The 61,393-nt window shown below is 48.0% G+C and overlaps 4 protein-coding genes across 8 annotated transcripts in view; 2 read left to right on the top strand and 2 right to left on the bottom strand.

Annotated features, from left to right (window-relative positions):
• The window catches only part of TNNC2 (troponin C2, fast skeletal type), a 1,321-nt gene extending 1,204 nt beyond the window's left edge, over positions 1–117 (top strand). The window contains exon 6 of the mRNA XM_028121978.2: positions 1–117. This exon is cut by the window's left edge and continues 51 nt beyond it. The gene's annotated coding sequence lies outside the window, so the exon portion shown is untranslated.
• A 4,430-nt stretch (positions 118–4,547) lies between these two features.
• Positions 4,548–9,330, bottom strand: UBE2C (ubiquitin conjugating enzyme E2 C). 3 transcript variants are annotated; one of them, XM_028122000.2, is made up of 7 exons: positions 9,108–9,330; positions 8,385–8,534; positions 7,799–7,826; positions 6,934–7,020; positions 5,455–5,659; positions 5,286–5,345; positions 4,548–4,778 (listed from the first exon to the last, which is right to left on the bottom strand). In XM_028122000.2, exons 1-7 carry the CDS (start codon positions 9,131–9,133, stop codon positions 4,720–4,722), a joined length of 615 nt encoding a protein of 204 aa, XP_027977801.1. In that variant the 5' UTR covers positions 9,134–9,330; the 3' UTR covers positions 4,548–4,719. The 3 variants fall into 3 exon arrangements, with proteins under 3 accessions (XP_027977801.1, XP_027977802.1, XP_027977803.1); XM_028122001.2 differs by having other exon boundaries at positions 8,385–9,330; XM_028122002.2 differs by lacking the exon at positions 6,934–7,020.
• Positions 9,331–9,415: 85 nt separating this feature from the next.
• DNTTIP1 (deoxynucleotidyltransferase terminal interacting protein 1) lies at positions 9,416–32,241 on the bottom strand. Its single transcript, XM_028121999.2, has 13 exons — positions 32,085–32,241; positions 31,438–31,508; positions 30,673–30,769; positions 26,217–26,315; positions 19,774–19,842; positions 19,477–19,533; positions 19,160–19,218; positions 18,012–18,057; positions 15,941–15,999; positions 15,779–15,839; positions 11,465–11,536; positions 9,888–9,943; positions 9,416–9,776 (listed from the first exon to the last, which is right to left on the bottom strand). The coding sequence occupies exons 1-13, from the start codon at positions 32,187–32,189 to the stop codon at positions 9,638–9,640; spliced, it is 990 nt and encodes a 329-aa protein (XP_027977800.1). The 5' UTR covers positions 32,190–32,241; the 3' UTR covers positions 9,416–9,637.
• Positions 32,242–32,283: 42 nt separating this feature from the next.
• WFDC3 (WAP four-disulfide core domain 3) lies at positions 32,284–44,896 on the top strand. Of its 3 annotated transcripts, none has more exons than XM_028122028.1 (7): positions 32,284–32,363; positions 34,053–34,269; positions 34,743–34,874; positions 35,549–35,695; positions 42,785–42,916; positions 43,895–44,080; positions 44,674–44,896. In XM_028122028.1, exons 2-7 carry the CDS (start codon positions 34,191–34,193, stop codon positions 44,688–44,690), a joined length of 693 nt encoding a protein of 230 aa, XP_027977829.1. In that variant the 5' UTR covers positions 32,284–32,363; positions 34,053–34,190; the 3' UTR covers positions 44,691–44,896. The 3 variants fall into 3 exon arrangements, with proteins under 3 accessions (XP_027977829.1, XP_027977831.1, XP_027977830.1); XM_028122030.1 differs by having other exon boundaries at positions 32,317–32,419; XM_028122029.1 differs by having other exon boundaries at positions 32,317–32,430.
• Positions 44,897–61,393: the final 16,497 nt, after the last annotated feature.

Below are 61,393 nucleotides of genomic sequence, written 5' to 3'. Positions count from 1 at the left end.
CCCACACCGCGCGTCCCTCGGGCGAGGGCGGTGCCACTCCCGTCCCCCCCTGCCCCGTCCCCTTCTCCGCCCCGAGAGGCAGGCGCGGCCCCTGCTGGCTCTGTGTCCAGAGGGAATAAAAGCAGACCCCCGCAAAGCGCGTAGCCGGAGTGAGAGGAGGAGCGCGGGGTGGGTGTGGGTGTTAGGGCCCGCCTGACTGGGTCGCCGTCCAGGGCGCCACCCGAGCGTCCTCGGGGCTCCGAGGAGGGGGGATCTGAGCTGCGGGAAGCACCGAGGCGCAGGGCCGGGGTCCCCGCAGCTGGAGCTGGGCGTGGACAGCTCGGCCGAAGGGGCTTCGGTGGCGCCGGGCGCTGGAGGAGGGAGGCCGGCGGGTTGGGGGTGGTGGTGGGGGTGGTGCGGGCTTGGAGCTGTCGGGGTGAGGGTGCCGGGGATGGAGGGTAGGGTGAGGGCGCGGCTGGCGGCTGGAACGCGGGGGAACGCGGGGGAGGCCGAGGTGAGGCCCCTTTGCTTCCCCACCGTCCTTCCTTTCTGGAGTCTTGGGTGCAGGCTACCGGGCTGGGGATGGGAAAGTGAGCATCCGTTCTGGGCAGCATTCATTCCTGCTTGACTTTTTCTACTTCATCTCTTCTGGGCGTTTCTAGGTGCTCCATACAGGAGATGGGACGGGAGGGTGGGGGATACACAGCCGGGAAGGAAGTTCTGACGTCATCGTCTCCACCCTGAATCCCTGCCTCCAGCTCCGGCCAATGCCCTCAACACAGGGCGCATTAGCAGGAACTAGCTAAAAGAAATCTGACCTGGCTGCTCCCCTGTTGAAAGACCTTCAAGGCTCCCTTTGCTTCTAGAATCACGTCCAAATTCCTTTCCCCTCCTTCCCGTCTCAGGTTCCAGCCACACTGGGCAATTTGTCGCTCCTGCTCTGGACAGCGGGGGTGCGATTTCAAGCCTTTGGGCTTTTGCTCATGCTGTTCTCCCTCCTTGGAATGCCCTTCCTCCTCTAATAAGCCTGGCAGAGTTTTCAACCCAGCTCAGATACTCTCTTGTCCCTTGATCTCTGCTCCCACTGGCTTCCAGAGCTCTGCACACGCCGTCAGTTAGAGCAGGCATCAGGGCCAAGCTAACGCAGTGCAGTGCTGATTTCGCTTTTGTTTTTTTTATTTTTCAAAAAAGATTTTATTTATTAACTTGACAGACAGAGAGAGAGCGCGCGCGAGAGCAGGAACACAAGCAGGGGGAGTGGGAGAGGGAGAAGCAGGCCTCCCGCGGAGCAGGGAGCCCGATCCCAGGACCCTGGTGGGATCATGACCTGAGCCGAAGGCAGACGCTTAACGACTGAGCCCCCCAGGCGCCCGGTGATCTCGCTTTTAGAGTTTGAGTCCTCATTGCTGGCGACAAACCATTCTGTGCTTCGGTTTCCTGTGCTGTAAAATGGGGATAACGACAGTACGTACCTTGCAGGGTTGTGAGAACAAGTTAGTGTGTGCAGTGCGGAGTGCTTAGAACAGAGCATGGCACATACTAAGCACTTAATAACGGCTATCATTCATATCACTATCACCGTGAAACATTGAGCTGCGCTGTTGTTCTTTGCCACAGTTCTCCCTCTCCAAGTCCTTTGTGTTCTCCGCTCCCCTTGCCGAGCCATTCGTGTTCCCCAGTTTGTATCTCCAGCCGGGATCAGTCCTCGTCACTAGGACTGCTTCCTGTGTGCTGGGCCCTGGGCCTTGCAGGCAGGCCCCGTGCGTGCGCACAACCCTCGAGGCAGTCGGATACTGTTCTCCCCCTTTTACAGTGGAGGAAACCAAGGCAGAGTGAGCTGACGTAGCCAGGCACGCGGACATTTGGTGGAGACCAGAGCAAGGCTCTTAACCGTGGCCCCCGTGTACCTGTTGACAGTTCTACCTGTGTGTCCTGAGTACTTGAGACTGGTCCTGCCCGAAGCTGATAAATCCCGCTCACCTTGTTCTCCAGTGCTCCCTTATCTCAGAGATGGTACCCTGAGGGGTGGGCCTAAGGCAGGGGTTCTGGAGCCCCCTTGCCGCTTGTAATTGACTCTGCCCTGCTGCTTTCCTTCTGTCCCCTCTCTGAGCCCACCCGGTGTTGTGGCTCAGGCCGCCCGCCATTGCTCACCACGTTGCTGAGAACAGTAGTTAACCTCCCTGCCATTTATTCCCCAGAAGCGGCTTTCTGAAACCAAATCTGATCACATCCCTGCCCTACTCCAGGCTGCATTAGCTGCCTCAAGGTAAAGCCCTGCATTTTAATTAAAGGCCTTTAGCTGAAAGGCCTTACACACCCTAGGTGAACTGACTGCCAGGCTACTTTGCCAGCAGTCAATACCCCATCTCCTTCTCCAGGAAGTCCTCCTTGACCCTCTTGGTCTTCATTAGGTACCCCACCTCTGAGCTCTTGTAACATGCGAGACTAGCAGCTGACATTTATTACCCGATACGCCAGGCACTATTCCAAGGCCCATCTAGCCTATGAAGTAGCTACTAATATTTCCTTTTTACAGAGAGGTTAAGTCTAAGTGTAGGCAAGTAGCATGGGGGTGGTGTGGGGACTGCTGGGTTTGAGCTCTACACCACCCCTTTGTATGGCACTCACTCTACCCCGCTGACACGCTTATCTGCCCCCCGAACTTCAGCCTCTGAGGACAGGATCGTGTCCTTTCCCCTGCTTTATCCCCAGCCCCAAGCATAGGGCTTTTACTTTGTAGGCACTCAGTAATTTTATGGGGTGAATGGGAACAATGATACCTTCTAATCCTTACTGAACTGGGCTTCTTTTTGTTGCAAGTACTGAAACCTAAAGCAAACAGACTTAAACTAAAAAGGGACTTACTGGCTCATGAAACTGGGATGCTAAGGCGTCGCTGCTGGAGGCTGGCGTCTCGGTGTCACGTCCATTTCCTAGCTACTCGTGTCTGCTTGACTTTCTTCCATCTGCAGCTGTCTGCACCGCTGCCCAGACTCCCTCCCCTTTTAGCAACCCTATTAGTAAAAGAATTCTACTTTCTGCCAGGAATTAATTCCAAGGAACACTCTGCTTGGTTCTAAACTACAGTCAGTCCCTGGGTCTGACACGAGGCAGGCCATGTGGCCATCCTGGGGAGGGGGGCAAACACTTTGATCAAAGACCACGTGGAGAGGCATCCTAAGGCAGGCAGAAAGGTTCGCCCACCTTGGCCAGCATCTAGTAAGAACCACTAGTGCCAGGTTCTGAGCTCCCTCTTCCTAGACATCCTCTAGCCAGGGGTTTTCAACGTTGAGAGGGCATCAGAATCCTGGAGAGCTTGTTGGGACCAAGACTCTGCATTTCTACCAAGTTCCAGGTGAAAGGGCCACAACCTTGAGAACACCCGCTCACACCTTTAATTTCAAGAGAGATGTAGGACCTCAGGCCCCACCCAGACTGACTGAATCCAAGTTTGCATTTGAGGTAGACCCCCGGCAGATTTATCTGCACCTTGGATTGGGCAGCACTGCTCCAAGCCCCCAGGGGGGAGCTAACAGGAGCACAGGAGACGGACTCGGGGAGGTCATCCAAATCCCATCCCAGACCCGCCGAGGCCGCTTCTTCCCCGCCTGCCCCTGCCGCCCCTGCCGCTGCTCAGCGGGGGCACAGGGCAGTAAAGGAGCCTGGGCTGGCAGGAGCAAAAGGAAGGGGAGAACCTTCCTGATGCCCTCCACTACTGTCTCCTCCCCTCCCCCCAGGCCATGCTGGAGGGCACCTGGCTGCTGTGCCGGTCTACCCCGGAGATCTTGCGGGACTGGACCAGGGCCATCGCCCGAGCCTGCTCTTCTCCCCTGCCTGCCCCCGCTGGTGCCCCTGCTGGTGAGGAGTTTCCCGCCAGGGGCCTGTGGCAGCCCAGTGTCAAGAGGGCCTCGGGGCTGGGGGCCTGGGCCAGTGGGTGCAGCAGCCGGAGGACTCACTGGTGGAGATGAGCAGGTGAAACGTACTCCCTGGGAGTGTGGAGCCATTCCTGGGGGGGGCCCGGGGTAAGGGCTGAGTCGAGCTGTCCTGGGGTCTGTGGCAGGAAAGAGGTGTTCCCTGGCTGTCTCCCAGACCCTCAGCCTGCTGTAGGGTGACGTGAGCGCCTTCTTTCTCCGTCTCAGGCCCAGAACACCCCCTCAGAGAGAGTAGGTGGCTGGTCCTCACCTCCCAAGCCCCTGCTGTGCACCCAGGTGTGCATATATACTCTTTCTACAGCTACAGCTGTTTTGCTCCAAGGTCTGGTTCAGCCTCATCTGTATTCCGCTGGCACAGCTCCAGCATCCACCACCATTCCTGGTACACGTCACAACTCGATAGAAAGGCATTCTGTAACACCGTCTTATAGAAGTGGAAACAGATGCAGTCATGAAATGACTAAGGTCACAAGGGAAGGAATCCTCGTCACCCCCTCGCTCAGCCACTCAGCCTGTCAGCTGCCTCCAGGCTTTGGGGACAGGAGCAGGGCAAGAGCCGGGATATGCTACTCCACCCACCCTGAGCCCTCCCAACCCTGGGGTAACGACAAGGCAACTTGTAAAAAAAAAACCCAATGTATTTATTTAATATATTTGTCACAAGGGCTCAACCAGAGACTTAATTTAAAAAACAGAAACAAAACAAAAATGACACCACAGCTTAAGATACAGAGTCCTAGACAGAAATGAAGAGAAAGACTATCTAAGGAGAAAATAAAAAGACAACACAAAGAGAGAGGCTGGACAGTCAGGGATCTTGGCTGGAGACCTGCTTCGAGTAGGTTTCTTGCAGATACTTCTTAAAGGCTGGAAGAGAACAGGCAGGTCTCAGGGAGTGGTGGGGACAAGGTTACAAGGGGCCCAGTAACATCAGGTTACGAGGGTTACAGGGGGCAAGGGGGCAGGCAAGGATACAAAGGTGGGAGCAGTCTGGGGAGCTGGGGAGGATTTCCTGACACAATAGATTCTCCTGCTGCGGGCTGCCTGGTCAGGTCTCCTGGATGGGTTCTGCTCCCAGGGATGCTGGGGAGGTGACTGGGGTTCTTAGTGAGCAAGTCATTTACACAAAGTTTGCTTTCTACTTAAAAAGTCCCTCAACCTACATTACTGTAGGAAGTTAGCTTTCTGATTTTACAGCAAACAGGCAAATCAGAAACACCAAGGCAGAGGTAGAAACTGGGTTATCTGGGTTAACCACCCACCCCAACCCAGTCCTCAGGACACGATCCCAAGTCACCAGGATCCTTCTGTTTGAGGGAGCCTTTGAATATTGGGGAGGGATCACCCGGTGCCCGAGAAGGATGAAGGACCCACCTGTGGGGTTTTTCCAGAGCTCGGCAGCATGCGTGTTCAAAGGACTATCAATGTTTGGTTCTGTGGATGGGAAGAAAGAGAATGGTTAAGTAGAAGAGGCTAGCTGGGGGTGGGGGCGGTCCGGACAGGTTCCCAGTCTCAGGGGGGAGGCGCTGGTCTCAGAAGTCACCTCCTAGCAGGCTCTGGATGGACAGCAGGATGGTCCTGACATCATACAGGGCAGACCACTTGTCCTTCAGGATGTCCAGGCAGATATTTCCCTGGGTGTCCACGTTGGGGTGGTAGCAGGGTGTGAGGAACTTCACCGTGGGCGCGTTGTAAGGGTAGCCACTGGGGAACTCCAGCGAGAGCTTATACCTCAGGTCTTCATAAACCTGGCATTGGAGAAACAGAGCGGGGGGCAGTGAGCCTCCCACCCTGAGCCTCATATCCCAACCCAAGCCCCGGTAAGGGGCTTGTAAGGACCTTTGAGTTTGCCTGGGACTTGACAAAAGACAAAGTGTTACACTGGCTGTGGTACTTTCTCTCCTATCTGGTAGGGACATCAGTGATCCTTCAGTGTAAACTGGCATCCTGAGGACTACCACAGCTGTGCTTTAGTCAGCCACAACATTAGCTGCTGACATGTAAAAATTAGGATATTTTAGACATACACCTGAATTTGTTTTTGTTTTTTTTAAAAATAATATTCCCTTTTGTGTCCATGAATGGACACTTGAGGTGCTGCTACCTTTTTTTTTTTTTACTATTAAAGATTTTATTTATTTATCTGACAGAGACACAGCAAGGGAGGGAACACAAGCAGGGGGAGTGGGAGAGGGAGAAGCAGGCTTCCCGCCGAGCAGGGAGCCCGATGTGGGGCTCGATCCCAGGACCCTGGAATCACGGCCTGAGCCGAAGGCAGCCGCTTAACCCACTGAGCCACTCAGGCGCCGCACTGAATTTTTTTTATTTTTATTTTATTTATTTATTTACTTTTCTTCAAGATTTTATTTATTTATTTGACAGAGAGAGACACAGCGAGAAAGAGAGAGAGAGAGGGAACACAAGCAGGGGGAGTGGGAGAGGGAGAAGCAGGCTTTCCGCCGAGCAGGGAGCCCGATGCGGGGCTCGATCCCAGGACCCTGAGATCCCAGACCCGAGCCGAAGGCAGACGCTTAACGACTGAGCCACCCAGGCGCCCCTGAATTTGTTTTTTTAAAAAGGTTTCGTTTTTCAGTAATCTCTACACCCAACATGGGGCCTGAATGTTTAACCCCGAGATCAAGAGTTGCACGTTCACTGACTGTGCCAGCCAGGCGCCCCTGGATTTCTGACTCATCTTTAACCAGATATGCAGCAATGGGAAGCTGCCACCTTGAGACTGGTGCCCTCCCACTGGCCAAAGTCCTCACGTACCCTCCCTCCTTCTTTCTGTTCGGGCCCCTATAGGCATCTGAGATGGACAGCCCTGCTTTCAACCCAATGTCTTCCTGGACAGAGGGAGAGACAAGGGCCCCGGGCTCAGAGCACCAGAACAGGACAGGCACGTGTTGAGCCAGGCACGTGTTGAGCCAGGCTCGAAGCTCGCGACCTGCACTTGGTTTTCACCCCAGCCCCGCCCCCAGACCCCGCAAAGTCACACTCACCTACCTCACCCTGCACTTACTGTGCCTGCTGCCCCATGGATGGTCCCCACCCATTTGAAAAGGTTGTCGGATTCAGGGAAGGCAGAGATGCCTTTGTCACCAGACATCTGGGGAAGAAACAACATCTGCTGGGCTGCACAGTACACTTTTGGGGGTCAGTAGGTGAAATCCGTCCCCTTAAGCTCATCAAATTTTGATCCAAAATTTGGCTCAAACTGATGGGCTTTTTTGAGGAAGTGACTCAATTCTTGGGGCTGAACCTGCCCCTTTGGGGAGCAGCACTGGGGTGTGTTAAGGAGGGAAGGGTTATGCAGAAAAAACACAAAGCAGCTCTGTGCCCCCAATCTTGTTGGATGCTGGGAATCCAGTTCGACATGCTAGTTAGGGCTGGTTACATAAAAAGCCTCAAGACCATTCACAGACTAGGGAGATAGGGAATATTGGCATTGACGGATCTGAGTTGGATAGTCAGGGTTAAAGTAGACAAGGTCATCTAGGAAAAATTACTTGAAAAGTACGACAGGCGTCTTCCCTAAGAATAGTAAGGGGGGGGGGTTGGGTGTGGTTAAATCTCAGGGCAGGGCAGTAGGGCCAGGCAGCATAGAGAGAAGAAGGCCTTGCATGGCTTCAGGGAACTGTATTTTAGAGGGAACTTCATGGTGGTGGTGGTGGTGGTGGGAGGGATCTGGAGTAGACACTGCTGGAAAGAAAGGTGTAGGCGGGGTCTATTAACTTCTTCCCAGAAGAGGAAAGCGGACTCATCTTTTTATCCCCTGTGCTGTGTCTAGCAAAGAGCCCGATGTAGGAAAGGAGGCTACTGATAAGTGAGTGGGGAGGTGGAGGGTGGATCAATTGGCCTGGGGGTCTGGGCAGGTAGTCACTCACCATGAGGGTCATCAGCTCCTGCTGTAGCCTGCAACATAAGCGTTGGGAGTCACCCCGGAGTCTGGATGGGCCAGGGCTCCACGCGGTGCTTCTTCCCTCACCCCAGAATCTCTGGGGGAGCTGTCATGGAGGCTTCCCCTACCCTGAGGCCAGACTCAGCTGCGGCACACTCACTCCCATTTCCACCGAAGAGTCCCAGGGAGTCCTTACCCTTCCTAATTCCAGGTTCCGGCAGGACGGTTCTGCCTCGTTCTTAAGCCCCTCGGCTTCTCTGACGTCTCTCTCCCTGTGCCGGATCCCAGTTTCTCCCCGCTTCCGTCCCCACTCCCCCTCCCTACCTCGCCGAGCCACCGAAGGTCCCAGGCACACTTTCATCTTGGCTCACCCGCGGAGGATCATGGCGGCGTACCTCCCCCTTCTGTCCTCCTTCGGGGGGCCCTCTAAGGGCAGCCCGAGCTCCCGGCGTGCCCTCCTGCCCCCGCACATCTACCCACTCCAGGAGGAGGTGGGGGCCCGGAAGTCCGAGCTCTGGACCCCAAGGCCCAGGGCGTGCCGGGCCCGGCCAGTGTTACTCCACACTCCTCACCTCTTGCCCACGGGGCCCCGGGCGGCGCCCCCGCTGGGCTCGGCTCCTTTGCGGGCGGCGGCGACGCTGGCGGCAGCTGGGTCGCGGTTCTGGGAGGCCATCCCGGGCGGTGCGGGGAGAGAGACAGGAACTCGGAGAGCACGACTGCAACTGCAGGGCCGGCGGCCCGCCCGCCCGCGTTTGAATTGTAACCCTCCGGCAGCACCGGCCAATCAGCGGCTCGCTTGGGTTTGATCCAGCCAATGGGGCGCGCCAGAGCGCTGTGTCACTGCGCAACTGCTAGACCCACCCCCCAGCGCACCAATATTGGGCGGTGGAAACCTGCTTCTGAAGGGCGATTGGCAGAAGAGGCTGTCATTAACTAACGAATCTGCAGCGGATTGGTGGCCTTTGGAAAACGCCGACCATTAAAGGGCCGAGAAAAAGTCCACGTGGGATGAACACTTTCAGGTCCCAGGACTGGCTACGAGAGCGAGCTCCCGGCGCGCTCAGCCGGGATCCCCACTCCCAGGAGGGAACGTCTCCGGTCTGGCGACATCGGTACCCTTCCCTGAACCGGGAAACCCTTGCTCCTCCACATATTTTAATGTCCCCGACACCTCTGTAGGGACCTTATGGGAGGGGTATGACGGCCAGAGCAGGAGACTGTTGGAAACAGGCTTCCACAGCAGCCTCTCCCACGGTTTGCTGTGTGACCCCGGACACGGCATTTAGTATTTTCACCTGTAAGACGGGGGCAATAAAAGCATCTCCGCACTTTTCTTCCGGTCTGTCGTCAACCCCTATGGTGCCAGCCAACAGGTCCTGCCACTTCTGTACCTTAGGGGATGAAGAGATAAGAAACAGGGAAGGTTTGCAGGGTACACGGTGTTCCCAGCTTTGTCTCATAAAGCAGATAGGCACGGGGCAGTGGGACCTTACTGGGTCCGACCTGCGATGGGGGAGGGGTACCTGGTCCTTTTTTCCTACACTCACGTCTAGATCCCTTGGTATTTTGTCAGCCCCTACAACAGACTGCACAGCTAGCTCACTGTGTTTATTACAAACTGTTTAATTGCTTCTTAACCCGATAACTTTACAAATACAGAACCACGTGCCAGTCTGGGGGTGCTCTGTAGTGAGTCACTACAGACTGGCCCAGGCACAGCTTAATGCCGCTGAGATCCATCCAGGAGCAGTCCCAGTAGTGGCCTCAGTGGGTGACAGGGCCTTGGAAGAGGGCTGCCAAGTGTAGCCAGGGGACTTGGCTTCGGTCAGGTCTGTGGAGGTGCTTCAACAGCACGATGCTCGTTCTCTGTTCGTAGTGTCTCCATGTACTTTCGCATCTTCTCGACCATCCAGGAGGGTAGCACAAAGGATTTCAGCTCCTCCAACTTCAGGTCCAGACATCCTCTGGAACAGACATTGAGGAGGAGAGTTGAAGCAAGGAGGGTGCAGGCCCAGGCTCACCCAAAGGGGCCACTGTGGGGGGGGCGCAGGGGACATCTAGATGACTGGCTTTACCTGTAGTCATCACTGGCTGCGAGGTCCCGGATGTCCTCCTCGATGAGGAGGTAGGCCTGGGGCAGGAGCAAAGGAGAGTGGTCACTGCCTCTGATTCACTTCAACTCAACAATACTATTAAACATGTACTTAATGTAAGGGCTGGAAGGGAGAGGGCATAATTTACAGTTTAGAAGAGTGAGTAGGGAGAGACTGGAAAATAGCTCCGTGAGACAACCTTTCACTCAAATAGAAAATTTATGGGTTAAGGAGTGGAGATGGGTGACTTACAGCCGCCTCCTCTTTTAGAAAAGGACTCTGGGTGGCTTAAAATGAAATCTCAAGAGAGCTAGCAAAACACACATGGAAACAGGGAATCAGGAGGAGGAAGCTGTAATGTTAACTCTAGGAACTGAGATGATCTGGCTTTGAACTTCGTGGCAGAAGGGCAAACGTGAGAAGCTGCACTGCTGTCTCCTACCAGGGGCCTGCAGCTCGGCTGCGGCACAGTGCCATGGTCTGCAGGGGGAGAGAGCCCTCTCGTGCACTTACCACACAGGGGATGTCATTCATCACATGGGCAAGTCTTCTGGGGGAGACAGTTCTTTCTAGTCTTAGGGTCAGGAGTAATCTGTGTGTGTCCCCTGAGTAATCTGTCATCTTATGAGCACTGTGAACTATGTAACCAATGAGATGTCCCTGAGAAGGGCCTAGTGCTGAATTTGCAAAAACCCATGGAAGTGTGCTAGTTTCCCAAGTCAGCTATTAAAAAAAAACACCCCTTTTAAAGCTAGTCTTGTTCATGGCTTAATGTTAGATCCTGTCTTTCCTTTTCCCATCTATTTCTTATTTACGTTATTTTGCATTTTATGTATGTGGTAAGTTCCCTAAAATCTTCTTAAACAGGGTGTAGGAATAAGTAGAGTAGTAAAACAGAAGATTGTTTCCTTGCCAGAAAGGAGATGGTATACTGGTTTGCAAGGCCACTGAATTCTAACAGGAGCAGTCCCCGCGGTGGGACTGAGTCCTCAGGTGGGGGACACCGCAGGTGATGGACAAAGCCCTGCTAGTTTCAGAACGCATGCAAGGACGGTTTTCCCAAGGTCGCTGCTTGATGAGCTAAGAACTCTTTAAGCAGAGGTGATTCTGGAAGGGGCTGCTAGGCGTGGCAAACAGGTTTCACTGCATGTGCTAACTCCTACTGACAGGAGGTACTGCCTGGAGCACTGTGTTGGGGAGATCCTACAGCTGTGTCTGGCGGAAGAGGTGGTGATCCGTGAGAGCCATCTGTCAATGGGCACATGAGGTAAAAGTAGTGTTACATGTGCTGTGCACCTGCCATTCTTATGCACAGCTAATATAGTCTGAATAAGGCTGGTGAAGGAGGGAGCGAGGGAGTGGCGTGTGGGAAGGGAATCCAGGGATTAAGTCTGGTCTTCAGTGTGAAGAAAGGGGCCCTCTCTACCCTGGCAAGTCTCCTTTTCCACATTCATCAGGCTCTGAGAGTCTCAGACATGGAAGGAAGTGCCACCAACAGCCGGACCCTTGGCCCCTGGGCTGGGTGGGTCCCTGGCTGGGCATGTGTGAACAGTGCTTACCATCTTCCCCCCTGTTGCCCGCATGTGATGCTGCTCGGCCAGCCAGTGCTTGTCCTGGGGGTCAGCTGCATACTGGAAAGGATGAAATCACAGATGTTAGCCTAGTGGGAGGAACTTTTCTCATTTGGTTCTAGAGCATCTCTCAGCCCCTGAGCATCTCTCACCAAGACCTCGTCCCAGCCTGGTGAATGCAGAGGGCTTGCCAACCTCTTCACAGCAAGCGGAGCTGAGCCCAGGAGGCCAGGGGATGGGACCCAAATCCCAGAGGTTTAGCACACTTCCTACCCCTTCCTTTCTCAAAGCACAGCACTCTGGCCACTGGTCAGACTGGTGACTATTACTCTAGAGCTCTACTCTTTTTCGAAGAATGACCTGAGGTAGTTTACCACACATATGAACTGTTATGGTGACCATATTTTCCGAAACAAAAATCAGGACAGGTCATGCTCTGGGGGGAGCAGAATAGCACTGCGGTTAAGAACTTGGTTTTGGAATTAGGTTTACATTCTGGTTCTGGGGCGCCTGGGTGGCTCAGTCGTTGAGCGTCTGCCTACGGCTCAGGTCGTGATCCCAGCATCCTGGGATCGAGCCCCACATCGGGCTCCCTGCTCCGCGGGAAGCCTGCTTCTCCCTCTCCCACTCCCCCTGCTTGTGTTCCCTCTCTCTCTCTCTGTCAAATAAATAAATAAAATCTTAAAAAAAAAAAAAAAATCAGGTTCCTGCCTCTTAGTAGATGGTGTCAACCTGGGCAGTAATTTCCTTGAGACTCAGTTTCTTCATCTGTGAAACAAACAGTATCAATACTTAGAAGCTTGTTAAGGATAAATGAGATAGTGCATAAAAAGTGGTAAAGATAGTATCTGACACAAAGTGCTCAATAAAGGTAGATTTTATAAAATAGGTAGGACAGTTGAAATAGAGACAAAGCTGAGAAATCTGTATGGTTACTACCCTTTGTGTGTAAATATTTCACTTCCCAAGTAATATAAATATTAATAAAAAATTTAATAAGAGTATGCATTTTCTATCCCGATTTCAATCCCACTTCCAGGGATGTATCCTGCAGAATCACCCACACATGTACACAAGGGATGTTTGGGATAGCACTGTTCATAATAGCAAAACTGTTGGAAAAACGTAAATATCCACTAATAGGGGGGTAATGAAATAAATTATGGAATAGCCATTTTATGAATTCTACACAGCTGTTAGAAATAAAATGAGGGGGGTGCCTGAGTGGCTCAGTCATTAAGCGTCTGCCTTCGTCCTGGGATCGAGCCCTGTATCGGGGTCCCTGCTCTGCAGGAAGCCTGCTTCTCCCTCTCCCACTCCCCCTGCTGTATTCCCTCTCTCGCTGTGTCTCTCTGTGTCAAATAAATAAGTAAATAAACCTTAAAAAAAAATAAAATGAGGGAGACTTAATTTAATAACATGGACAAATCTTTAAGATATCATCCACAGATTTATAGTGGTCAGCTCACTTTTTCTGTAAAGGGCCAGCTAGTAAATATTTTAGGCTTTGCTGGCCATATACATCTTTGTTGCATATCCTTCATTTTTATTTTTTATTTTTTTTTAAGATTTTATTTATTTGAGAGAGAGAATGAGAGAGAGAGAGAGAGCATGAGAGGGGGGAGGGTCCGAGGGAGAAGCAGACTCCCCGCCGAGCAGGGAGCCCGATGCGGGACTCGATCCCAGGACTCCAGGATCATGACCTGAGCCGAAGGCAGTTGCTTAACCAACTGAGCCACCCAGGCGCCCATTTTTATTTTTTTTATTGTTTTTACAGATTTTATTTTTAAGTAACCTCTACACCCAACGTGGACCTCGAACTTATAACCCCGAGATCAAGAGTCACACACTCCACTGATTGAGCCAGCCAGGCACCCCCATTTTTATTTTTTTAAATCACCCTTTAAAAATATAAAAAATTCGAGTTGGACAAAAACAGGCTCCTGGTTGGATTTGGCCCACAGGCCATACCTGGCCCTGTATTAGAATGTTAGCTCTGTGAAGGCAAGGAGTTTTGTGTGTCTACATTTTGTTTACTGCTATATCTCTAGCACTTTGAGAATGCTCAGCACTCAATAAATATGTGTTCAATGAATGAATGAATTTTTGGGTGAAAAAAAATAAAATCAGAGAACAATATGTAGTTATAGATGTATTATTGCTATTAACACGTATAGTCAACAACAAAAAATATCACTGAAGGCCATATACACACCCACACCCATGTGTGTGCACAGGGAGGGCCTGGAGGATGCTGCCATGCTGGCGGTGGTGGCCTCGAGGGGAGGAGACTCGGAGTCAAGAATGAAGGGAACTTTGCGTTTTGTTCCCTGTTAGCTTCTGCATATTGAATCTTTTTACAGTAAGAATGGGTTTTATATATTATTTCTATAATAAAAAAAAAGTTAAAAAGGAAAAGAAAAATTTGAATAATGCCTTTAGGAAGACAGAAAAATGGGCAAGAGATACAAGAGGTAGTTTACAGAAGAAATACAAATGGATGCTAAATGAGTGAAAAGATGCCTGTCGTCACAAACAGAGAATTAAAACAACAAAAACATTTTCCTTCCACTTCTTAGACTGGAAAGATTATAGTGCAAGATCGTTCCCACTGGTAATGAGTGTGGGTCGGCAGTTTATTACAAACGGCAGATCAAAGAATTGGGAATGTGTGCTGGTAATATCAAACGCTCACGGAGCCCTTGCTATGTGCCAGGCAGTGCGCTGGGAGCTTTACTGCACTCTCCCCTAATTCTACCAATCCTGTAAGGTTGGACTGTATCATTCTGTTTTTGTAGATAACAAAACAGGCTCAGAAATGGGAAGGAAAAATAAAATAAGATAAAAACAGAGAAGAAGGCAAACCATAAGAGACTCTTAACTCTAGGAAACAAACTGAGGGTTGCTGGAGGGGAGGTGGGGGGATGAGGTAACTGGGTGATGGCCATTAAGGAGGGCACCTGATGGAATGAGCACTGGGTGTTACATGCAACTGATGAATCACTAAATCTTACCTCTGAAACTAATAATACACTATACGTTAACTAAACTGAATTAAGAAAGAAAGAGAAAAAGAAATGTGAAGCCACTTGCCCAAGGTCACATGGCTACTAAGTAGCGGAACCAGGACTGAAACCATACTCTTAACCATTGTGCTACTGGAGTTCCAAGGAGGTTCCAGAGCACATACACTTGGGGGATGATGCAAGAAGGGTTTTGGAAGAGGTGGATCCTACAGAAGAGTCAGGCAGAGATATAAGCCAGGGGGTGGGGGGAAGGTCATCAGAGGGAACAGCAGGAGTGAAGACACTGAAAGGAAAATGAAGTAGCAAGTAGCTCACACTGTCTCAGTGCTGAGGATCTCAGGATGTAAGACTTAAAAGGAAGAAGAAGGTCCACCCCCCAAAGAACCTGAACTTGCACAGAATGTAGTAGACAGAGCCATAATTCTGGGACCCCAAGCCTTACGGATGGGTGCAAGAACATGTCTTGAACACACATGTGCTATTTTCTAATATATTTGGATACTTTTGTGACTGAAGAAACACAAATTCATTTAAGAGGGTGACTGATATCATGCCCCTCCATTATTTTCTTAAATAGTAGAGACCTAAGTACCTCTCTTTGAAAAGGGATAGAACTGCTGCCTTGCTCCAACCTCTTTATTTTATAGACAATTGAATAAGGTAATGGGGAAGAGCTCAGGCTTTGCTGAAGACAGACCCAGACTGGAATCCTACTTATCACTTATTGGCTGAGTAACTTTGGGCAAGTCACTTAGCCTTTCTTTACCCCCGTTTTTGTTTTTTTATGTTTTAATTTTTTAAAATTTATTTATTTGACAGAGAGTGAGCGAGAGCAGGAGTACAAGCAGGGGGAGTGGGAGAGGGAGAGGCAGGCTTCCCGTCAAGCAGGGAGCCTGATGGGGGGCTCAATCCCCGGACTCGGATCATGACCTGAGCTGAAGGCAGGCGCCTAATGACTGAGCCACCCAGGCGCCCCTATGTTTTAATTTGTAAAACAATGAGAGCTATCTTTGTTTTAAAGGATAGCTCCCTGAGATAAAGTAAGTGCAGCACCTGAAACCCGGTGTGGTCCGCAATAAGCACACTAGGAAAGTAGTTGTTACTGAGGGGCAGGATGTTCAGTAAATTACAAGAGGTAAAGGTTAAGGGCAGAGGGGTAACTAGAACACAGAAGTCCTGAGTCCCAGATGAGTGTTTGTTCCAAGCTTCTCGGTGCCATCCACAGCTCCCACCGCACACACTGCAACGGCCTGCCTGACTCGCAGCACTCACCTACCTTAAAGAGGTGCGGGTGCTTGATGTAGATTCTTCCTCTGGTGCCCCCCATCCCCAGGGCCCTGAAAAGGAATGGAGGGGTGGTAAGGATTCCAGCAGCTGCAGTCCTAGGGGTAGGCCCCCAAGTTGTCCCCTCCCTCAGCGCCAAAGCTCTGGAACTTACTTGTTGGCTCGAGATCCCAGCACAAAGGTGGTAGATTCATTCAGCCGGGCTGGGTCCCACTATGCAAAAGAGAGAGGCTGGTGAGGGTGAGGTTTACCTGGCAGGCAGGACGGAAATACTCTTTTCCTGCCTTCTCCTACCACCATCCTTGTCCACTATTCCAAACAGCTGATTCAAGAAACCAAGTATTGACAATATGCTGGGCTAGACACTGGGGATAAAGAGATGAGTAATTTCTGGGGGACACAGAAATTATAATTATACCAGCATGAGACAGGCAGGGATACAGATGCCAGTTGAGAGGGATGCCATGGGGGACAGCAACAGGAAGGCTCCCTTGCAGAGGTAATTCCCTGATTAATTCTGGAAGGGCAGTGGGGAGGAAGAAAGGACAGTACGGTATAAATGGGAGGAAGTGAGAGCGGGCTTGGCAGGCCGGAGAGACCACGAGCGATTCCGCGTAGCTAAAAGGAGAGAGCACGGATTAGGGAGTGGCAACAGAGGAGGTTGAAGAGACAGACGGGGCTAGAGGCCTGGGCGTGCTGCTTTTAGGAGTTTGCACTTTATCTTGTAGGCCATGCGGAGTCACTGAGGTCTCTAAATAGGGAGACCCAGATTTGCTTTAAAGACAGCTCACTCGCCCACACATGGCTAATGGATTCGAAATGGCAAGACTATAGGCTGGGAGCAGTTTAGAGGTTGCTGTACTAAAGCATTTTTTTTTTTTTTTAAGATTTTATTTATTTGACAGAGAAAGACACAGCGAGAGAGGGAACACAAGCAGGGGAGAGGGAGAAGCAGACTCCCTGCTGAGCAGAGAGCCCGATGCCGGGCTTGATCCTGGGACCCTGGGATCATGACCTGAGCCGGAGGCAGACGCTTAACGACTGAGCCACCCAGGCGCCCCTGTACTAAAGCATTTCTGAGAGAAGATGAGGGTCTGAGCTCAGATGGCAGTAAGGATGACAAGGAGGGAAGAGGAGCTGTGATCTATGTGGGAGGTGGGATCAGCCAGGACTCGAGTGGATCTAGACAGGAAGAGGGAGGGAAAGATGACTAAAGCAGACAATGCTAAAGGTCTACGAGGAAAGATTCTGACTGCAATTTTGGATAGGCTGAGTTTGAAATGCTACAGAAATTCCAGGCAGGGAGGTCTAGCAAATGGTAGGAGACGTAAATTCTAAACCAGAAAGAGACGTGAGGGATAAAGGTATGGTGACTTCAGCATACACTGGTCCCTGAAATCCTAAGAGTGAATGATTGAGAGCATTCACAGAAATTTTACAGGCAGGAGTGGGCCAGCGAGACAATTCTGAGGGACGCCCATGTATATGGGTCACTGCTGAGGAAGAGGAACTCATGAGAAAGAGAAAGGATGTCTGGAGTTACTGAATAATCAGGGAAATGCAGGATTATTGGCTCTAAGGGAGCAGAGTTTAAGACGGAAGGCAGGGTCACTGGTGTGAGAGCCGAGATGGCCAGTACCACCGGCGGTGGAACCCTTTTACTGGACAGAGCCTCCACCAGGCCAGTGGAGCTTTCACCTACCTTACTGGGCTTCCACTCATGATTTTATTTGAAGAAAGGATTCTATTGCTAAAAGAGCTTGCAAACAACTGTTCTGGAGGCAACAGAGGCTAATGGTTAAGAGCATAGCCTCTGGTGGCAATGGACCTTGGCTTTGAGACTTGGCATGACCATTTAGCAGCTATGTGACTCTGGGCAGGTCTCTGAGCCTTAATATAAGTTCAAGGTTATTAAGTGTATACGATAACTACATTTAATATGCTACACCACAGAACAGTAACAGAATCTATCTCATAAGATTGTTATAAAGATTAAACGAGATGACATACAAAAGATTTAGGGCAGGGCCTGTCCTCTACTAAGCACCCCTAGTTCCAATCCCTGTTTAAGATCCTTCTGGGAGGCCAGTGGGGGTGCGGGTGCAGGGTGGGGGTTGGGGAACAGGTGGGGTGGCTCTGGAATGGCATGTGCACATCCCTCAGCCCCTGCCCTCACGGTGGGTCTCCCCGGGATAGCGGTCATTCCCATGCTCACATAATCATACCTTGGGGCCTTCTCGGCGAATTGGTTCACAGGATTTTGGTTTCCATCTGATTGGAAGGAAAGAAGAAAGGTGACTTCGCTGAGGTGAGGCCTAGGACTGGAACAAAGCCTGCTGGTGGTGGTGGGAGTTCCTCACACACTCTCGCTTTGGCCCTGGCGGTCCTTCCTCCTGGTAAGCCATTGGAGGATGTACAAAGGCAAACGCCATTCTAGGACTGGCTCTGAGGTTACCTAGCCACACGGGCGGATCCAGGAAGCTCTCTGAGATGTCGTTTCCTTCTCTGTGAAAAGGAGGGAACAACAGCAGCTGCCCCCGTCCTGTGTTTGTGAGCCGCAGAGCTGCCTCGGGGAGGCAGGTACGGGGCGGGGGGGGGGGCGGGGCAAGCCATGCTGTGACGGCCTTACTGCTCCATCTCCTAAGCCAGTGGTTTCAGACTGTCCCCGCTGCTCCCAACCAAACCGGTGTGGCTGTCTCGATTAGACTTCCACATAAAGTTTTATTTGAAGAAAAGACTCTGTTGCTTCAAAAACCTTTGTAGTACAACTGTGCTCATTATTAGCTGGTTGACCTTGGACAAAAATTCTGAGTCTGTTTCCTTTTTTTTTAAGAAATATTTTATTTACTTATCAGAGAGAGAGAGAGAGAGAGAGAGTGCACAAGCAGGCAGAGGGAGAAGCAGGCTCCCGGCTGAGCAGAGAGCCCAACACGGGGCTCGATCCCAGGACGCTGGGATCATGACCTGAGCCAAAGGCAGATGCTTAACCGACTGAGCCACCCAGGCGCCCCTCTGAGTCTGCCTCCTGATTTACAAAATTAACAATACCTTCACTAGAGGGTGGCTGTAAGGATTAGAAGGTAAAGTATATAAGATATTTAGAGCAGTTACAGCACATTATGAGCATTCAATGTGTACTAACAATAAAAACAGGTCTGGTATTTAATGAAGCTGGGCTAAACAGTTCTGGGGCAAAAGCAGGATAAAATAGTGTCCTCCCTGCGCCTTCTTTCCCCACCCCTCAAACCAGACTAACCCTCCTCCAAGGTGACTTAAACAGCTGGATCTGATTTTGGCAGGTGAGGAGCTCTGGCCTCTCTCCCTCCAGGCCCACCCCCTCCCCGCTCTCCCTGCACTGCTGGCCCCTACTCACACCATGCTGGCAGCTGCCCGATCGTTCGACAGCATGTGTCCAGGAGGCCGTCCCTTCCTCTGCCAGAAAAAACAGCTGTCAGAGGCCTGACCACGTGGGAAGCCCCACCCCATGCCACTGGCAGGTCCAGGGTCACTTGGTAGAGATGGTTTTCCAAAGAGACCAAATGAGGTTTCAGAGTGAACAGGGAGAGTTAACAATCTCCAGGGGGCCTACCTCTCAGGCTAGAAAGGCCCCCCGGTGCATGGAGGAAGCCCTCTACCTTCTTCTGGAGTTATAGGGCCTTTTCCCAGCCAGAAAACATGGAGATGAGTTACCTTTTTGGGAACGGGGCTTCCTCGATGGGCACATTCCTCTTCTGTCTGTCGGCCACGCTGGAGGAAAATGGAAGGGAGGGGTCAGTGGAGAGCCAGTGCCTGGGATCGGCAGGTCCCCAGGGGCTGCAGAAGACAGAGCCCCGGACTATACCATCCAGCCCCTCCCCGGGCCGGGCCTCATTTGGACCTGGTCCTACGAATGGGTAGTATGTGGAAGCTCCCTGGGCCCACAGAGTTCACCTGCCTCCCAGCCTCATTGGTCTCCCCTGGCAACACCCCAGACCCAGTGATTCTGACCTTTATCCCTGGAAGCTCATGGGTCAATCTGGGTATTACTTTTTCTCCATCTGAAAACAGTAATTTAGCCTGAAGGGAAAAGATCAAGTGTTAACAGTCACTATTTTGGTGGGTAACTGCTGGGTTAAAACTCCAAACTGGGTTGAAATATTTTCATGGCCAGTACAAAGGCACTCTGAGATATGCATATACATAGATATCTACTTTTTTTTTTTTAAAAACTTAAGTACAGTTGACCCTTGAACAACATGGGTTTGACTCGCACGGGCCCACTTAACACAGTGTTTTTTTTTTTTTTGGATAAAAACAGTACAGTACTACAAATGTATTTTCTCTTCCTTATGATTTTCTTAGTAACGTTTTCTTTTGTCTATTATATTATAAGAATACAATCTAAAAAACATACACAAAATACGTGTTAATCAACTGTTGATATTATTGGTAAGGTTTCTGGTCAACATAAGCCATTAGTTTTTGGAGTCAAAAGTCTATATATGGGGGCGCCTGGCTGGCTCAGTCAGTAGAGCACGTGACTCTTGATCTTGGGGTCATGAGTTCGAGCTCCATATTGGGTGCAGAGATTACTTAAAAAAAGAAAAAGTTTATATGTGTATTTTCCACTGCAGGAAGTTGGCGCCCCTCACCCCTACCTTGTTCAAAGGTCAACTATAATTAATGATCACTGCTAAAAATTAAAGATGAAACTATGCAAAAAAAACCAAATCTCTGTATCCACAGACTACTGTTAATATTTCAATGTAAATTCTTCATTACTTTTTTCCATGTAAATATATACTATATATTATTTTTCCTAACTAAATGTATTAATATAACACATTCCTCAATAGCCGCTGCTTTTCATTTAATAAATATTGAGCCCCTAGTACAGAAGTGGCTGGGGACACAGTAGTAAATAGCACATGCACAGTCCCTGGTCTTGTGGAGCTTATACTCCGCAGGCAATCTGGATAATAAGCAAATAAACAAACAAGGTAATTTCAGATCATGATAAATGGTGTGGAGGAAAAAAACCCCAGGCAGATGTGACAGAGAATTAGCAGAGGGGAGGGCTGCTTTAAGTAGGCGGTCAGGGGAGGCTGTGCTGAGAAGGCAGCCTTCTGGGCTGGGCTGGGCTAGGGAAAAGGAGCCAGCTATCAGAAGAGCTGAGGAGAAGCGTGTCAGCAGCAGGGAGAGCAAAAGCCCCAAAGTGGGAACAGACTTGGCTTGTTTGAAGAAAAAGATGGCCTGGCAAATAATGGGCAGAGGAGAGAGGCGTGAATGAGGAGTGTGGCAAGGTAGGCAGGGCCCTGTAGGTTATGTGAAGAGTTGTGTTCCCATGAGCAGCATTCGATGGGCCTGAGCACTCCCCTCTTCTGGAAACTCTCTCCCACTGGCTCCTATGGCCACACTTCCCTGGTTTTCCTCCTACTTGTCTGGCCACTCTCTCTTAGCCTTCTTTGCTGGCTCATCTTCCTCAATGCGATTCATTCTGTCTTCTTCCATTTGGTATTCTATCTGCTCTCATCATGCTCACAGCTTCAGTTAACATCTATAAACTGATGACACCGTAATTTTTGAAAATTTGAGTACAGTTGACACACAATGTTGGCTCTATGATTTTTTTCTCTTCAGCTGTGGCCTCTCCTTTGAGCTCCAGATTTATACAACAGTCTGCCTTGTGTCTATATGTAGAGGTCCCAGTTGCTAAGTCCAATACTAGACTCATAAACCTCCTCCAAACATTGCAATGAAGAGTGCACAAGTCTCTGCGTGGAATTATGCGCACGTTCTGTGGTACTGTAATTCATACCTGTCTGCCTAACCAGGCTGTAGGTTTTAGGAGAGCAGGAACCCTGCCTGTTCGTTTGCCATTTGTTCACTTCCTCCTTCATTCACGCCTGCAACATTCAGCACACACTCAGTGTCCACATATTAAGAGTCATATTCTAGGGCTGGGCATACTGCAGTGAACAAGGTCAGGCCTCAACTCTTGTAAAGCTTAAGCTTTTAGCAGAGGTGGGGGTGGAAAGGGAGACAGAAAATAAAGTCATGAACTATTAATAATTCCAGGTTGAAATAAATGGTAGAAATCAACAAGTAAGGTGATGGAGATTAACTGGAGGTGGGGGAAGGAGTGAGATGGGAGGCTACTTTATTTTTTTATTTTTATTTTAAAAGATTTTATTTATTTATTTGAGAGAGAGAGACACAGTGAGAGAGGGAACACAAGCAGGGGGAGTGGAAGAGGGAGAAGCAGGCTTCCCACCAAGCAGGGAGTCCGATGCGGGGCTTGATCCCAGGACCCTGAGATCATGACCTGAGCCGAAGGCAGACACTTAACGACTGAGCCACCCAGGCGCCCCTGGGCTACTTTATTTTTAAAAAGATTTCATTTATTTGTCAGAGAAAGAGAGAGAAAAAGAGAGAGGGAGCACATAAGCAGGGGGAAGAGCAGGCTCTGTGCCGAGCAGGGAGCCTGATGTAGGGCTCAATCCCAGGACCCCGGGATCATGACCTGAGCCAAAGGCAGACACTTAACCAACTGAGCCACCCAGGTGTCCCTACTTTATTTTAAAAAGGATTTTATTTATTTATTTGAGAGAGTGAGAGACAGCAAGAGCACGTGGTGGGGAGGGAAGGGGCAAAGGGAGAGGGAGAAGCAGACTCCCCGCTGAGCAGGCTCCATCTCAGGACTCTGAGATCATGACCTGAGCCAAAGGCAGATGCTTAACCGACGAGCCACCCAGGTTTCCCTAGGAGGACTACTTTAGATGGAGTGGCCAGGGAAGGCCTCTCTGATGAGGCAATATTTGAGCTAAATCTGAAGAAAAGGAGGCAGCTATATCAAGAGTTAAGGATAGAGCATGCTGGGCAGTGAGAACAGCAAGTGCAAAGACGCTGAGCTTGGCATACTGGAGAAGCAGAAAGGATTCCATACAGCTAGAAGATAGCCAATAAGGGGAGGGGGGTGGGATGAGACGAAGTTAAAGAAACAGGCAGGAGCCAGTCCCTGGGTTTTAAAGAGGAGAGCGACACAATCTGGTTCATCTTTAAAAAGATGGGTCTGGCTGCTGTGAGAATGGATCGAAAGAAGGCAAGAGTGAAGCAGCTCAGGGCTGAGATACACATCTGGGAATCAACAGCAGTTAAATTGTTTTCAAAGCCACAGGACTGGAGGCAATCAGTTAGAATAAGAGCGAACCACAGAAGAGAAGGCAAGCTGGTCCAGGAGGCTGAAGAGGAGTGGACGCAAAGTCAAATCACTGGAACCGAGAAAGGAGTGTTCCAAGAAACATGAAATGACCCTGTGATAAATGCCACCAAGAAGCTGGGTAAACTGAGGACAGTTAGGGTCCACAGGATTTGATAACATGGAGGTTGCTGAGGACCCTGATATAAGAGAGGTTTCAGGGAAGTGGTGGGGACTGAATAAAGTGAGCAAAAGAATGAACAGAAGGTTACAAAGTGGAGCCAGCGACAGCCCCCTGTCCCAAAGTCGCGCTGTAAAAGAGAACAGAGAAATAGCATGGCTGCCGAAGGGGACCATGCGTTCCAGGGTGGTCTGTTTCTGCTCCTCATTGCATTTCCAGTGCCCCAGTGAATGAACGCACATGTGTAAAAACATACATAGGTAAACGACGAAAATGCATCAAAATGTTAATAGAAGTTATTGCTGGTAGTGAGACTATGAGAAATTTAAATTTTCTTCCTTATAATTTATAGTCTAATTTTATTACAAACCCACAGTAGCTAACATTTACTGAGTCCTTGTTACTGATCTAAAAGCCTTAAGAGTATTAGCACATTTAATCCTCACAACAATCCTATGATGCAGCACCTCTACACCCATTTCGCAGATGAGAAAACTGAGATTTAGTAAGGTGAGGTAACTCATCGCGAGTCACAAAGCTAGTCAGTGGTAAAGCCAGGATTCATATCTGGACAGTGCAAATCAAGAGAAAGCCTGCATTCTTAACTACCATGCCAAATTTTTCTTAATGGATATGTATTACTCACATGAATAAAATGAACAAACAAAAACAATTACCATGCAAACAAAATCAAGCAAACAAAAAATGCAAGGCAACGGGCTATAGATAAGATCAGCTATTTCTCCCCCAAAAAACACCAGAAAGGGGTAGCTAAGGAGATTACGAAGCACGACTGAGATGGTCAATGTGGTGTCAGAAGTGCAAACAAACCAAGTCTTAACCCAAACAAACTAAAAACCCTTCTCGAATTGTCTCACATCCAATGTGAAGAATCTTTTCACGCAACAAGAAGTCCTGTGTGCAGTTCAGACGAGGGGACCCCAAAGAACTTCAAGTACGCTGGGCTACCGGAAAGCCAGGCTCTGCTGTGAGGCAGCTGTGTACTATAATCATGAATAGAACTCCCATGTATTTAATATCTAGAATGTTCTGTGTTGTATGCACCCACACGGTACAGGTAGTGTGCATATATTTTCTCATTTAATTCTCATAGCAAACCACTGGTGGTGGATTCTTACTCCCAATTTTAGGGAGAAGGAAACTGAGGAACAGAAAGGTCAAAAGACTTGTTTGAAGTTTCTTGATTCATGTGGTTTCCAGCTGAACTTTGGGCTTTTCTACCTTCCTGTGCTCGATTCCTGTGCTCTGACCATACACCATCTGTTCCATATTCCAGCTTCCCAGTCACACTGATACCGGCAAAGGGACTCCACGAGGTGGATGTGGGGACTCAGGAGACTGGAAAGGTGTACCCATCCATGGAGTACAGATCATGCCCCGTTCGCTTTCATCTCATCTTTCCCGGGGACTCCTGGAGAGTTTCATGCATTGCCCTTCTAATCTCCAGAGCAGATTCCCAAACCAATCTCCTTATAGCAGCCAGAGTGATCTCTCAAAATGCAAATCTCAGTAGGCAACTCTTCTGCTTAAAACTCCACACCTGTAATTTGGCTTGATTTGGCCCCTGCTTACCTTTCCCACCTCACTACGTATCATTCTCTCCGCCCTCTGAAAACCAGCAACACTGGCTTCTTTCTGTCCCTTGGATGCACTCTGCTCCCTTTTGCCCCCGGGGCTCTCTACCTTCTTGTATACTCTCTTCATTGCCTCCTATGCTCATAGCACTTAGAACAGTTCGTAATTCCAGATCTACTGAATGATTACTGGAGTAATGTCAGGGACCTGGGGGTAAGGACTGTGTCCATTTTGCACAGTGCAGCTGGGGCCTGGCACAGAAATGGTGCACAATATATATTAGCTGGAGAGGTAAATAAACTCAAGAAAGCATTCTGGGATGCAACTGAGACTGAAGGTTTACCAATTTAATCTTGATTCAGTTCAAACTTATAAGAACATTAGCAAACTGCCATGTTTTATTATCAGCAGATGTTACAACTGATTATAACATACTCCAGTCGCAGAGTGAAGTGATGAATTGGCCTCTTAGAGGAGTTTGGTTGGCTTAAATTAAGACCATGGGAAGCAGATCAGCTTTCACTGCACTAATGGATGGAGTTCTGCCCTCTCCAAAGCTGAGGCTCAGGCCGTGGTCTTGCTCTTTTCTGAGGCTGTGCCTGAGCAGCTGGCCAGCCCACCTCCCAGAAGACATTACTCTCTCATCTCCTGAGAATCACCCTCCTAGAACTAAGTTCAAACCAGCCTCTGTGGCTCTGAATGTGAAGAAATTTCCATCTCTGACAGCTAGTGGTTTTCCCAGTTAAGCACAGAATCTGGGTGATGCTGACAATTCCTATTAATAAGAACAGCTGACACACACAAACAGGTTCACTTCTATTTTGGGAACACAGGCATTTTTAGACTTGATGTCATTTCTGCTGAGCACACCCCTTGAAGCAGGAAGGCAGAGAGGGTGATAGGCCCCACGGTACCAAAAGGGGCTGTGACTTGAAGAGTGAAGTCACCACTTGCAGAGGTGAGAGAGTCCTCAGCTGTTCTAACTCTTGCTTGTTCTGAGCCACAGTTTCTTCATCTGGAAACTAGGGATTAAAATATGCCTTCTGGGGCGCCTGGGTGGCTCAGTTGGTTGAGCGACTGCCTTCGGCTCAGGTCATGATCCTGGAGTCCCGGGATCGAGTCCCACATCGGGCTCCCTGCTCGGCGGGGAGTCTGCTTCTCCCTCTGACCCTCTTCCCTCTCGTGCTCTCTATCTCTCATTCTCTCTCTCAAATAAATAAATCAAATCTTTAAAAAAAAAAAAATATGCCTTCTGGGTGTCAATGAGCTAATGCATGTGAAAGCATCGATCCCAGTATAGGGTAGAGAGAAGCCACTTCCCTTCTGTCAGCAACAGTTCTGGGCCCTCTCTGGAGGCTAGTGGCTTGTCAGGCATCACCCCAAGTACCACGAATGAAGTGATCACACTTCTTAGTAGAGCTCTGAGGACTAAGCCTGGGCCTACGGCTGTGCGTCTCTTGTCTGCTTGGGTCTCACCTGCTCCAGGCAGCTCCGACAGGCCTCCTGGATCAGCTGCTCCGCGTCCACCTCTTCCCCGACATTGTCTCTGACATTCAGTGCTGCCTTCTGGAAGAACTAGGGAGAAGTACAGCACAGGACAAGGTCAGAAGACCGGCTAATTTGCAACAACTTGAAGGAAACTGGATATAAAAGAGAAGCTTTTATCTTCCTCTCATACAGAAGGGAAAAGTGATTATGAATGTGGCTTTCAGATCAGACAGATCTAGAGTCAGATCCCAGCTGTACTTCCCCACTCTATCCTGTCTTAAGGAGGAAAACAATCATGGAGGTGCCCAGAGGATGGCCATTACAGCATCAAGGTGTAAATAGTACAGAATCGAAGAATAACCTAAATGTCAATTATAGCTTAAATAAATCATGGCATATCCATACCAGGAAATAATATGCAAATATTAAAAATTACAGTAAGGATGGTATAGGAGAGTATGTTTTTGACATGAAAAGGCATTTATGATATGTTGCTAAGTGAAGGAGGCAAGGTATCAAACAGTTTGGTATAGAATGAGCCTATTTATTTATTATTATTATTTTTTTAGATTTTATTTATTTATTTGAGAAAGAGCGAGAGAGACAGAGAGCGTGTGAGAGAGAGAGGGTCAGAGGGAGAAGCAGGTCAGAGGGAGAAGCAGGGAGCCCGATGTGGTACTTAATCCCGGGCCTCTGGGATCATGTCCTGAGCCAAAGGCAGACGCTTAACCGACTGAGCCACCCAGGCGCCCGAGCCTATTTATTTAAAACAGCAAAAAGCAAACAGAGAAAGACAAAAGAACTACAGGGATATATATTAAATTAAAAGTGGTGGGGCGCCTGGATGGCTCAGTTGTTGGGTGTCTGCCTTCAGCTTGGGTCATGATCCCAGGGTCCTGGGATCGAGCCCCGCATCGGGCTCCCTGCTCAGCGGGAAGCCTGCTTCTCCCTCTCTCACTCCCCCCCGCTTGTGTTCTCTCTCTCGCTGTGTCTCTCTCTAATAAATAAAATAAAATCTTTAAAAACAAACAAACAAACAAAAAACAGTGGTGACATTATGGATGATTTCTTTCTTTTTTTGCTTATTTATAGTCTCTCAATTTTTATAATATACCTATATTACTTCTGTAGAAGGAAAAAAGAATGCCAGTGCCCTCAGTGAACAGCCCAGGGCAGACCAGAAAAGATCCTGAGAGTAGAAGGTCCTCACTGAATTCTGACCTTGCTCAATCCGAAAGAAATGTGTGGGATGGGTGGCATGAGACCTGGCCAGGGCCCCAGGACACCAGCAGTCCCAATCAGCTGGGGAAAGGGAAGGCAGAAGGTTCCTCCACTGTGGAAGAGGGACAGTTGGAGCCTGAAAACACTGAAGGACAGGTGATGGTCCCAAATGGAGGCACTAGGAACACATTTATAGTAAGAGTCCAAGTTGTGTCTCCAGAAGACAGCGTCACACAGAAAAATTCTGGTACCTATATACTGCGGGGGACAACTATGGGGACGTACTTTGTTTCCTTTCTCTTCTTTCCTTTCCTTTTCTTTCTTTCTTCTTTTTTTTTTTTTAAGTAGGCTCCACGTTCCTCAACCTGGGGCTTAAACTCATGACCCTGAGATTAAGAGTTGCATGCTTGGGGAGCCTGGGTGGCTTAGCTGGTTGTGTCCGACACTTGACTTCAGCTCAGGTCATGATCTCAGGGTCGTGAGATGGAGCCCCACATCAGGCTCCCCACTCAATGGGGAGCCTGCTTCTCCCTCTCCCTCTGCCCCGGCCCCCACTCACATTTTCTCTCTCTCAAATAGATAAATAAATCTAAAAAAAAACAAAAAAAACAAAAAAAAAACAGTTGTATGCTGTACTGACTGAGCCAGTCAGGCACTCCCCAAGGGGATGTACTTTCATTTTATATTTGGGAAGTCCAAATGCCTGATATTGTTAACGTTCAACCAAGGAGAAGAGCGAGGAGGTGTGGATTAGAAACCTCACGAGGTGAAGAGGAAAATTCTTCAGGCCAAATTAAATGAATAGTCAGATGAATCACTTTAAAACAAAATCCCTGGGGCGCCTGAGTGGCTCGGTTGGTTAAGCATCTGCCTTCGGCTCAAGTCATGATCACAGGTTCCTGGGATCGAGTGCTGCGTCAGGCTCCCTGCTCAGCAAGGAGTCTGCTTCTCCCTCCCCCTGTGCCCCTCCTCCCTCTCATGCTCTCTCTCTCTCTCAAATAAATCAATAAAATCTTAAAAAAACCCCAAAAAACCAAAAACAAAAACCCTAAGAACTGGAGATTAATACTGGCGTTCAATGTTGATTACTGGCTAAGTGAAAGCTAGCTAAAACAATCTGGATTCTTTACAGCCAGCCTGTGAGGGGGGCAGTGTGATGAATATACAGGGGTGACTGTAAGTGGACTCTGGACCTAAGAATGAAATCTGGTCCTGCGTAAGGGATTCGCAAATGCTGCTGGGATAAATACAAAATTGTACGAGCTTCTGGAGAGAAATTTTCTTGAGGAAAAAATGTTTTCCTTTCCATTTTTTTTTTTTAAAGACTTCATTCACTTATTTGAGAGGGAGTGAGTGAGCGCGCGTGCACATACGAGCAGAGGGAAGGGGCAGAGGGAGAAGCAGACTCCCCACTGAGCACGGAACCTGACATAGGGCTCGATCCCTAAACCCCGAGATCATGACCTGAGCTGAAATCAGACACCTAATCGACTGAACCACCCAAGAGCTCACCGAGGGATTTTATTTTTATTTTTTTAAATTTATTTTATTATTTTTTAAAGATTTTTATTCATTGAGAGAGAGAATATGGTAGAGAGAGAGCATGAGAGGGAAGGTCAGAGGGAGAAGCAGACTCCCTGCTGAGCAGGGAGCCCGATGCGGGATTCGATCCTGGGACTCCAGGATCATGACCTGAGCCGAAGGCAGTTGCTTAACCAACTGAGCCACCCAGGCACCCCTCACTGAGGGATTTTAAATAGGGGATGGACACCCTTAGGTTTACACCTTAGAGGTCACTGGCATCTGTAGGGAGAGTGGGATGAAAGAGGGGAAGAAGAGCGACAGTCGGGGATTACAGGAGGAGCCTGGGTAAGAGAAAATGTGAAGGCCTGAACCAAGGAGGAGGCGAGGAAGAAGGGCATGACAGATTGTGAAGTGGAATGTACGGGACTCTGACTGGATGGGAAGATGAAAGAAAGGCAGAGTCCTTGGCTTCTGGTTTCTAAGTGAATGGTAGTCGCATTCAAATTCACGTGTCCCAAACTGAGCTCCTGATTCCCCCTGCTCATTCCTGTCTTCCTCATAGCAAGTCAGTGGCTTGTTTTTATAGTTGCCCAGAACAGGTAACTGCTGAGTTTACTTCTCTTGTTCTTTTACCCTGCACATCTGAATCATCAGCAAAGCTCGCTGTTACCTTTAAAATACACATGGAATCTCACTCTTTCCCAATACCTTTACTGCTAACACTCAAGCCACTATCATCTCAAGCCTCCTAACTAGTCCTCCTGCAGATGATTCTCTTCACATCAGTCAGAGCGACCCTTTAAAAATGTTCAGATTAAGTGCTCTGCTCAAAACTCTCCAAGAGCCTCTATTTTACTCAGAGTAAACCCCAACATCCTTAAAGGCTGGCCTCAAAAGGTTCTGCATGAATTGGGCCCCTATTTCCTCTCTGATTACCTCTCCTATTACCCTCCCCCTGCCCCAGTCTGCTCCAGCCACACTGGAGACTTTGTTGCTTTCAATGTGCCAAGCACACTCCTGCCTCAGGGCGTCTGCCCTTGTTCCCTCTGCCTGGACTTTCCCCTGATGTGTCCGCATAGCTTGTTTTTCCCTCCCTTTATTCCGGTCTCTGCTCACATGTGGCTTTCCTGGACGCTATGAAACACCACTACTGTTCCCCACTGGTCACTCTCTCCCCCTTCTCTCCGGCGTTCCCTAATGTAGTACGTATCTGTTTAAAGAGGGCAGGGACACTGTTCACTTCATTCGCTATTACATCCTCAGTGCCTTGAACAGTGCTATTATGGTGGGAGCTCAGTAAATACTTCTTGAATGAATAAACACAAGAGGAAGAGGTTTAGGAAGAAAAAGTTCAGTTCTGAATATGCTGTTTGAAGCATCTACGGGACAATCAGGTAGAGCCATGTAGAAGTTTACTTAGAAGCCTAGAAAGGAATTTTAAATAATAATAATAATGTTGATACTGTTAAACAAGTAATAAAAACACTTATTTGAAGCATGGTGCTGAGCACATTATGCTTAAATTATTTTGTCCTCATAGTAGCTTGGCAGAAGAGGTATTTAAATGACCCCCAAAGAGAGTGGGTAAAAGTTCTCAGGAGTTCATAACTGGAAGACTTTACACCTCTGTGCGTACTCGAGAGAGCCAGGGGGATTGTGATGTAGGAAAGGCCCACCCATGGGTCTCCGTCGCTCTCACCTTCATGTACTTGTTGAAGACAGTTTGGATCTCCTCATTGATGCTAGGCTGCAGGACAGCTCGGAGGAGGTCCATGGAGATGGCGGGATCTGTGAAACTGCATTCAGGAGGGAGACACAGTCAGGGGTCATGACCCAAACGTATCTTTCCTAGTCTGCCCAGCCAATTATTGACATAGGCTCCTTTAATGACAGTATTAGATAGCTTCACCTGAAAACAAGCTACATGCCCAGGTTCTGTGCAAACTACACAGATGTATGTCTTTATTCCATTTTCATAATAACCCTATGAAATGAGTATTCCTTTTTAAAGTGTTTAATGAAATACAAAGTCTATACACTTTAACAAATAGTTTTAGTGAACATCCACTTAATCACGACCCAGGTCAAGAAATATAATCAGCATCCCGTAGGTCCATCTTGTGCTCTCTCCCTTCACTGAGAAATATACTACTATTAGCCCCACTTTTTTCTGAACCTCCATGCTATTCTGCCTCTTTAGAGCCCTCAACCACAAAACCCAGTGAACGTTAGGGATCTCAGGCACTGCTGAGTCCATGATACCTCCTCATTTTGTACGTGAGTCCAGAGGGGGCAATGATTCAACCCAAGGTCACACACAGAATTACAGAAGCTGACTCTCCTCTTTCCTAGTCCAGTGTTCTTTCTAATGGCTGATGATCTCTTTTCAGCTCTGTGCAGTGGGGACCCCAAAGGTGCCACCCAAGCCAATGCCTGGGAGGCAAATACCCAGGACCAGCCTTACCTTGTTGTCATCTGTGAGCGGCGGCCCCTTCGCTGCACCTGCCGGTGCTTTATCATTATGTTCCAGGGGTTCTGTGGGGACCAAGGGAACATATGTCACTGAGGCCCCTGACACTGGGGTAGAGGTGGAGGGTATGAAGTTAAACGGAGACACCCCTGTTTCTCGGGTACTTTTAGCACCTCTCCCACCCTGGGATAGGCGGGAGGGCAGCGGTTGCAAGGCCCTGCCGGGGTGGAGGAACTGAGGTAAAGTTTCCTGCCTCGAAAGTCCCAACCCCCACCTTTTCTGGGACGGCAGGAGGAAGGGAACCAGTGTTTACGGAGGGACTACTCTGGGGCAGGTGGTGTGCTGGGCGCTTTCTTCGCATTTACACCCCATCCCCATAACAACTTTATGAGGCGGCACTAATCATCTCCATTTTACAGAAGAGGAAACTGGAGCTCAGGGGTTGACAGGACTGGCTCACGTCACCTAGCTAGGAGGGCGGCACCAGAATTTGAATCCAGGTCGTCGGACTGCGAAAACGCCAACCCCCTGGGCAGCACCAGCCGCCGCGTTCTCTCGCCCGCGGGCCAGGGTCCCGGGAGCCCGAGGCCCAGCCGGCCCGAGCCCAGGCCCAGCCCCGGCCTCCCCGGGGGCGTCCTCACCGTGAGAACCAGCTGCCCCGCTGCGCCCGCGTCGCCCAGCTCGGGGCCGCCCCGCTCTGCCCCGCCGGGTCCCCGCGGCTGCTCGGCGTCGCCAGTGGCGCCCATGGCTCCCCCGGCCCCACAACTTCAGCCCGACTCTGCCACCGGCCGGAAAGTAGCCCCGTGACGTCATTGGAGCGCGCCGCGCGCCGACCCGGAAGGGCGCCGCGGCGAACCGCGGGGTTTCCATGGGAACCGCAAGGCCGCTTCTCGCTGGGGTCTCGGACGCCTGCCGGCGCTGTGAGCGCTGTGGCCGGGGCTTTGTCTGGGGCGCGGCCGCCTCTCGGGTGCAGACTGTGGGTGTTTGGTCCGTGAGCTCTCTCCGCTGGGCGGAGACCGGTGGAAAAGTGCGGGGAAGGAGAAGGGGAGCAGGCTCCCTGGGCTGGGGTTTGGGTGCGGAGGGGAGCACAGCGGCGCCTGCAGTTCAGTCTTTGAAAGCCGTAGAGTGGGCGTAATGCGGGGACCTGAAAACCCAACAAGAGGAGGGTCTGACCCATGCTGTCCCAAACAGCCACCGGGTCCCTCCAGGCTTAGGCCTCAGGGGCTGCCTCTTGCATCTGAAGGCATCATAATGAAGTTTGGGTCTTGGCCCGTTGACTCCCCAAGCCCCAGGGAGCTGGGCTTCTCTCTTCAGACAGGTGATTCTGGGATGGGGAGGGGATGTAGGGATTTAACAGCTGTGGAGTTCCCCAGAGCTCCCCTTAGCTCTGGCTTAGAGATAAGATGTTACTTTTATCAGGTCACAATATGGGGTAGTAAAAAGTACGAGTTTTTCATGTAGAAAGATCTGAGTTCAAATCCAGGATGATATGGTGATTAAGAACATTGACTATGGAATTGGGCTGCCTGCCTTTGGTCTACCACCTCCTAACTGTGTGACTCCCGTTTCTTTCTGTGCCTCAGTTTCCCCATCTGTAGAGCGGGGATAATAGTACCTAATTCATAGGGTTGCAGTGAGGATTAAGTGAGTCAATTCATGTTAAGCACTTAGAACTGTGGCACAAGTAAACCCTCAAGCAATGCTATCTGTCGTTACTATTATTAAATTTCAGTAACCACCACTTACTAGCTTTATGGCTTTGGGCATTCTTTCTCAACCCCCCTGAACCAGTTTTATCACCTCTGCAAGATTATTGTGAGGTTTAAAATAAATAATACATATAAAGCACATGTTAAGTCATCAACAAATGTTAATTATCTCCATGCTCCAATATCAGCCTTAAAATAATAAGGCAACTCTTTGGCACCAAACTCTTTGGCTCTATTAAGGAGATTTTTTACTTTACTCTTTAATCTTACTGGGCTAAGCAGTCTCAGTGGATACTATTAAATATCATGTCTGACCAAAGTCATAAGCAGGACAGATAAAAGGAAAACGAAATAGAGGAAGAGGAGATGAAGAAAGGGAGTATAGATGGTCTAGACTACTTGAGTCATAGCCACTTCTTTTGGGTTCTGTCAACTAGCCTTCACACAATCCAAAAATGGCCTGTATGTAGGTCTAGACAGACCAAGATGTAGGTGCTTGGTGCATTTGTATTAGTTCTGAACAAACTCAAATATGGCTTTATTGTAGTTTTTTGATGGTTTCTAAGTAGTCTGCTCCATTCTCTGTTTTCTAGGTTGCTAGGATGAACAGGAGCCACACTGCATTTTATTAGCTTTGGTTATTATTAAGTCACGTCTCTGGTCCTTCCCTCTGTCACTTTGACTGCAGCTGTGTCCTTCCAAAGCCCTTTAGGGCTCCTTTTGATCCTGTGTCAGTGGCCATCCCTCCATTTCCCCAGCTACCGACCAGGTTCCTCCTCATTGTCCAGGGGTGTTGTGTATATTGCATTACAGAGTTTGATGATCATCATCACATGTGCCCTTTGGGAGTGCCAGGAATTTTCCCACACACCAGCAACCAGTCACTTTTCTTCTTGTCAGGAGAAGACATCCTTGGGGAATATTGCGAAAGGGAAGACTTTGGGGCTGGGTTTAGGCCAGTCTCCTAGTCCTGCCCTTGCCAAGGTGAACACCTCCAGCCTGGACTGAGCGCTCATCTCAACTCTCTGCGCCATCGTCATGCTGAGCTGCCTCTTCCTCCTGAAGTCACTTCTTGCTCTTGGGTCCCTGACAGCCTGGGTGGCTGCAGGAGAGCATGGTGAGCTATTATTTGGGATCCCAACAGAAAGTGACTAAGAAGTCATCCCCTACCTCTTCCTGGAGCGAGAGTCCTCATTTGTGGAGAATGGTCATTTCTGTAGGACAGGACTGGATGCATAGATTCTCAGGACAGCCGGGGTAGGTCTTCCTGGCTTTCTTTTCCCTCTCTGGACAAGGAGGTAGGACTTCCAGTCTGGCTTATTAGAGGTTCTAGCGTTTCCCTAGAGCTCCTTAAATGTGAACAGGATCACCACAACCTTTCCCTCTTTTTATCCGCAAAGTGGCTGGACGTTTGGTAGGGGTGGGCGAGTTTCAGGGGTTGTGTGTGGGTGGGGAGGGGACAGTGGTTGCTGAGCTATTTTGCATAGGAATGTTGGCAGAGGCTGAACATCCCTGAAGTGCGCTCAGCTTCCATTCCCCATTTCTTGAGGCTTAGCCAGTCACCCCAACCTCATGGGATATCTTTTGCAGTGAAAGCAGGAGAATGCCCCCCTGATAAGAACCCGTGCAGAGAGCTGTGCCAGGGGGATGAGTCGTGTCCGGCCAGGCAGAAGTGCTGCGGCACCGGCTGCAGTTGGGTCTGCCGAGGAGGCCTTCCAGAAGGTATGTTGGCCGGGGAGGCAAAATCCAGGTGTGCTCTCTGACCTTGCCTCTGGGCTAGAAAGAGCCTCCTACCTCCTAGATGGGCTCTGGAAATCCAGCTTGCCTGCAGCACCTCTTCCCGCTTTGGGGGTTTCTTCTTTAATCACTCAGTCCCCAGTGCTTTGTCTTCTATCAGGAAAGAACACACAACTGATGATCTCTGCCTTTTATATGCACTCAGGGCTCATTGGGTGTATGGCCGAGTGAAGGCTGGAGAGCCAAGTTGTGAGAGGAAGCCTGTTAGAGGTAGTGATCAAAAGAGTAGACCCCGAGCCAAGCAGACTTTTCACACTGCAAATAAGCAGTAAGCAGCTCTTTTTAAGTGTTAAGCTTTTAAGCCTCCATTTCCTCACCTGTTAAATGGAGATAATGGTTTGTACCTCTTGGGATTGTTGTGAGGATCAAATGAGAGGTTCCTGGCACAAGGTGAACTCAGTAAATGTGACAGTAAATGTGAGCTCTTATCGTTGTTACTGTCTCTGCTTTAGCGCCAGGGTTGAGAGTCCTAAAGAAGCTCAGGGCTTCCTTCCTTTGATTTTCCCTTTTGCTGCACCTGTGGGTGCCACTACTCTCTCTCTCTTCCTCTTTTTTTTTTTTTTTTTTTTTTTTGTGGCTGTCTCCCTTTTTTGCTACAGGGAGGAAAGGAGATTGTCCCAGGGCTGTTCGGAAACAGTCCTGCTTCCAAAGGTGCATCAGTGATGAGACTTGTCCAGGTACAAAGAAATGCTGCACGTTTGGCTGCAACAAGCACTGTGTGGTCCCAGTCTCTAAACCAAAGCTGGGTAAGAAACACTGCCCTTGGGGGGGCCCATGGACTCTTGGGCCTGCCTGCTTCTTTCTCAGATAAGCCCACGCCATCCAATTGTTGGCTTTTCTTTCCTTTGAACAACAAAAATTAAGCGCTTGTCAAATTCTGAGAACTTTTCTAAAAAAAAAAGTTAGAGAACGGGTACCCCAGCCAGAATGATCTGTGTGACATGTGATCCAGGCAGGCAGAGGAGGCTGCCAGAAGGGAGATCTTGGCTTGCAGAACTTTCTGCTGTAGTGCTTGCTGCCTCCCCCGGTCCCTGAGAGGCCTTGCCAAAAAGTATTAGAAATTGATGATGTATCTCCTGTGGCTCACTCCTTCTCATTTTCCTCTTGTTTCCAGATTTTTATGGTTAATTTTGCTTGTTTGTGCTTGCAAATATATTTTATTATCATATTGTTTCTCATAACCCCGCTCCCTGAAAATATGGAAGCTGCTTTTATTGGAGAGATGTTAGATGTATACATTAACTTCAGGGGGGCACCTGGGTGGCTTAGTCGGTTAAGCATCCGCCTTCAGCTCAGGTCATGATCCTAGGGTCCTGGGATTGAACCCCGTGTCATCAGGCTCCCTGTTCAGTGGGGAGTCTGCTTCTCCCTCTCTCTCTGCCCCTTCCCCCACTCTTGGTCTCTTCCTCTCTCAAATTAATAAATAAAATCTTAAAAAAATTAATTTAGGGACAACTGACATTTTTATGTTGGATCTTTATGTCTTCCCATTGTCCAAGGGCATTTGATGTATTTCAGGGTGTTTTATAGTTTTAAAATACGTCTTTTTTTTTTTCCAAAGATTTTATTTATTTGACAGAGAGAGACACAGCGAGAGCAGGAACACAAGCAGGGGGAGTGGGAGAGGGAGAAGCAGGCCTCCTGCAGAGCAGGGAGCCCAACGCGGGGCTTGATCCCAGGACCCTGAGATCATGACCTGAGCCGAAGGCAGACGCTTAACAACTGAGCCACCCAGGCGCCTCTTTAAAATACTTCTTGATAAGTCAGTGCCCAAGTTTTATTTTTTTCTTCACTGCAATGGGGTCTTACAGCATGCCTTCCATTATGTTTTCTAAAGAGACTGGGACCATCCTCTTGAATGCACATGGCAGCTATTCCAGCAGAAAAGCCTAGGTTTTGGTCATCAGAGAGCTGGGTTCAAGCCTGAGGCTCACCAGTTACTGGCCAGCAGGTCCCTGATCACGTGTCTTCTGCTTCCCCGAGCCACATTTCCCTTCTCTGTAAAATGGAAAGAATAAGCCTTGGAGGTTGTTGTAGAGAGTCAAAATATGTGAAGCATTTAGCCCTCAGTAGACATTAGCTTCCTTCCTGTTGCCTGCTAAGGTGGGCTTCATCAGGAGTGTGGCTGCTAACCAGCCCCTTCGATCAAGAACCAGGATTGCTTTCTCCTCCCCTGACCTCTTCCTCTTGGAGACCCTGGAACTCCACAGCGTGTGACCACCTCTTTCCTTCCGGCTGAACCTCCCCAGGTAGCGGGCCCCTCCCCTGTGCCCCGTGCGGCTGTGTCTGGCTTCAGCAGCTCTCTTGGGCGCCCTGCCCATAAGAGAGAATAGAAGGTTGTACTCCTTGCCAGGAGTCCTGCGGCCCAGTTTTGGAACCAGAGCCTGGGAACCTGTGTCAGGCCGGTCACTCACCGCCAGCCTGGAGGGCCCAGCACAGTGTTCCAGTGTGTGAAGCTGACGGCCAAGTGACAGGGGCTGAGGGAGAGGCCGGCATGCAGGCCAGACCCTTGGTGAGCGACCCTGGGCCCTGGCCAGGCCAGATGGGGCTTTCTTGTCCCTTGGAGCTAGGCAGCCTGCCAGAGTGACCTCCCTGCAGATCTCCCAGAGTGTACTTACTGGCTGAGTGGGGGTCCTAGTCTGGCGGGAGGCGGTGCTGGCTGTGGTGTTAGTAGTTAATGACTTTTCTATGGCTCCGGTCCTGGGCTGGGCCGCTCAGTGAGACTGGTTGCTACACTCGGTGTCACAGGAAGCTGTGCGTCCTGGGCTCTGAACAGTCCATGCTTTCCCTCAGCTCTGCCATTGCCAGAGGTTTACCAGAGCCAGTGCTGGTCTGTTTGGTAAGGTGGAGGTACAGTCAGGCCGCCCGAAGGCTCAGGGCAGACATTGGGCCCTGCTCCCGTGAGACAGTTCGTTCTGAGCATGATGGGAACTTTGGCTTCTCTGCTTGCTGTGTGGCCTCTCTGAACCTCACCTTTGTCTCTGTAAAGTGGAGATAACCATATTTACCTCTAAGAGTGATAATGACCTTTGGGCTGCTAGAACAGGATACCATAGGCTGGGTGGCTTATAAATAACAGAAGTTTATTTCTTACAATTCTGGAGGCTGAGAAGTCCAAGATTAAGGTGCCGGCATCTTCAGTGTCTGGTGAGAGCCAGCTTCCTGGTTCATAGGCTACCATGTCTTCACTGGGACCTCATACGGTGGAAGGGGGCAATACGGGCATCGTCCCCTTCATGAGGGCACCCCTCTCATGACCCGATCACCTCCCAAAGCCCCCATCTTCTAAGTCCATCACACTGGGGGAACACAAACATTCAGTCTGTATCATATACTTTGGAAGGAATGTATTTAAAAATCCTATAGAGGGGAGCGGGGTTGGGGATGGGTCAGCCCGGTGATGGGTATTAAGGAGGGCACGAACTGCATGGAGCACTGGGTGTTATACAAAAACAATGAATTGTGGAACACTACATCAAAAACTAATGATGCACTGTATGGTGATTAACATAACATATATATATATGTATATATACACACACACACACACACACACAAAAGGCCTATAGAAAACCTGCCAAGTAATGCTCAACAGCTCATGCTGTGATGCCCAGCACCTCTCTGTTCAGGTTCCCTCCCCGCCGTCCCAAGTCTGACCTGTCTGTCCACTCCCTCACTTACCTACTCACTCACTCTGTATCGAGTGTTGGCCTGGCTGGCATCTGTATGTCTCGTGGTGAGCAAGGCAGCCGTGCTTATAACTGCTGGTCACGGATTGTGATGAGGGCTGTGAAGGGGCATCAAAGTGAGCTATAGAGGAGGTGTCCTTTCAACCTGGAGGATGAGAGGGTGCTGGCCGCGGGGTGCCCGGAAGGGGGACCTGCACGGGCCAAGGCCAGGAGGAGGGACGAGCTTACTGTTGCAAGGAAGTGAAAGGAGGTCAGTGGGGTTGGAGAGAAGAGAAGGAGAAGGAAGGTGGTTCCAGTTAGGGAGAGTCCAGATTTTGGGTGAGTCTCCAGGGCCTCTGTCTAAGGCTTTGTTCTAAGAGCACTGGGAAGCCTTTGCAGGGCTTATAAAAGCAGGGAGGAGAGGCCCAGTCTGGTTTCCATTTTACTTTATTTTTTTAAAAGGTTTCTTTATTAGGAGACTTTTTAAAATAAAGATTTTATTTATTGAGAGAGAGTGAGCGAGAGAGAGAGAGAGAGAAGGGGCGGGGGGGGCAGAGGGAGAGGGAGAAGCAGACTCCCTGCTGAGCAGGGAGCCACCCAGGCTCCCCGTGCATGCGTGAGTCCCAGCTCTTGTTCTTGGGTAATCCTGGAGGCAATCATAATGGTATGGCTTAAAGGACCACATCATTGGTCCTAGTGTCAGAGCTGGGAATTTGGGACCCAATTCTGCCACTATTGACCTCAGGCCAATCCTGCCCCTTTGCTGGATGTCTGGCTGGCTGTTTGCAAGAGGAGCAAGTGTGATGGCTCAGAGGGCCCTTCTTGGCTTAAGAAGTTCTGAGATTTCACTTTTCTACCAGCACCACTGTCCTTCCCTCAGATATAGGGGAAGGTTAGAGCTGGGGCAACAGTAAAGCCTATGTCTGAGTATTTCCTGGGCTTCAGCTTTTTATTCTTTTTTTTTTTTTTTTTGTGATAGCTTGGGTCTTGGGATGGGGCATTTTTGCAGGATGGGGATGACCATTCCCATTCTGACTCTCATTCCTGTTTCTCATCCTCATTCCTGGTTAGATAACTGTGAGGTGCCTGGAAGCCATGTGGTATGACGAACTGAGCTGACCTAGTTTGGGAAAGCTGAGACAGAGGCAGAAGATCCTTGTCTAGGATGATGGTACCAGCCATGTTTTCACAAGGTCTCTGGGCATAGGACAAGGACCAATGGATAGAACTTTTTTTTTTTTAAGATTTTATTTATTTGACAGAGAGAGACAGCGAGAGAGGGAACACAAGCAGGGGGAGTGGGAGAGGGAGAAGCAGGCTTCCCGCCGAGCAGGGAGCCCGATGCGGGGCTCGATCCCAGGACCCTGGGATCATGACCTGAGCCAAAGGCAGACGCTCAACAACTGAGCCACCCAGGTGCGCCTGGATAGAACTTCTTGACAGCCAGATTTCAGTTGAGTATAAAGTATAAGGATGGGGGCACCTGGGTGGCACAGTTGGTTAAGTGTCTTTTTTTAAAAAATATTTTTATTTATTTATTTGACAGAGACACAGTGAAAGAAGGAACACAAGCAGGGGGAGTGGGAGAGGGAGAAGCAGGCTTCCTGCTGAGCAGGGAGCCCCATGTGGGGCTCGATCCCAGGACCCTGGGATCATGACCTAAGCTAAAGGCAGACACTTAATGACTGAGCCACTCCGGTGCCCCAAGTGTCTGACTCTTGATTTTGGCAGTGGTCATGGTCTCAGGGTCGTGAGATCAAGCCCTGCATCAGGCTCTGTGCTCAACACAGAGTCTGCTTGAGATTCTCTCTCTCCCTCTGGCTCGTGCTCTCTCTCTCTAAAATAAATAAATAAACAAACAAATCTTAGAAAAAAGTGTAAGGATGGCATAGTCTGGCTTGGAGGTCATGAATTCCAGTGTTTGAGTGGAGAGTAGGGAATTATTTGGCAGGGATTCAGGCATCACACATGGGGGATGCAGTGGGTGGCCATGGTGGGCACTGGTCAAAGGGCATGTGCTCTGATCCTCAGGGCTTCAGCCTGTTCCCCAAGAGTCCCTTCACTGCATCTACTATTTGACAAAACCCCAGGGACCTCTAAGCCTGGCCTGGAAGAGAGTAAAGGTTTGGTGTCTATGCCTGGTCCTGGGGCTGAGGGCAGAGAGTAGCAGAGTGCTCCTGGCATTGGTCACTTCAGGGCCAAGCTCAGCAAAATGGTGACATCGGGGAAGGGTGCTTCTCCCTATAATCCCACGAGAAGTTATATTGGTAGGTTTTTCCCACCAGAGAGATGTTTTTATGCCCAGCCTTCTCAACTGTGGGATGAAAGGCTTTGTTCTTTGTTAAATAGATTTTAGTGTTTGTCAAGCAGGTGGGGAGGTGTGGAAAGCTACATCTGGCAGTTAGCATGACCATATTTCCTGGATAAAAAATCAGATTTGATGTGATCTGACAATGGCAGAGAATCTTTGAAATAGGGGCTGTTCAGGAAATCCTGTGATGCTGGATGATTACACCCTGATTGTTCAGGTGCAGCCTCCTTGGAGGCCAACGCTTGCTTTTTTCCATCATGGCAGACTTCCCCGAGCCAGCCATAGGCAATTTTACTTCCGTGTCCCAACTCAGAGGCACTGGGCCAGTGCTGCTTCGGTTTTCTACAATGCTTTTAATAGCCTGTCACTTCTTTTCTCCACCTAAAGAATCTGAAATAAACACTGAGATGAATTAGTCATGGCGAGTCAGTTTGGTTTGGATGTGACTTCCTGGGGTGTGCCTGCTCCCGAGGACCTGGCCCGGGGCCTGCATGTTTTATGGATGGCGTAGTAGAAGGAGTGCTTCCAAACCAAGAGGCTGAGTTTTGTCCTGCTTTGCCACTGACTCACTCTGTAGTTCTGGGCAAACCCCTTCTCTTCTCTGAGCATTGTTATCTTCAGAGGGGTGGTGAAGGGGCACGTTGTGGGTGTGCTTGGCTGTATGCAACAGAAAATTAACCAAATACAAGTTTGTTTTTCTCACGTAACAAGAAGTCCTGAAGTAGGGACCAGGGCTGGGGTGGTGGCTCCATGACGCTAATAAGGATGAGGTTATTTTTTTTTCCTTCTCCTTTATGTTCCTTGGCTTCATCCTCATACTCATTGCCTCGTGGTTGAAAGAAGACAGCGCTACCTCCCTGTGTTATGTCTGTCTTTGCACTGGAAGAAAGAGAAGCCAGGGGGCAGTTTGAAAGGTGCATTACCTGGATCAGGAATGCAAAAGCAGCTGATGTCTTAGCTTGTGGCCCACTCCTAGCTACAGGGTAATTTGGGGAAGCAAATCATTGTAGCTGGCTGGGCTCACTGCCTCTCCTAACACACCTGGTTTTATTAGCAAGTGTTTCAGTTATCCATGGCTGCATAACAAATACTTCCCAAACTTAGTGGCTCAAAATAACAACAGTTGCCTCTTTCCCACAGCTATTTGCGTTGGCTGGGCTCAGCTGGGCAGTTCTTACGCCCACATATGCCGAAGCTAGGTCACTCACACAGCTGCGTGCAGCTGGGAGCTCAGTGGGGAGCTCAGTCGTGGCTGGACCAGGCGGGATGCTTCTCTTCATCCAGCTTCTCTCTCTTTGGGGCATCTCATCATCCTGTAGTTGAGTCCAGGCTGCTTCACGGCATAGTGGCTGGTTTCCAAGGTGGAGGTGTTTTAAGAGGACCAGTCCCAATATGCAAGTGCTTATCAAGCCTCTGCTCACATCACACTTGCTGGTGTCCTGTTGGTCAAAGCAAGTCACACAGTCCAGCCCAGAGACAATATGGGAGGTGTGGTTCACTGGGGGCCACGACCATAGGTGTCTACCACAGGAAGGAGGGAGGGAGGAGAGTGAATATGGGGCTGGCACTAAGTCTGTTTGCCACAGTGGGTTAGACCTCAACAGTGTTTTCCAGACTACGAGTCTGGAGATCAGTTTAGTAGTTGATGACCAGCATTTAAAAAAAAAAAAAAAGGAAAGAAGTAGAAAGACTGTAAAGTATGTACATGTATGCACATAAATACCTACATTTTAAGCATGTGTATGGATTAATATACGCCATGAAAAATAAAATTTTGCACTCAAGAGTCACAGTGAAAATAACTGGACACCCTGGGCCTAAACATCTCTGGGCCCCATGCTCTGATTCTATGGCAGAGTCTGGTGGCGAATGTCCTGCTGACCCCCTTCCGTGCGAGGAGCTGTGTGACAGGGACGAGTCCTGTCCCCAGGGGCATAAATGCTGCAGCACTGGCTGTGGCCACTCCTGCCGTGGAGACATTGAGGGAGGTATGTTGGCCCTTTGGGGAAGGAATCCTTGAGTTCCAGGGTTGGTTGGGGAGGGAGCCATCTGTGGCCTCCTTGTCTTTCCCTTCCTGGGGGGGTCAGAGTTCTCACCCCTCCTGTCCTCCTAGCCTCCACCCCAAAGCCACCCCTCCCCCTGGGGCCCAAGGGCCCGTGCTGGCGTTGAAAGAACTAGGGGAAGGCAGTGTGGGTTAGTAGGAAGAGTCCGAGTCTGGAAGACAGGTAGCTTGGCGTGTGGTCTTGGTTCTGCCGCTGACTGGCCATGTGACCTCGGAGAAGCAGACTCTTCCTGAGCCAGTTTCTTCATCTGTAAAGTGAGGGAATTGCCCAAGATCATGGTTTTCTGACCAGATTCTTAGCAACATATCTGCAATAGATAAAAGCATTCCTGATTTGATTTCTTTAGTTTCAATATATATATTTTAAACAAGTCCCTATTTTTTGAGTGCTCCTTTTGTACCAGGCACTGTGGAACTCCACTTAGAATCACTGGCTCAGATGTTGTTTTTAGACAACATGTAGATTCCCAGGCAGTGTTCAAGGTTCTGAAGACAGACTCTCGTCCTTATTAGCTTCTCAGGGAAGGTAGACAGATCAGGAATTGTAATGAATTCTGATGAGAGGAGCACAAAGCAGGGCGCCAAACCTTGTCTGGGATGACAGAGGAGGCCTCCCTGAGGAAGGGACACTGGGAGGCCCAGCTATGGGGGAGGCAGTGGGGGGCTCCTTGGCACTCCACCCAGCCCCACCGACAGAAGGATCAAACCAAGGGACCTCCAGGGAACTCTGTGAGATGCCATTTGAAAACTGTTGGTCCCGATGCTCTCTTGGGACCCCACCGATTCTCAGAGGCTCTAGCTCCCAGGTTCCCCAGGCAGATCTTTGGTTAAGATCTAGTTACAGTCAGGGATGGATTCCTCTGGAGCCTCCGAGTCTCTTTACCTGTGCCTGTTTATCCTGCAGGGCGGGCTGGTGATTGTCCACACATTTTGGTGGGCCTGTGCATTGTCAACTGCATGATGGACGAGAATTGCCAGGCCGGGGAAAAGTGCTGCAAGTCAGGCTGTGGCCGCTTCTGTGTCCCGCCCGTTCAGCCACCAGAACTGGCCACAAACCCCAACTGGACCCTCCGCTCTGATTCTGCCTTAGGTGAGTCAGGTCCAGCATCACTGATAAGAGCGCACTTAGCTGCTGTGTGTAGACCACTGGCTTAGGTGCTGGGTAGGGGACTTCAGAGGGTCGAGACAAAGTTCTTGCCCTGGAGAGTCGAGTGGGAGAAAAAGATCCTATGCCCCAGATGAGAACCCTTTTTGTAGACCGCATGGGCTTTTAGGCTCTCAGAGTAGGCGTGGCTCCTTGGGAAGATCTTTCTGCCCGAAGTAGGATTAGATCTGGGCCCTGAAGGCTAGGCAGGATGTGACAAAGGGAGGAAAGCACGGAGAACATGCTGGACGAGAGTGGGGGAGGAGGGGTCTGGTGGTTAGTAAAGGCACAAAGGGTGGAATGCATGTGACGCATTTGGGGAGCCGGGTTGGGGGTCTGGCGAGGGTGGGCTGGTGCTTGGAGGCAGAAGGTTGACAGTTGAGTGAGTAGGGTCTTCACTGCCAGTTTGGACTGGAGTGTCTGGGAAGCAGGGCGCCATCCAAGGCTTTGGGGAGCAGTGCATGCCGAGCGTCTCTAGGTTGGAGGGGAGCTGGAGCCAGGAGGGCACAGCTGTGACCCGATGCTTCTTCTTTTTGCAGAGACCCCAGTGCCTTAGCTGTCCTGATTTGTTCTGAGCTGCTTCGGTGACTACCGGGGGCTTGTCCTGGCTGCCAGGAGAGGGTGATGTCCTGGGGCTGTGACCCTCCTGGGGGCTCTCGTTGCCCTCTCTGCCCTGCTTCTGTTCCTGCTGCTGCCCTGAGCACGGGAAACAGTCGTGGGTTTGAGCAATGGTGTGTGGCGCTGCTTTTCCCCAATAAAGACTGTGCTGACTTTCTTGTCTGTGCTGTTTGAGGGCCAGGACGGGGAGAGAGCTAGGGGGTCTGAGCATGTTGGCAGGATTACGGGACTTAATGAGAACACTGAATGTGGGCGCTGCCCTGGTGGCGAGGGCAGAGGTGGGTGGGAGCTCAGCCTAGGCTGACTTGCCACAGATGTCTCTCTCAAGCCTCAGGGGTGGGACCCTCAGGCCTCTTCTTGGGCCAGCTGACTTTTCTTTTATCGGAGAATGTGAGTTGGGGATGGAACAGGGGTAGGCAACTAGTTTACTATAGTCCCTTGGATGCTCCCCCCTTGGATCTCCTTCCTTGGGGGCTGGCCCTTGGCTCCAAGGCAGGCAGTTTGTCCCCTCCAGGTAGCTTTGCTGTAGGGAGGGGTTGTCTTTAGGTTCTCAGAATATAAAAAATAAAAAAAAAAAAATTAAAAAATGCATACAAAATGGATCACATTCTATATCCTGGAGAAATTTATGTCATCACATTATTCTTGTAGTGGGACACCATGAAAATAGCTAATTTTAACTAGTCATCTCTTGGTGGACATTAATCCTTGTACATATAAATGTTGGCCCACTTTTGCAGGTAAATCTGGGGAAATTCTTTGTAGTAGAATTCTAGTTTCTCCAATAGAGCCTGACCCAAAAAAAGGCCCTCAATCAGTGTTTGTTGAATGAATGAAAAAATGAATATAATTCCCAAGTCTGTCCATTAGGAATTTGTTGAGCTTTGTAGTAGTAGAAAACCCAACTAACAGTGTCTTAGCCAATAAAGACATTTAATTTTTTCACATCAGAGTCTGGAGAGAGGCAGTGAGGCTGGTTCAGCAGCTCACCCACAGCACTCATGAACAGACTCATTTCCTCCCTTTCCCACCAACCTCAGCGTGCTGGCTTTTGTCCTCGTGACGCTCACCTCACTGTGTAGGATAGTTGCTGCAGCTCCGGACGTCACAGCAGGAAGTTCTGTGGTGAGGGTAATGAAGACCTTCACCTCAAATGGTGCTCTCCTTTTAATCTCAGAGACCATCTTCCCTGGAAGCCGACCCCTCCCCACATTTCCCTCATCCTCTCATTGGCTGGAAAAGCAAATGTCTGCAAATGGGAAAGGGAAAATGTGACTGTCTTAAATGTGCTTCATCCTTGAGGCTGAGGGTGGGGCCCACCTGGGTTTAAAAATTGAGATTCTTTTTTTTTTTTTTTTTTAGATTTTTTTTTTTTATTTATCTATTTGACAGAGAGAGACAGCGAGAGAGGGAACACAAGCAGGGGGAGTGGGAGAGGGAGCAGGCTTCCGGCGGAACAGGGAGCCCGATGTGGGGCTCGATCCCAGGACTCTGGGATTATGACCTGAGCCGAAGGCAGACGCTTAACGACTGAGCCACCCAGGCGCCCCAAAAATTGAGATTCTATTAGCAAGGAAGGAGAGAATGATTTTGGGGGAGGTAAGTAATGAACCACATGTGTCGTACTGGGCCAAAGGACATATGCATTCAAAATTTGGACAAATTGCTAAGTAGGCCGGGCTTTTATAACAAGAAAGACAATATTAGTGCTCACTGTGAATATTGCAAAAATGTTTTTGTAATTCCCAACTCTAATGGAAAAAGGCAAGTTACAACTTAAAAAAAACTTCCAGGCAATGAATCATGGAACACTACATCAAAAACTAATGATGTAATGTATGGTGATTAACATAACATTAAAAAAATTTAAAGAAGAAAAAAAAAAACTTCCAGGGTGCCTGGTTGGCGCAGTCAGATAAGTGTCCGACTCTTGATTTTGGCTCAGGTCGTGATCTTTGTGTCGTGAGATGGAGCCCTGTGTCCGGCTCTGAGTCTGCTTAAGATTCTCTCTCCCTCAATAAATAAATAAAAATATTTAAAATTAAAAATAATTTCCATCACTGCTGTCTTTTTGTGCCCCATTTCCCTCTGTTTTCACACTGGCCTGTGAAATTCTGGTTTCTACTGGGTTCAGAACACTCATTTTTTTAAGTAGACATGTCTGTGTTTGATCTGAAGAAGAGTGGCTGGCATGAGCCCCGAAGTGGCCATCCTAGGGACACTCAGAGCTCCAGGCTCAGAGTGCAGGGAACCAGGAGGATCCCCCGGTGTCAGTGTAATAGGCTGCTGAACATTTTGGTAGGTTCCTCTTCCATTGTTTTGCTTATTGTGTTATTTATTAAAAAAAAGATAATACATGGATACCACCTAAAAAATCAATATGGAGAAGTCTTCAGTGAAAACAGCAGTCCTGGGATCTTAAAATACTGAAGGGTGATTTTCTGCTGGGGGTGGGGGCTAGACTGGAAAGGAAGGTGTGAGCCCCAGAGCAGCTCAGGCTGAGCATCAGGAGAGCTGTCCCTTCCGGATCTTTCTTCCTCATCTGGGGCAGCCCACCCTGTCCACATGGGAGCAACAACATGGGGCAGAGGGAGGGGAGAGAAAGAGAGAGAGAGAGAAAGCATGATCCAAAGGGGGCAATTTGACCTTGGGATTGTGTTGGAGTTGGAGGTCAAAGGTTGAGATGGGGCCAAATTCCATGTCCCCCTCCCCCGCCCCGGGGGCCTTTCTAGGCCTCTTTTCCTACTGTTGTACCCTAAACCAAAGAAGCCATCAGAACCTTTCCTTCCTCACTTTAAGGCCATTTCAGCCTCAGGCCTGGGGGAGCAGGTCTCAGTGGACCCTGCTCCAATGGATGCCCTAACCTTACACCCTGAAATTAGCTCTGACCAGACTGAAAAACCACACATGCCCCTCCCCATCAGCTTCCTGGTGGCTCACTTGGGGGTGAAATCTGAAACCAGCACCCCATAGGCAGAGGGCATGCTGAGACAAGGAAAGAGATCACTCCCGATCAGCAGGTGGCCAGTGTAAGGGAACTTACACACAACGCTTGTCTTGGGCTCCGGAAGCCAGCAGATCTCAGCGCCTGCCTGCCAGAACCTTAACAGTTTCTAGAGAGGCCTTAACGGGGCTCAGTCACACGCACTGGCCGGAGGGTCTCAACAACACCTCGCTCCCTCAAGGCTACATCCTTGAAAATGGCTCCCACTGTGGGAACGGTGGGCAGAGGTACATTCCAAGGACAGGGCAGGGGGAGGAACCCCCGATGGCCCGGGGCCAGCTTGCATGTCAACTGGCAGTCAGGTCCTCTCCATGACCTCCTCCAACCCTTCCGCACAGTGGGCAGGAATTTCTGGGGCTCTGATACTTACTAGTCCTCAAGTGTGAGTCATCTCTGACCTGTTCTTTGACCAAAGTCAGTGGGTTCTGAGCTCCCTGCTTCTCCATCCCTTTCCTTGACCATCAAGTGGTGGAGACCCCAGGTTGCACATGTGTGCTGCCTCAGTGACATCATGGGCTCTGCATCCTCTCCCTGCTGCTATTCTGGATCTTACTCTCTGGGCGGCATAATGTCATTGGTAAGTGGGATATGTGGGGTGAGAGGGGCTAGAGGCGCAACCTGTGCCCCTGGCAAGGGGGAGCTCTTGAGGGCTACTTTCCTTTTCCTACCCAAGGTGAGTCCTCTCATCAGGGGGGGTTGGTGCCTAGAAGGCCAGCTTCCTATAGATTCACAAGCTCCGGAAAAGAATGAAGAAGCCCCCCAAAGAGTTAACAGCTAACACTCACTGAGCACTGACGATGTCCCAGGTGCTGGGCTAAGAACCTGACATGCACAGCGGCCCTGGGAAGTCCTGTGTCTTTCACATGAGGAAACAGAACGTTTAAATAACAGGCGCAGGGTCTCAGAGTGAGTTGCAGGGCTAGTCTGAACCTTGGTCTGTATGCTTCGACAATTTTGGTATTCTTCTTTCTCTCACTATAAAATGGAGGTAGGCAAGTGGTTTGGGATCAGTTGCGATATTTTTGGAAGTAAGGAAAAGGGACAGAGAGGGGAAACTCTGGATTCCAGTCCAGACTGGCTGCATGAGCTGGGGTGGGCTGCTTCTCTCTCTGTAGGGAGAGAAAGGGAGAGAGGGGGAGAGAGGAGAGAGAGGGAGGGAAGGAGGAAGAGAAAGAGAGGGGGAGAGAGAGAGGGAGACACATATCAGTTCCACAAGAGTTACAGTCCCTTCTAGCCCTGAGACTGTCTGGCAGAGCAGGTCCCAGGTGGGAGGACCTTGGCCCTGGATATCTGTGACCTATTCATACTCTCTCTGTCATGCTTTCTCATTCATATTCTGGTCACTCTGCCCTCCTGGTCTTACATACCGAACATCAGATAGCAGCTCTTGAATTGCTTTCTTCCAGGAGTGACCTGGGTCCCGGCTCCAGCCTGAACCAGGAGCCCCCCTCTCCCCTTGCAACCAGGGCAGGGGAATGAAAGGCAGTTTGTGAGGGTGGGGGCGGAGCCCAGACACCGAAGATGGGGTGCGGGTATTCAGCGAGGGCTCAAGGCCTATTTAGAGTGGTGGGGAGTTCAGATGCTCCTCTCCTCAGACCCTGGGCTCAGCTGCTTTGGGGACGCTAGTGGGAACAACAACGGGTGGGGAGTTTTGAGTAGAAAGACTTCTTGGCGGGGTGCCTTTATTCTCAGAGCCACCAGAGGGCAGCAGAGGTCTAAGTCATAGACCACTTCCAGGCAAGAGAAACGAACCGATCCATTTTGGGAGCCTAATTAAGGGAAAAGTTCAGTATTGTCTGAGTTCCTCGCAGCCTTTTCCAGTCACCCTGAGAAAAAGGTACATAGCCGGCTCTATACTCCAGATCTCTACTGAATTGCACTTAATCTCTTCATGATAACCCTCTTTGTTATTCTTTTGGCTCTCTTTCACTCTTGGCATAATGATTTTCAGTTTCCTGTCAATTTCTTTACAGTATTATAACCCTCCAATCCTGTTTGGCAGATAGCGCGGTATACAGACACGAGAGGTTAGCATCTGGGAATTCTTGGGCAGAAAGAAACATCTAGAGCAGCGCCCTCCAAGAGAAATATAATGCAAGCCACCTATGTCATTGCAAGGTTTCTAGAGAACAAATTAAAAGAGTAAAAAGTTTGGTGTCTCCTCAAAAAGTTAAACATGGAATTACCATATGACCCAGCAAGTCCGCTCTCAGGTATATAACTAAATGAGTAGAAAACAGGTGTTCAAATCAAAACTTGTATGCGAAAGTTCGTAGAACGCCATTTGCAATAGTCAGAAGGTGGAAGCAACGCAGATGCCCATCAAACGATAAATGATAAACAAAACAAAACGCAGCCTACCCCTCCAATGGGAATGAAGTATTGATTCTTGCTACAACGAGCCAGAAAACATTGTGCTAAGTGAACGAAGGCAGACATTGAGAGAGAGGGAGGGAGGGAGAGAGAGAAAGAGAGAGAGAGGGGGAGAGAGAGAGGGAGGGAGGGAGGGACGAGGAGGGTCTTGCAAACATTGTGCTAAGTGAACGAAGGCAGACACAAAAGGCCACCTCCTGTATGCTTCCATTCATAAGAAATATTTAGGATAGGCAGATCCATACAGACAGAAAGCAGAGTAGAGGTTGCCAGCGGTTGGTTTTAGAACAGAATTACTTGAGAGGGCTTGTCAATGTGCAGATTCCCAAATTTCATCCCAGATTATTTTGATTCAGTAGGTCAAACGTGGGGCGGGCCAAAGAAACTGCTGGTTTGTCCACAATAGCTACATTTTGTTTTTTAAAGATTTTATTTATTTATCTGAGAGGGAGAGAGCGAACGAGCACATGAGCAGGGAGAGGGGAAGAGGGAGAAGCAGACTCCCTGCTGAGCAGGGAGCCCAATGCGGGGCTCCATCCCAGGACCCTGAGATCACGACCTGAGCTGAAGGCAGACAGTTTAGCCACTGAGGCACCCAGGCGCCCTGATAGACATGATTTTTTAAAAAAGATTTATTTATTTATTGGAGAGAGAGAGAGCAGAACAAGCTGCAGAGGGAGAGACTCCCCAAGCAGATTCCCCGCTGCGTGGGGAGAGCCGCTGCAGGGCTCCATCTCATGACCAATGAGATCATGACCTGAGCCGAAACTAAGAGTCAGATGCTTAATCGACTGAGCCACCAGGCGCCCTGATGGGCATAATTTTTAATTGTTAAAGTATTCGGTTTCTTTAAGTACCTATAAATTTTTTATATGTAACAAGACCCTGGAACTCTGTAGCTGCTGCTTGACCTGTTTCCCATGTTCTTTGCCAAACAGCTTCAAAGGCTTTTACCTTCTGTCTTACGGCAAATAAACCAGTAAGTGTATTTAGGCGGCAAAGCCTCTATTTTTTGCAACACTTCTTGGGCTCGTGGGTAGATTGTTATGGATTTTTTTTTAAAGGTTTTATTTATTTGACAGAGAGAGACACAGCGAGAGAGGGAACACAAGCAGGGGGAGTGGGAAAGGGAAAAGCAGGCTTCCTGCGGAGCAGGGAGGCCGATATGGGGCTCGATCCCAGGACCCTGGGATCATGACCTGAGCCGAAGGCAGACGCTTACTGACTGAGTCACCCAGGCACCCCGGTTCTACTATCATTTTAGACTAGATACTTCTTTTAATGATTATTATTATTTTTAAAGATTTTATTTATTTATTTAATAAATAAATAAAGTAAATAAAAATAAATAAAATAAATAAAAAAAAAGTGGGGAGGGTGTGCAGAGGGAGAGGGAGAATCTGAAGTAGTCTCTGCCGTGAGCATGGAGCCTGATTCGGGGCTCAATCCCAGCGTGACCTGAGTCGAAGACAGATGCTTAACTGACTGAGCCACACAGGTGCTCCTAGACTGGATAATTCTTTGTCATGGTGGAGGGACTGTCCTGTGTATTATAGGATGCTTAGCAGTATCCCTGGCTTCTTCCCACTGGTTGTCAGCAGACGTCACCCTTATTTGTGACAACCAGACTGTCTCCAAATATTGCCAAATGTCCTCTAGGGGAGAAATGACCCCCGGTTGAGAATTTTAATCTTAATTCATATGCTGCCCCTTTGCAGTGTCATGTAGAGAAGTGGTCTGGTTCCCTGACTTCAGGTGCGGTTAGCAGGCTCCTGGAATTGATCACCACAAGACATCACAGGTTGGAGAGAGAGAATTCCCTAAAAGGGAAATAAGCTGCTACTAGGAATGGGAAAGGGATGGATGCACCTCACAGTAAATCCTCAGGGCCCTATGGACTCCTGTTAAGAGTTTTACATTTTATAATACATTATATGTTAATTAATTGAATTTAAATTAAAAAATAAATTTAAAAAAGTTTCACATTTTATCGGTGCAAGTCAGTTGGTGTAGGAGAAAACTTTGTTCTAAGAAGTTACTCAGGTAGATTTCTTTCCTGATAGCTTCCTGATTTTTCATAGGCTCGTACTTATGAAATGAGCATACAGATCACCAAGGGGTCTTGTTAAAACACAAATTCTAACAAATTGACAAATTGGCAATTCTCTGATGGGCCCAAGATTCTGCATTTCTAACAAGCTCCCAGATGGTGCTGTTGCTGCTGGGTTTTTTGTTTGTTCATTTTGATTTTTAGATTACTGTCTTTATGTTATTTCATTTAAAAAACAACAATTTTTTAAAAGTTCACAAAAATCTTACTTGCTTATTTAAAAAAAAATCAAAGCTGGGACGCCTGGGTGGCACAGTTGGTTAAGTGTCTGCCTTCGGCTCAGGTCATGATCCTGGGGTCCTAAGATCGAGTCCCACATTGGACTCCTTGCTTGCCGGGGAACCCGCTTCTCCCTCTCCCTCTGCTGCTCCCCCTGCTTGTGCTCTCTCTTTGGTAAGTAAATAAATAAAATCTTAAAAAAAAAATCAAAGTTATGAAGCCTATCCAAAAATTTGGCACCTGTGTCATGGCTGAATCCTTGGAATATTACCTGCACATTACAGACTGATGAGACAAGCAGGGATTTGAGAGGAGGTCATATAACAATGTTGGAGATTCCCCTTTGTGGCTGTCTCCTCTTTGGATTTCCTCTCTCGATATAAAGCTGCTTTGGGAGTCTATCCTCAATACTGTCTTCTGGCTGCTCAGGACACAAGACCGTGACTTTCTGCTTGAGCTTCATCTGCCACATGCAGGTTGGATTTGGGATCATCCTCAGGGAAAAGCCATGTGGATCCTTCCCACTGTGGTTCTTTTCTTTGGAATTAAATCCTATTCAGCTTCTGCTTAGTTTTGGTCACTCTCCAGTGCCTTAAAACAGTTGTTTTTTTTACACTTTGTCAAGATATAATTGTTATCTGCAGAATAGTTTGATATAAGCCGTTCTGCCATTTTCAGAACCAGAATTCTCCAAATGGTCACTTAGAAACATGACTCTCCTTTTTGAAACCCTCCATTTTTATCCAGCACTGCTGGAATAGATCTAAACTTCTTTTCCTGACATATAAAGTCATATGGGAGACCTGGGTCTGCTAATCTCTCTATCCTCACGGTGCCGCCAGCTCTATGGGGGCACATTCAATCCTTGGACTATGTTATGCTCTATCTTGCCTCAAGGTTTGCATATATCGTTCCCTCCAACGGGAGCACCTGTCTCCTTGTGCCTAATTACGCTTCAGATGTCAGCTCAAATATCACTTGCTCTGAAAAGTATTTGCTGAATCTATGGATAGACTAAGTTCCTCTCCTCCATCTGTTAATAACACCCTATGCCTTTCTTGTAGATCATGTATTACTGTTTATCATCAGATACCTGGGTGGTTATTAGATAAATATCTGTCTCCTCTTTAAAGATTTTATTTATTTATTTATTTGAGAGAGAGAGAGAGAGAGCACATGAGACGGGAGAGGGTCAGAGGGAGAAGCAGACTCCCCACTGAGCAGGGAGCCCGATGTGGGACTTGATCCTGGAACTCCAGGATCATGACCTGAGCCAAAGGCAGTCGCCCAACCAGCTGAGCCACCAAGGCGCCCTGTCTCCTCTTTAGATTGTCCATTCCATGAGGACAGGATATGGCCCTCTCTGCTCACTACTTTATCCCATGCCCTATATGGTATCTGGCTTATAGCAGGTGCTCAATGAATGTGCTGAATGAATGAAGAAGTAGGAGAGAGTGCATCATGCATGGAAGAAAGTTCCCAACTGAGAGTTGAAGTATACGACATAAGTGAAACTATGAGATGCGATGGGGCATTTGTCAAGCCACATCACATCTCAGACCTTCAGTTCCAGTATGCACAACATGTCAGAGTTGGATTAGAGGATCTTTTTGGTCACTTTCCTCTCCCAAAATCCATGCTACTCATAAAAAGACAAGTGAAGTTGATGGATGCCTGGGTGGCTCAGTCAGTTAAGCATCTGCCTTCAGCTCAGGTCATGATCCCAGGGTCCTGGGATGGAGTCCTGCATTAGGCTCCTTGCTCAGTGGGGAGTCTGCTTCTCCCTCTGCCTGCAGTTCTCCCTGCTTGTGCTCTCTCTCTCTCTGACAAATAAATAAATAAAATCTTAAAAAGGAAAAAAAAAAAGACAAGTGAAGTTGAGACAAAAGCACTGTAGAGAAGACAGTAATAATATGAAACAGACACAGGAGGCCTGGTTATCAGGTTAAAATTTTAACCACAGACACTGCATGTCTTGGATCAAGGGCCTGAAAAACAGAAATGGTGCTTGAGGGTAATTATTCTGGCAACAGCAGCTAGAACTAATGAGGTTTGGAAGTGGCTAGATCATGAATGGATCTGATGAAGAGAGCCTGGCAGGAAGGGACTGGTGTCAGGGTGCTGGATATGAAATTCCATGTGGAGAAAGTGATTTGCAGACCCGGTGAAGGGACGATTAGATGGGGGAAGAGATCAGTCTTCATGATGATCATTTGTGATGCTCTCCCTTTCTTTCCATCTTCTCCCAGGTCCTGCTCTACACCCAAATGTGATGGCTGAATGCACTGAGTATCTCTTTTTAAAAACTTTAAAAAAAATTTGAAATTCAATTTATTTAACATATAGTGTATTATTAGTTTCAGGGGTAGAATTTAGTGATTCTTCAGTTGCATATAACAGCCAGTGCTCATTACATCAAATGCCCTCTTTAATGCCCATCACCCAGTTACCCCATCCCCCCACCCACCTTGCCTCTAGCAATCCCCGGTTTGTTTCTTAGAGTTAAGAGTCTCTTATGGTTTGCTTCCCTCTCTGTTTTTATCTTATTTTATTTTTCCTTCCCTTTCCCTCTATTCAACTATTTTGTTTCTTAAATTTCACATAGAAGTGAAATCATATGGTATTGTCTTTCTCTGACTTATTTCACTTAGCATAATACACTCTAGTTCCATTCACATCATTCCAAATGGCAAGATTTTTTTTTGATGGCTGAATAATATTCCACTGTGTGTGTGTGTGTGTGTGTGTGTGTGTGTGTATATACACCACATCTTCTTTATCCATTCATCTGGGCTCTTTCCATATTTTGGTTATTGTGGACATTGCTGCTATAAACATCAGGTACATGTGCCCCTTTGAATCACTATGTTTGTATCCTTTGGATAAATACCTACTATTTCAATTGCTGGGTCCTAGAGTAGTTCTATTTTTAACTTTTTGAGGAACCTCCATATTATTTTCCAGAGTGGTTACACCAGTTTGCATTCCCACCAACAGTGTAAGAGGTTTCCCCTTTCTCCACATCCTTGCCAACATTTGTTGTTTCCTATGCTGTTCATTTTAGCCATTCTGACTGGTGTGAGGTGTTATCTCATTGTGGTTTTGATTTGTATTTCCCTGATGCCGAGTGATGTTGAGCATTTTTCATGTGTCTGTTGGTCATTTGTATGTCTTCTTTGGAGAAATGTCTGTGCATGTCTTCTGCCCATTTCTTGAGTAGATTTTTTGTTTGTTGGGTGTTGAGTTTGATAAGTTCTTTATAGATTTTGGATACTAGCCCTTTATCTGATGTATCATTTGTGAATATCTTCTCCCATTCCATAGGCTTTTAGTTTTGTTGACTGTCTCTTTTGCTGTGCAAAAGCTTTTTATCCAGATGAAGTCCCAGTAGTTAATTTTTGCTTTTGTTTCCCTTGCCTATGGAGATATATCTAGCAAGAAGTTGCTGTAACCGAGGTCAGAGAGGTTCTGCCTGTGTTCTCTTCAAGGATTTTGATGGACTCCTATCTCATAATTAGGTTTTTCATCCATTTTTAGTTTATTTTTATGTATGATGTAAGAAAGTGATCCAGTTTTATTCTTCTGCATGTGGCTGTCCAATTTCCCCAACAGCATTTGTTGAAGAGACTGTCCTTTTTCCCTCGGATATTCTTTCCTGCTTTGTCAAGGATTAGTTGATCATGGAGTTGAGGGTCCATTTCTGGGTTCTCTATTCTGTTCCATTGATCTATGTGTCTGTTTTTGTGCCAGTACCATACTGTCTTGATGATTATAGCTTTATAACACAGCTTGAAGTCTGGACTTGGGATGCTTCCAGCTCTGGTTTTCTTTTTCAACATTAATTCGGCTATTCAGGGCTTTTCTGGTTCTATACAAATTTTAGAATTGTTTGTTCCAGCATTGAAAAATGCTGGTGGTATTTTGATAGGGATTGCATTGAATGTGTATATTGCTTTGGGTAGCATAGACATTTTAACAATATTTGTTCTTCCAATCCATGAGCATGGAATGTTTTTCCATTTCTTGGTGTCTTCCTCAATTTCTTTCCTAAGTGTTCTGTAGTTTTCAGAGTACAGATCCTTTATCTCTTTGGTTAGGTTTATTCCTAGGTATCTTATGGTTTTTGGTGCAATTGTAAATGGGATCAACTTCTTGATTTCTCTTTCTTCTGCTGCATTGTTAGTGTATAGAAATGTAGCACACTTCTGTGCATTTTTTTTTAAAGATTTTATTTATTTCACAGAGAGAGACACAGAGAGAGAGGGAACACAAGCAGGGGGAGTGGGAGAGGGAGAATCAGGCTTCCCACGGAGCAGGGAGCCTGATGCGGGGCTTGATCCCAGGACCCTGGGATCATGACCTGAGCCGAAGGCAGACGCTTAACGACTGAGCCACCCAGGCGCCCCAGTGTGCATTGTTTTTATATCCCATGACTTTGCTGAATTCTTGTATCAGTTCTAGAAATTTTTTGGTGGAGTCCTTTGGGTTTTCTACCATAGAGTATCATGTCATCTGCAAAGAGTGAGAGTTTGAATTCATCCTATTTGGATGCCTTTTTTTGTTGTTCTCTAATTGCTGAGGCTAGGACTTCCAGTACTATGTTGAACAATAGTGGTGAGAGTGGGCAACCCTGTTGTGTTCCTGACCTTAGGGGAAAAGCTCTCAGTTTTTCCTTGTGGAGGATGATATTTGCTGTGGATCTTTTGTATATGGTTTCTATGATATTGAGGTATGTTCCCTCTATTTCTACATTGTGGAGGGTTTTTATCAAGAAAGGATGCTATATTTTGTCAAATGGTTTTTCTGCATCTATTGAGAGGATCATATGGTTCTTGTCCTTTCTTTTATTAATGTGGCATATTACATTGATTTGTGGATGTTGAACCACCTCTGCAGCCCAGAAATAAATCCCACTTGGTCCTGGTGAATAATCCTTTTAATGTACTCTTGGATCCTATTAGCTAGTATCTTGGTGAGAATTTTTGCATCCATGTTCATCAGGGATACTGGTCTGGAATTCTCCTTTTTTGTGGGGTGTTTGTCTGGTTTTGGGGATCAAGGTAATGCTGGCCTCATAGAATGAGTGTGGAAGTTTTCCTTCTATTTCCATCTTTTTTTCATCAGTTTCAGAAGAAAACTTATTAATTCTTCTTTAAATGTTTGGTAGAATTCTCCCTGGGAAGCCATCTGGCCCTGGACTCTTGTTTGTTGGGAGATTTTTGATTACTGGTTCAATTTCTTTGCTGGTTATGGGTCTGTTCAGGTTTTCTATTTCTTCCTGTTTCAGCTTCGGTAGTTTATATGTTTCTAGGAATTCATCCATTTCTTCCAGATTGCCTACTTTGTTGTCATATAATTGCTTATAGTACTCTCTTATAATTACTTGTGTCTCTTTGGTGTTGGTTTTGATCTCTCCTCTTTCATTCATGATTTTATTTATTTGGGTCCCTTCTCTTTTCTTTTTGATAAGTCTGGCTACGGGTTTATCAATCTTGTTAATTCTTTCAAAGAAGCAGCTCCTAGTTTTGTTGATCTGTTCTACTGTTTTTTTGATTCCTATATCATTGATTTCTGCTCTAATCTTTATTATTTCTCTTCTCCTGCTGGATTTAGGCTTTATTTGCTGTTCTTTTTCCAGCTCCTTTAGGTGTAAGGTTAGGTTGTGTATTTGAGACTTTTCTTGCTTCTTGAGGAAGGCCTGTATTGCTATATACTTCCCTCTTAGGACTGCCTTTGCTGCATCCTAAAAGTTTGAACTGTTGTGTATTCATTTGAATTTGCTTCCATGTATTTTTAAAATTCTTCTTTAATTTCCTGGGATGCCTGGGTGGCTCAGTCTTAAAGTTAAGCATCTTCCTCAGCTCAGGTCATGATCTCAGGGTCCTGGGATTGAGCCTCTCATCAGGCTCCCTGCTCAGTGGGGAGCCTGCTTCTCCCTCTGCCTGATATGCCTGCTCTGCCTGCAGCTCTTCCTGCCTCTGCTCTCTCTCTGACAAATAAATAAATAAATAAATCTTATAAATAAATAAATAAAATCTTAAAAAAAGTTCTTCTTTAATTTCCTGATTGACCCATTCATTCTTTAGTAGGATGGTCTTTTTTTTAATTATTATTTTTATTGTTATGTTAATCACCATATATTACATCATTAGTTTTGGATGTAGTGTTCCATGATTCCTTGTTTGTGCATAACACCCTGTGCTCCACGCAGAACGTGCCCTCTTTAATACCCATCACCAGGCTAACCCATCCCCCCACCCCCCTCCCCTCTAGAACCCTCAGTTTGTTCTTCAGAGTCCATCGTCTCTCATGGTTCATCTCCCCACTCCGATTCCCTCCCCTTCATTCTTCCCCTCCTGCTATCTTCTTCTTTTTTTTTTCTTAACACATATTGCATTGTTTCGGAGGTACAGATCTGTGATTCAACAGTCTTGCACAATTTGCAGCACTCACCATAGCACATACCCTCCCCAATGTCTATCACCCAGCCACCCCATCCCTCCCACCCCCCCACCACTCCAGCAACCCTCAGTTTGTTTCCCGAGATTAAGAATTCCTCATATCAGTGAGGTCATATGATACATGTGTTTCTCTGATTGACTTATTTCACTCAGCATAACACCCTCCAGTTCCATCCACGTCGTTGCAAATGGCAAGATCTCATTCCTTTTGATGGCTGCATAATATTCCATTGTGTATATATACCACCTCTTCTTTATCCATTCATCTGTCGATGGACATCGTGGCTCTTTCCACAGTTTGAATATTGTGGACATTGCTGCTATAAACATTGGGGTGCACGTACCCCTTTGGATCCCTACATTTGTATCTTTGTGGTAAATACCAGTAGTGCAATTGCTGGATCGTATGGTAGCTCTATTTTCAACTGTTTGAGGAACCTCCATACTGTTTTCCAGAGGGGTTGCACCAGCTTGCATTCCCACCAACAGTGTAGGAGGGTTCCCCTTTCTCCGCATCCCCGCCAACATCTGTTGTTTCCTGACTTGTTAATTTTAGCCATTCTGACTGGTGTGAGGTGGTATCTCATTGAGGTTTTGATTTGGATTTCCCTGATGCCGAGTGATGTTGAGCACTTTTTCATGTGTCTGTTGGCCATTTGGATGTCTTCTTTGGAAAAATGTCTGTTCATGCCTTCTGCCCATTTCTTGATTGGATTATTTGTCCTTTGGGTGTTGAGTTTGATAAGTTCTTTATAGATTTTGGATACTAGCCCTTTATCTGACATGTCATTTGCAAATATCTTCTCCCATTCTGTCGGTTGTCTTTCGGTTTTGTGGACTGTTTCTTTTGCTGTGCAAAAGCTTTTTATCTTGATGAAATCCCAATAGTTCCTTTTTGCCCTGGCTTCCCTTGCCTTTGGCGATGTTTCTAGGAAGAAGTTGCTGCGGCTGAGGTCGAAGAGGTTGCTGCCTGTGTTCTCCTTTAGGATTTTGATGGACTCCTCTCTCACGTTTAGGTCTTTCAACCATTTGGAGTCTATTTTTGTGTGTGGTGTAAGAAAATGGTCCAGTTTCATTTTTCTGCATGTGGCTGTCCAATTTTCCCAACACCATTTGTTGAAGCGACTGTCTTTTTTCCATTGGACATTCTTTCCTGCTTTGTCAAAGATTAGTTGACCATAGAGTTGAGGGTCCATTTCTGGGCTCTCTATTCTGTTCCATTGATCGATGTGTCTGTTTTTGTGCCAGTATCATACTGTCTTGATGATGACAGCTTTGTAATAGAGCTGGAAGTCCGGAATTGTGATGCTGCCAGCTTTGCTTTTCCTTTTCAATATTCCTCTGGCTATTCAGGGTCTCTTCTGGTTCCATACAAATTTTAGGATTATTTGTTCCATTTCTTTGAAAAAAGTGGATGGTATTTTGATGGGGATTGCATTGAATGTGTAGATTGCTCTAGGTAGCATTGACATCTTCACAATGTTGGTTCTCCCAATCCATGAGCATGGAACGTTTTTCCATTTCTTTGTGTCTTCCTCAGTTTCTTTCATGAGTCTTTTATAGTTTTCTGAGTACAGATCCTTTGCCTCTTTGGTTAAGTTTATTCCTAGGTATCTTATGGTTTTGGGTGCAATTGTAAATGGGATCGACTCCTTAATTTGTCTCTCTTCTGTCTTGTTGTTGGTGTATAGGAATGCCACTGATTTCTGTGCATTGATTTTATATCCTGCCACTTTACTGAATTCCTGTATGAGTTCTAGCAGTTTTGGGGTGGAGTCTTTTGGGTTTTCCACATAAAGTATCCTATCATCTGCCAAGAGTGAGAGTTTGACTTCCTCTTTGCTGATTTGGATGCCTTTGATTTCTTTTTGTTGTCTGATGGCTGTGGCTAGGACTTCTAATACTATGTTGAATAGCAGTGGTGAGAGTGGACATCCCTGCCGCGTTCCTGACCTTAGGGGGAAAGCTCTCAGCTTTTCCCCATTGAGAATGATATTCACTGTAGGTTTTTCATAGATGGTTTTTATGATATTGAGGTATGTACCCTCTATCCCTATAATCTGAAGAGTTTGATCAAGAAAGGATGCTGTACTTTGTCAAATGCTTTTTCTGCATCTATTGAGAGGATCATATGATTCTCGTTCTTTCTTTTGTTAATATATTGTATCACGTTGATTGATTTGTTGAACCAACCTTGAAGCCCAGGGATAAATCCCACTTGGTCATGGTGAATAATCCCTTTAATGTACTGTTGGATCCTACTGGCTAGTATTTTGGTGAGAATTTTTGCATCCATGTTCATCAAGGATATTGGTTTGTAATTCTCCTTTTTGATGGTGTCTTTGTCTGGTTTTGGGATCAAGGTAATGGTGTCCTCATAAAATGAGTTTGGCAGTTTTCCTTCCATTTCTATTTTTTGGAACAGTTTCAGGAGAATAGGTATTAATTCTTCTTTAAATGTTTGGTAGAATTCC

Source organism: Eumetopias jubatus, unplaced genomic scaffold (genome assembly GCF_037043125.1).
Source record: "Eumetopias jubatus isolate StellerSeaLion01/CBP00866 unplaced genomic scaffold, mEumJub1_p1.0 scaffold_9, whole genome shotgun sequence".
Lineage (NCBI taxonomy): Eukaryota > Metazoa > Chordata > Mammalia > Carnivora > Otariidae > Eumetopias > Eumetopias jubatus.
Note: the sequence above shows the minus strand (reverse complement) of the source record. Positions and strands in the feature narration are given on the sequence as shown.

What these genes read in the sequence shown, in the direction of transcription:
- UBE2C (XM_028122000.2), bottom strand. Translation starts at nt 9,133, where the DNA reads ATGCTTTTATTGCCCCCGTCTTACAG. An exon ending in TTATTGCCCCCGTCTTACAG is followed by an intron (nt 8,535 to 9,107) that starts GTGAAAATACTA and finishes CCGGCCCTGCAG; the next exon opens with TTGCAGTCGTGCTCTCCGAG. An exon ending in TCCATGGGGCAGCAGGCACA is followed by an intron (nt 5,660 to 6,933) that starts GTAAGTGCAGGG and finishes CTCCAATGCCAG; the next exon opens with GTTTATGAAGACCTGAGGTA.
- DNTTIP1 (XM_028121999.2), bottom strand. Translation starts at nt 32,189, where the DNA reads ATGGGCGCCACTGGCGACGCCGAGCAGCCGCGGGGACCCGGCGGGGCA. An exon ending in TTCGCCGAGAAGGCCCCAAG is followed by an intron (nt 16,000 to 18,011) that starts GTATGATTATGT and finishes TCTTTTGCATAG; the next exon opens with TGGGACCCAGCCCGGCTGAA. An exon ending in AGCACCCGCACCTCTTTAAG is followed by an intron (nt 11,537 to 15,778) that starts GTAGGTGAGTGC and finishes CATCCTTTCCAG; the next exon opens with TATGCAGCTGACCCCCAGGA.
- WFDC3 (XM_028122028.1), top strand. Translation starts at nt 34,191, where the DNA reads ATGCTGAGCTGCCTCTTCCTCCTGAAGTCACTTCTTGCTCTTGGGTCC. An exon ending in CCGAGGAGGCCTTCCAGAAG is followed by an intron (nt 34,875 to 35,548) that starts GTATGTTGGCCG and finishes TTTTTGCTACAG; the next exon opens with GGAGGAAAGGAGATTGTCCC. An exon ending in AGTCTCTAAACCAAAGCTGG is followed by an intron (nt 35,696 to 42,784) that starts GTAAGAAACACT and finishes ATTCTATGGCAG; the next exon opens with AGTCTGGTGGCGAATGTCCT.